General features: G+C 35.7%; 1 protein-coding gene and 1 long non-coding RNA gene across 3 annotated transcripts; one reads left to right on the forward strand and one right to left on the reverse strand.

Annotated features, from left to right (window-relative positions):
• Window positions 1–1,505: 1,505 nt before the first annotated feature.
• On the forward strand, window positions 1,506–32,536 carry LOC149076286 (uncharacterized). 2 transcript variants are annotated; one of them, XM_089243843.1, is made up of 14 exons: window positions 1,506–1,718; window positions 2,426–2,542; window positions 2,658–2,785; window positions 3,188–3,349; window positions 5,318–5,479; window positions 5,619–5,783; window positions 7,068–7,229; window positions 10,898–11,056; window positions 11,199–11,363; window positions 14,747–14,902; window positions 29,239–29,415; window positions 29,835–29,984; window positions 30,746–30,895; window positions 32,311–32,536. In XM_089243843.1, exons 3-14 carry the CDS (start codon window positions 2,740–2,742, stop codon window positions 32,325–32,327), a joined length of 1,671 nt encoding a protein of 556 aa, XP_089099969.1. In that variant the 5' UTR covers window positions 1,506–1,718; window positions 2,426–2,542; window positions 2,658–2,739; the 3' UTR covers window positions 32,328–32,536. The 2 variants fall into 2 exon arrangements, with proteins under 2 accessions (XP_089099969.1, XP_089099970.1); XM_089243844.1 differs by lacking the exon at window positions 2,426–2,542 and having other exon boundaries at window positions 1,507–1,718.
• Window positions 32,537–42,420: 9,884 nt separating this feature from the next.
• LOC149076287 (uncharacterized) lies at window positions 42,421–47,837 on the reverse strand. Its single transcript, XR_016194065.1, has 3 exons — window positions 47,560–47,837; window positions 45,101–45,173; window positions 42,421–42,720 (listed from the first exon to the last, which is right to left on the reverse strand). It is a non-coding gene; the product is annotated as an uncharacterized LOC149076287 (long non-coding RNA).
• Window positions 47,838–72,089: the final 24,252 nt, after the last annotated feature.

Here is a 72,089-nt window from a genome sequence, read left to right on the forward strand (position 1 = left end):
GACCACAAAAAGACATCGCAAACACGAACCAGTAGCTGGATTGCGATCATATTGTCATCGTGATGAATTCGCATTGCTGAAGTTAAAGTTTAACACACTAGAATGGCCAAAGCAGTCATTTTGACGATATTTGATTTTGAAAACGCTGTAATCTCGACGGCATGTAACGTACACATTCAATTTTTGATGACTTTTCATTACTTATGCTCTTGGTGTAAAAAAAATTAAGATATCGAAGGTTATTTTTTCTCTCGGGTGATATCGAGGTTCATACACAGAATGCCCAGGAGTTGTCATTTTGACTGCTATATGTTAACAATATATGTTTTCTTGTTGGGGCAGCGGATGTATATTTTTCTCCTATGATGCCACATATAACACAATACATATTCACTACTAACATGCAGATAAGAAATCATGAAAAATAAAACTGATATTTGTATGTAGCATCACGTTACACTCTCGGGTTTCCGCTAGCAAAAATGCCTATTTGGGGAAATTTGCTGAATGCCTATTTGGGGCAGCAAAAGTTCACGTAATCACAATCAAGACATCATTTTTTATTTAGCTGTATACAGGTTGTCCTGAAATTGTTAATGCGGCTTTTATCTCATCAATCGTCCATCGTAGAGGTATGATTCCAATTAAAAAAAATGCTCGAAGGGCGTTTAAAAATTACCCTGTACCAGCTATGAGGGACCAAATATAGTGTGTCACAAAATATTTAAACCAAGCACAATTCCAGTCTATCGCCAAGGGCAATTTACTACCGATTGAGTTGTGCCGAAAGTGTGTGTGTAGATACCAAACAGTCTGAGTGTGTATGTAGTGGTGTGTTTTGAATTTTCAGTGCTGTTATTTATGAGTGAAGTGTAATGATTGTATATTCGTACCGTTGTACGATATTCGTACTGTTGCTCTCTGTGGCAGGAATTTTTAACGGTGTGAGATCGGCTTGCATTCGCTCCTCAGAGTTGGAAACCACGGAAAACAAACTTCAGCTGACCACCACTGTGGCGCCGTTGCGGTTTGAACCCGGGACCTCGTGGTGAGAGTTCGTCACTATGATCACTCGACCACCACAGCGGCTATTGGCCCCCCACAACATGTAAGACAATGCTCGTTACCTTTTGTTTTAAAGATTTAGTGTGATTAAGTATATAAATGTACTAAAATGAAGGAGCAGTCAAAATGACTGCCGTTTTGCCCTTGGAAAAAAAAAATAGGGAAATCCGAGAAATCATGCTCTCAATCTTCAAAGCCATTTGATATTTGCAATGTGTGTTTGTTGCGCTATAAGTGATGTATCATCAGTGCAGATTAATGTAATTTTAGTTGTATAAATATGTTATTCAAGTCACAGAAGCAAATAATCATTGGCCGAATACAGCGTTTGCAAAAAGGATTCTTTCAGTAAATACTCAACAGACGATACACTTAAATATTCAGGTGAATAAACTAATTATGTAATCGTGTGTTAAGAAAGAAGTTATACTATGAATGGGGCTTTTCTTAAGATAAGCCGATGCTGTGTGTGTGTGTGTCTCTTAGTTATCGACATATTTTTTGAACTCCATAATACGTATTACATAATTACTATTTTGGAAACATGCTAAAAGGAAAAAAAATTCAAACATAGAAGAAAACATATGTAAACACCGCTTTAAAAAATATCTCTCTTGGCTACAGAATTGAACTGTTACGAATTTCGAAAGAAGGTGAGTGACCGCATTTGTAAATTTTTGGATCAATTAAAATAGGATCTGGGATTAAAAGCTATATTGCTTACTGTATTTTGTTTATTTCCACCACAGCTAGACCTTTTTAAAAATATATATGTATATTATTTTCTCGATGAATGGTGCAATAACATCTCACATAACTTTCATACATGACTCAATAAATTTTTTTATGAAATCAAAAATTTTTAAGTTCTTGAAAAATACACGAAATATACAATCATCTAGATATTCGTAAATTGATAATGTTACACAAACCAGACCTATTGTTTTTTTTTATCCTATCACTGTGGTTCCGGTTTCTCGATCTTAACCCTTAAATGCATAGCTTTAAATATGTGCAAAGGGTTCTTTAAACGTTCATTACTGCAGCCAGTTTGAAGATAAAAATTCAGAATGGCTTTGTCACATAAGGTGAAGTCATATTCCATTTTATATTTAGAATTTCCCGGTATAACTCCCAATTAACGAACTTTGTTGCAGATCACGTGTGGGGTCGTTAATTTAGTAAAATGCTTTGTTTGCATTTCTTTTTTTATCTTGGAGTTTCCGCCCAAATTTTTTTTCTTACTATAGTTTGAATCACAAAGAATCTACATACATGTATATATTTGGAAAGCAATATAACTTCATTACATTTATTTCATATGCGGTTTTTAAAACTCTGTACGTCCTCTTTAATTAAGGTTTTGTATAGACAGTACGAGTCGAAATATATATAAATGGTTTTTCTGGATTTCTGTGCGTGTCAGTAACTGTGAAAGAAGTTGTCTGCTCGAAAAAGAATAATTAGTCATTTTAAGGTTTGTGCATTAGAATAATTTTGGAGAAGAATAATTAAGAAATTAATCATGCTAGAATAATTTGTTAATCTAGATATTTTTAGATTTGATACCTGCTGCTTTGAACATTTTCCAGATTTAACTAACGTTATAAGGCTTGTCAGGCGTTATTTGCAGTTTGGCACTCACTAAATCCATTTTCCACTCACGTCGACCTAATGAAGACCACGTCTGGTTGCGTATTACTCCTTTTCGTGATATCAAGTAAGATATACTGTGTGAGTTATTATTGCTTGGAAAAATACAGTTCATGTGATAAACACGGATTTCATTTATTACTTTCAGAAATCCAAAAAAAAAGATGATCTATTTACATTCTGTTTCAATTAAGGCAATGCCTTCATTCATGCAGAAGTAATCAATTATTTGTTACATCACATTGAAAATAATATCAATTCCATGACTTTTTTCCTGATTTAGTGGCATTTTATAGTATGGTAATATTAAAAATCTGATAGTGTTTGATTAATTCTACCATGTTCATTTGTTTCCTACCCTAATGTGATATCAATAAAAAAAATAATGTAGTCCATCAAAAAGAAAGTAATAATAATAATAAAATACGGTCCACTACATGAATTTACTTTTTTAACGCATTTGATTCAGTTCTAGGTGTGAACACTGCATTGGCAGCTTCTCATGGCTGTCCCGATGAATTATCCAATTGCGAGGAATTTTGCGATACAAAAGGTTATGTTGGTGGACAATGTGACGAAGAAGACTGTATCTGTTTGAAGAACCCGAATACGTCACCGGCTGTAGAACTAGGTAAATATGTTACATAATTCAACTAGTACTTAGCCATCCGCGTATTTAGAAACTAGAATATAGGTAACACTAGTTTTTTTTAGTTAAGGAGAAAATACGATTGAACTCTTCTTTTTGTCAACAATGCCGCGAGATCAAAATTTGCATTGGAAATTTAAGAAAAAATATATGAGAACGGAATCCTAACGCCTTTAAGAAATCACGTAGAGAACAAGCAAAAACAGCACATTTCTTGTGAAGAAATATTTCTCTGCTACACGTGTATCCTGTAAATAGTTTCCATGAACCATTTTTATGATTATAATGCTGTTGTTTTTCTCTCCCACAAACTCTTTCCATGGCATATTAAGCCCCTTAAAAATACCATATTTTATTTTAATCAAGGATACTTTCTTTCGATTTTCAGCGTGTAGGACAGCAAAGTAATGGTTATACGAGAGAGTTTATTATTGAAAAATCAACTTTTCTGGAAATTATTAAGTACATTATTAAAATAGGAAGCTTCTCAGCAGGCGTGATATAGAAATTAATCGCTCAACTTTGCTACACTCTTAGCTACGAAATAAGAACTTTGAATACCTTGTAGCATACACATCTGCTCAATCTCAAAGCTTTTCAGTGACACCCTATCGTAGAACAAAGATCTGACATTATAATATTTATGTGCGAGTTAATTTTAATATTACCTCCAAAATATACCTTAATGAGTCTGAATAATTTCACAGGCACCATTCGTGATACTAATGCTTTCACGACACAGCGTTCGGGAATCAATTTGCCATTCTTTTTTTAGCAATGGGATTTTATTTTCACCGTACATACATGTGTGCAGAGTGATTACTTATATTCCCTTGCTGCATTTTACTGGTGAACCGTTGATCCTAGAGGCATACTTTTAATTGGAAAAAAATATCTCAATAAGGTGTATAACTAAGATACGTCTTTCATGGTTTATATAAATATTGAAATAAAAAATCGAACTTTTTTTACGAACATCCTGTCGTCGGAAATCGATTAGAAAGATGCTGTCCTGTCTCTTCTGAACACAACAGAAGAAAGAGATAGATGGCTTTTTCTCAGCCCGAGATATAAAAAAAACAGCTATTTTCCGGGTATTATGCTGAGGTTAACTCGGAAAGAAAAGTCATCACGTCTCCGCTGGGACTCGAACCCAGGCTCTTTTGCATACCGGGCAAGGGGCCTGGCATAATATCCGGAAAATAACTGTTTCCTTGACAGCAGAAGAACTTCTGCGTTTTCAAGTGCAATATTCGCAGAAATATTTCGATTTTAACATCCGAGGAAAGTTAGGAAAAAAGCAGCATAAATGGAAGCAAAAATTTTTTTTCATTCTTTTTCCCCAACTTTTCTTCGTTTTTCAAATTCCAATATCACAGTGAATATTGAACTTAAGAATGCGGAATTATTATTATCTTTTTTTCTGTTGACCTGTGGAGAGAGAAAACCGATCAAATTGGGTTTTTGAGGACAAGATGTCCGTATAAAAATTTAATTTTTATATATTGATTAACTATACAACCCCTTGTGATGTGAATGACGTATCCTAGTTCTACACGTTTTATAGATAAGTGTTCTAATTGGAAGTATGCTTCTAACAATAACGGATCGCCACTAAAATACGGCAGGGATAATTACGTAATCATTCTGTATATACATTATTCAAGTTTTGCAAAAACCTGACTCTACAACTAGAATGAAGTAAATTAGTAACTTAATATTGACAAATACTTTCATTACAAAAGTGATATGCAATTTATAAACATTTCGTTATGGAAAAGAAAGAAAAAAAAAAGAAGACATTCTCATAAACAACTAAACCAATACAGACAAATGTAATTGGAAGCACATAGAAAGAAATGTGAGGAGATTGTGCGTCTGTGAAGGTTGATGCTGTAGTTCATAGTGTGTGGTTATCTCTTTTCATTATTGTTTTCTCTTTCTATCAAGACACCAACCAGGTTTCCAACACTGAAACTTCACACGGATGTCCGGGTAATGTGATTACTTGCTCAAAACATTGCAGAAAACGGGGTTACAACTTCGCGGTATGTTATGACAACGAATGTAGTTGCTCAGAGGATCCAGGGAAGAACACCACTATACTGAATGGTTGGTGCGGATATACGTATTTTTTAACTTTTATTTTCAAACCATATATTTTTCTCCTATATTTTTTTGAAAAATAACAAATATTTAGAGTTTTATTCATTTTTCTTATCGCTAACATTTCAATTCCTTATACTTGTAGATTCCTCAGATATGAAAGTTTTGCAAAACTCATTCGGATGTCCTAATGAACGATTACAGTGTGCTTTGAATTGCGTCATCCTAAAATTTATTTCTGGAACTTGCTACAAAAACCAGTGTGTATGCAGAAGATCTTTAATAGAAAACAACATTCCTACAACCATAAGTATGTTCGGTTCGAGAAATTTAGAAAGTCATACTTAAATTTTGATACTTCATTTGAATTTTTTTCATACATTTTGTATGAGTATGAAAATATTCAAATTTAAATACGTTCAACGCCGAAAGATCGAAACATCCATTTAAGAGGTGTTACGACTGAAGCCAATTTTTCAAAAATGATTTTAAAAAATATTTCATTGAATTGCGAGCAAATGCAAAATATTTCGTGCCAATCGGTAAATTTTTTCTTTTAAAATAGTTAATTATGGTGTAAATCTATACTTTTTGAACGGATTTCCTCAGATTGTAGTGTTTTGCATCTGTGGTGGGCGAGTAGTCATATGGTTTTATGGTGTGGTGGTCGAGTGGTCATAGTGGTGGACTCGCATCACGGGGTCCCGGGTTTGAGCCCCACCGTCACCACAGTGGTGATCGGCTGAAGTGGGTTTTCTGTGGTTCCCAAATTCAAAGCACAAATGAGAGCCGATGTCCCCCATTAAAAATTCTCGCCACAGAGATCAACACATCTACATATGGAACAAATGTAATCCAATCATTACACTTCACTCACTTCACTTCCGAAATATAGATGATAGCACTGAAATTAACACAGATGCGCACTCAGACTGTTAGGCAAACACACACTTCCAGCACAACTCTACTAGGTAGTAAATTGTTCACAGAAGGCAATAGACCTGAGTTGCGCTCGGTTTGAAAGAAAATAAATCGTTTCGTATCTATAAGATTGAAACAAAAACTACTGCATCGAAATTTTTATTCGACATGTATTTGAAATTTATGTATTTTTTTTTAACTTAATTCATAAAATTCTGAAGAATAGTTCGATATCCAAGTTCGAGATTCGATCTTGTAGCTTCGCGATGCGGGGATCAAAACAGACACCGGTCACCCATCATCATCATCACCACGAGCACCAACGGTGACCGCTTCATTAATAATTCATGTCGAATAAACATTTCTGCAAAATTTCAGGAATTTTGGAGAGTATTATTTTATTTGTATTTATTAGTTATGGCTGAACTCAAAAACTGCAATCTGAAAAAATCGCGTTCAAAGGGTTTTGAGCACATTTACGCTATAATTGATTTTGTCTTTTAGTTTGAAAGGACAAATTAACCGACTTACACGAAATATTTTACATTTGATTTGCAATTCAATGTTTTTAGAACTATTTTTGAAGAATTGGCTTCAGAGGGTCGTGACATTCCTTAGATAATTAGCGATTTTTGGTCTTTTTTTTAAAACTCAGAAACATATTTTTCTTCAGAAACTACTAATAATCTACTTGCAATGAATACTAATGGCTGCCCCGATGACCTTCCATCATGTGAAAAATATTGCAGTCAACAGGGATATACACTTGGAAAATGTTCAGAAGACCAATGTATATGTCAGTCCAATTCGGTTGTTACGCCATCGGCGCCAGACAGTAAGTTGCTTTGCAAAATGTGATATTTATGAATGCATATTATATCTGTTATCATTGTAGTTGAGTTAATTCTTCGTGTCCTCTACTAACAACTAAAATACTGAAATACTAAACTGAAGCATTAGTTAATTTTAATTACAAACTAATGCATGTGAATTTAAAATCGTACATTTAATGACATATAGCGCTTCATACGTTGCGGTAATGCCATGCATATCGATATATGTCTATTTGATAAATTTATTATGAATAATTCCCAAATAGAGGTATTGCGTTTGATAAATATCGAAAAAGTTACATGGGAATATCACTTTAATATAACGACTTAACAAGTTTGCCCGTACGTCTTGCATGCAGTAAGCGTATTCCGCCATATACGCTTAACATAACTGTTGTATAAAATAACTTTTATTGCCAGTATTGTTAATGTTGGCTTTCTTTATATTCATCAACATGTTACAAACATAACCAACATTATACAAATACAACGCCACAACAGGCAAAATGCCCAACGAGGTGGTTGAGAAAAAGATGGCCATAAAAATATGGATGTCATATATTTAAAAAATACAGCAACCCAATTAAAAATACAATTAATAAAAATTATAAACAATATATACACACACGTGATAAAATATTATACAATGCCCATAAAGAATACTTATGGTTGTCTTATTCTAAGTATGGAAAGCTTCTCGATTTACCCCAATATATAACATATATTTACAGATCAAATTCACCATCCTGGACTGACGTTCATGCATAATGTCCGGAAAATTCAAATAATGAATTGTCATACTCACCAAAATCGTCGATTATGCAAAATAATCATATTCATCACATTTACCCCAGCACATGTACTGTAGTACATCCTTAAGAACGCCCGAGTGGCGTGATGGTAAGATCCTCGTGAGCTGTCACGGTCCCGGTTTGAACCCGAAGGAGGATATAGATACGATATTTTCCCTAACGAACTTGAGGTGACCACCGATAGACAGCACCTTCATTTCTCAACGCATCTCATTGATGGCAGTAAATTGCAATATAGCGATATGGCCAGAGTTGGTGTTTTTGGTAAAGTAGTATATAAAGTAGTATATATTTGTAAAACTGGGGGCAGATGACAGCACTACACATAACAAGCATTACACAGAAACAAACTTTACGTCAGGTTGCACTACACGTACACGCACATTCCCGCATGTACCGATTCGTTGGGGGGTTCCGGGGGGGGTGCATGTGTGGTGTAGCAGTAGTAGGTAGGGGCTCGGGGATCCATGATGTTCAGCCACCTCGTTGGGCAATTTGCCTGTTGTGGCGTTGTATTTGTATTTGTATTTGTATTTGTATTTGTATTTATACAAATGTATATAAGGACACATTTTATACCGCATGATATATGTTAAAATAAGTTAGAATATAGGACGTGGAGGTCCTAAATCTTCTAAGAAATGTATGTGCAAGCAAAGCACCTGGACCAGATGATATCTATCCCAGGGTTCTCAGGGAAGGTGCTAATGAATTGTTGGGGCCAGTCGCACAGATATTCAGGAGTAGTGTTGCTGAGGGTATCGTCCCGAGAGATTGGAAACTGGCTAACGTTGTTCCGATATTTAAGAAGGGTAGTAGAGAAGTGGTGTCTAATTATCGTCCAGTGAGTTTGACGAGCTCCCTCTCGAAAATTTTGGAAATTATCATCAAAAGGCAGTTTGTGAAGTGGATAGACGAGAATAATGTATTGTCGGATAATCAGCATGGGTTCAGGAAGGGGAAGTCATGTGTAACTAACCTCCTTTGCTTCTATGATCACGTGACTAAGGCTTTGGGTAAGAGCAAAAATGTCGACGTTGTTTACCTTGATTTCCAGAAGGCATTCGATCGGGTCCAACATGGCAAACTCTTGAAGCGTTTACACGAGATTGGAATAGGGGGGCAACTTGCTGAATTGGATAGAATCGTGGTTAAGAGATGGGTCGCAACGAGTTATGGTGAACGGGGAATTCTCTGGTTGGACAGACGTCACAAGTGGGGTTCCTCAGGGAAGTGTCCTTGGCCCCATACTTTTTTCACTTTTTATCGACAAACTCGATCAGGGTATCGATGGAATTACTAGCAAATTCGCAGATGATGTGAAGCTAATGGGGGTAATCGGGAATGAAAGCGATACGGAGTTGCTCCAGACCAACTTAAACAAGATTGCAGCATGGGCAAATGAATGGAGCATGACGTTTAGCGTAGATAAGTGCATGGTCGCTCATTTTGGTTCGAACAACCCATGGTTATCTTACGAGTTGAATGGTGTCACTATCCCGGATGCAACTAGAGTCACCGATTTGGGAATTCTCATTGACGAGCGACTTAAGTTTTCTGAACATTGTTCAGCGGTTGTCAAAAAAGCGAATAGAATGTTTGGTCTCATTTTCAAAAAAGTCGCTTCGCGTTCTCCTAAAGTCATTCTTCCGCTTTTTCGAGGCTTAGTTCGTCCTGGACTGGAGTATGCTGTAAGGTTTTGGAGACCATACCTACAGAGGGACATAGACTTGATTGAAGGGGTGCAGAGAAGAGCTACGCGTGTCCTTATTGGCACACAGGGCTTGAGTTATGAAGAGAGACTTCATTTTTTGAATATGTTTACATTGGATGAACGCAGGTGTCGAGGAGATATGATCGAAGTGTTCAAAATTTTCAATGGGATGGATAGGATGGACCATGAACTTTTAGTACACCGCCAATCAACTGCTTTTACAAGGGGACACCAGTATCGATTGGTGAGGGACAATGCAAGGTTATGGTGTCGCAGGGAATTTTTCTCTAATAGGGTTGTTAATAAATGGAATAGCTTACCCTCGGAGGTAGTAAATTGTAACACAATTGACACGTTTAAAAAGAAATACGATAAACATGTTGGGGTAAATCGAGAAGCTATCCATTCTTAGAATAAGACAACCATAAGTATTCTTTATGGGCATTGTATAATATTTTATCATGTGTATATATTGTTTATAATTTGTGTTAATTGCATTTTTAATGGGGTTGCTGTATTTTTGAAACATATGACATCCATATTTTTATGGGCATCTTTTTATCAGCCACCTCGTTGGGCATTTTGCCTGTTGTGGCGTTGTATTTGTATTTGTATTTGTATTAGAATGAACATCAGACAAAATGGGAAATGATAAAAGATCACCAGTTTAAATTCCTGAATTAATAAACACACCCCAAATGAGTTGTTTTAGGCTGAGTGAATTCATTTCAATTGATTACAATTCCTCCAATAATTATACTAATTACAATTCCTTAATAATTATACTAATTACAATTCCTCCAATAATTATACTAATTGTAATTCCTTAATAATTATACTAATTACAATTCCTTAATAATTATACTAATTACAATTCCTCCAATAATTATACTAATTACAATTCCTCCAATAATTATACTAATTACAATTCCTTAATAATTATACGAATTACAATTCCTCCAATAATTATACTAATTACAATTCCTCCAATAATTATACTAATTACAATTCCTTAATAATTATACTAATTACAATTCCTCCAATAATTATACTAATTACAATTCCTTAATAATTACACTAATTATAAGTTATTACGTACTGTGTACGATAATAAGATACTTTATATCTTACTTATTTTCGCTAGACAGGAACCAGGTTATAGCTAACGAAGAATCGCATGGATGTCCAAGCTTATTTTCATGTTATGGATATTGCAAAAGAAATGGATATTCATCGGCGGAATGCGAGGGGGATCGATGCATATGTGAAGGAAAATCTGCGAAAAGTGCAGAAGGTTCTAGACGTAGGTGTCTATTCTATTTGAAAACAATTCTGAAAACTGAGTACATACGGAATCGTTTCTCTAATGAACCAAAAGAATACTCGTCAGCGAAGAATGCGCAGATTATTTTTCCATCTCTATAAACCACCATTTCTTTTTCTAGAAATACAGGATACTTTCATTCTGAAAGGCCCTCTTGGTTGTCCAGACAGTACGTTCGCATGTTATTTACAGTGCATGGCTCTAAGCTACTTTTCGGCGAATTGCAAGAAAGATCAGTGCATATGCCAGGGAAACAAACTAACGACTGCTTCTTCGAAACCACAGAGTAAGTTCTAGTGCAGTTATTATTGATGTTGACGTGAATACGTCTTTTAAATTATCTAGGTGCATGACGATACTAGGTGCATTCACAAAATGTTGTGTGCGGATCTAATGTTGTGTTACCATCTATATTTCAGAAATGAAGCGAGTTAAGCGTAATGACTGAATACTTTCACTGTTTGTAGGCCTTTTGCTTTGTGTGGCGAGACTTTTAATGGGGAGATCGGCTCGAATTTGCGAGCTGCAGCAAACCAAGTTAAGCCGACCACCACTGTGGCGACGGTGAGGCTCGAACCCGGGACGCTGCGAGGAGAGTCCGTCACTATTACCACTCGACCACCACAGCGGCGGAAAAAATCTGGAAATAATTGGCGGAAGCCAATGATGTCAGCTGATAGGCATCTTTGAGACATCCAATGAGAGAGATGTTTTGGTTTTAATACCTCTTCCGGTCCTGGCACCAGACCCACGGCTCGCATTCATAACGAAATTATTTTACGCTAAATCTCAGCAGGTCCCCAATGCAAATAAACGAATCCGACGATACCCTACGCGTTTAATACGTATTCACGTCAAAATTTGCGATCAAAATAGCGCAGAATACCCATTTTTTTTTCTCTTTGTAACCTTATTCAAAAAATAATCAATAAAATTTCGAAGCACCTTTTCATGATTTTTTTTTCTTTTTGTCAGATTCGTGGGTGAAGCGGAAAAGATGCGACACTTTATACCCTAGCATAGCATTTTCTTTTCGTCACAATAAGTGTACTTCATTTTAAATTTTCGGTCCCTCAGGAGGGCAATTATGACATTTAGATTTATTTGTTTATTTATTTATTCGATATTGGTTGGCCGAGGCCTATGCAAGGGAATGCGGTGGTGCAGTTTGACAGAGACGATTGATGTTACTAAGGAAATCAGAAACTGTTGTACAATCAATAATGTTTTACGGGAGGTTGTTCCAGTCGGTTATTGTTCGAGGAAAGAAACTAAATTTGAAGCAATGTGTGGCTGCAAAGATTGGTTTCGATTTTTGAGAATGGTTAATTCTTTTTGAAAAGTATGAAGCTGGAGTTAAAAAATTCGAGGTGTCGATATATATCAAAATGGCCATACGGGATTTTAAAAAGGAAAGATAATCGAGAGATATATCTACGGGTAAAAAGTGGTTGCATATTGAGTTGGCGCTTGAGTTCAGTGACGGAGGCAGAGGATGACTAACAGTTAAGAATGAAGCGGACAGATTTATTTTGAATAGATTCTAATTTGTCTATATTGGAAAAAGTATGGGGGTCCCAGATTTCACAGGCATATGAGAGTACAGGAAGGATGTAGGTTTGGAAGCAGAGATGTCTGAGGTGACGGATGGAGTTTTGAGGTTCCGACGACGAAAAAAAGAGTTTTTGGAGACACTCATAAAAGACGTGATCAACATGGAGATTCCAACGGAGGTCGGCAGAAATAATTACACCCAGACATATATAATTAGAAACTTCGGTGATTAAGGAGATATTGGTAGTGTAAGAAGAATCTGGAGGAAGTCCTTTGCGAGTAATTTTCATAAAAGCATGTGAACGACCAAAATATAGTGACGCAGAGACATATTTACGGTATGGGATGGGGGAGGGCTAAACACAGGTTATAGTCCGGGGCGGCTAATTTGGAGGAATGAGTAGTCAACAAAACTAGACTAGAATGTGTGAATGGATGATCAAAATAATTTGTATAGCCCCAAGCATTGTATAGCGCCGGCCACAAAACGATATATCTGCATCCGGAAGAGAGGGGGAGAGGTAATGTCCAAATCGGAGGGTCTGAAATTATGTGGTCTTTGTGTATTGCTCGAATTTCGTGCAAAAAATGAGGAAAATTAGTTTTTAGTTTCCAGACAATGCGCGCACTCTCTTTAATTTCACCTGCATAGATCTGTTGTTTCTCTACTCACAGAATTTCGATATCTGTGTGGAACGAAAAAATATCATTCTGCCTCATATACAACATAGGAAAAAAAATTTCTCTATGTACACGGAAGTACTCTGATACTTAGTCATTCTCTACACATCCATATTTAAACTTATGTAAACTTATTTACCATGAAAAAAATGTGCTTTTCTTAATTATTTTTGTCCATAATCAACAAATGGGTAAAAAGAAAATTTCATCAGTCAGCATATCCCTTTTAGAAAATAACTATACAGCATAGGATGCATTATATTGTGAAACGCCATTTAACTGGAACCCCCTTCTGCCACCTGTCGAATAAAATCACTGTTAATGATCCTGCAAATTAGAATTTGTAAAGAATGATGTGCTGCATAAACAACAATATAGTGTGGTATTAATAAATAATTTTTGAGCAATAACATCAGTTGAATTCACACAAAAGTTTGCAACAAAATTTTTACAGTTGATGTTTGTGGCTAATAAAACACCATTCATTACGGTGCAATGTCTAGCTGTGTTTTGCTCTTAGTGATTTGGATTATTATAATCACAAGAAGAGCTAATGAGGGCCATACTTTGCAAGTAATATCACAGTTATTAAAATAATTGTGATATTACTTTAATTTTGAAGTAAATTTTTCAATATAACTAATATTATTGCTTATAAAGTATTTATTAATATCATACTCTATTGTTTCTTTTTCATGCGGTACATAAATCAGAAATCGGTCACCCAAGTCCAATCGAACAGTTGTGTTTTTTATTTCATAGGTGACAGAACGGGTTCCAGTTTAATGTTTCCGAATATAATACATCCTGTACTGTATAGCTGTTTTTTGAAAGGCATATTTTTATTTTATCAAATAGGGGTCCCACGATTATATTTGGCACAATGATTTATGACAATAAATATATATAGGCCTATTAAGAGCAGAGACCCCTTAATCATGGGGGGAATAAAGGGACCGTACCCTCTCCTAAGTTGACCAAATTAAAAAAAAAAAGTTCAATACTTCGGTTTAAAAAAAATTAAAGTATCGAAAGAAAATTTATTTTATATACTATTTTTACTAATTTCTGTTAATTTTAATGCTTTCTTGAAGGTGGTAACTCAAGAATTTCTCGGGAAGACAATTTTTGTACCCTCCCCAACCCCTATGTGCCACCTTCAAAGGTCGATCCTGTGTACGCTCCTCATTAAGACGTGGTGCCTTAAGCCCTCTGTGACAATTTGCAACACGGCTACTACTACTACTATCACATTTTTATATGAGAAACGAGATACATCTAAACTGCTGAAAGGGAACACTGAAATATGGCAGTTTTACATGTGTGTGTTATGGTTTATTTGTTATTAATTTTTAAAATGTGTCAACGACTTTTCTCGTCCTTCTATTCAATTATGCCTTTTTCTTGTGCTAATTTTTTTTATTAATTTTGAAGTTTTCAGTAGGACTCTGACAACTGAAAATTCCTATGGATGCCCAGATGCTGTGACTTCCTGTAATAAATATTGTACTGAAAACGGTTACACATCTGCGGAGTGCACTGGCGAACACTGTACCTGCATGAAAACGTCGAGTATTAAAAAGACATCATGTAAGTAAAGTTTATTTAATTTTTTATGTATAATATATACATATATATATCTACATATTAGCAGTAAAATTATGAGAATTATTAGACATGTATCATACAAAAGTCATAGTACGCAAGTCAATTGTCAGTTAAACTCATCACAGCAAGAATGTTCAAGCTCTACGTTGCGAGATCGGACCGAAAATGAGTCTATACAAATACAAATACAAATACAAATACAACGCCACAACAGGCAAAATGCCCAACGAGGTGGCTGATAAAAAGATGCCCATAAAAATATGGTTGTCATATGTTTCAAAAATACAGCAACCCAATTAAAAATGCAATTAACACAAATTACAAACAATATATACACATGATAAAATATTATACAATGCCCATAAAGAATACTTATGGTTGTCTTATTCTAAGAATGGATAGCTTCTCGATTTACCCCAACATGTTTATCGTATTTCTTTTTAAACGTGTCAATTGTGGTACAATTTACTACCTCCGGGGGTAAGCTATTCCATTTATTAACAACCCTATTGGAGAAAAATTCCCTGCGACACCATAACCTTGCATTGTCCCTCACCAATCGATACTGGTGTCCCCTTGTAAAAGCAGTCGATTGGCGGTGTACTAAAAGTTCATGGTCCATCCTATCCATCCCATTGAAAATTTTGAACACTTCGATCATATCTCCTCGACACCTGCGTTCATCCAATGTAAACATATTCAAAAAATGAAGTCTTTCTTCATAACTCAAGCCCTGTGTGCCAATAAGGACACGCGTAGCTCTTCTCTGCACCCCTTCAACCAAGTCTATGTCCCTCTGTAGGTATGGTCTCCAAAACCTTACAGCATACTCTAGTCCAGGACGAACTAAGCCTCGAAAAAGCGGAAGAATGACTTTAGGAGAACGCGAAGAGACTTTTTTGAAAATGAGACCAAGCATTCTATTCGATTTTTTGACAACCGCTGAACAATGTTCAGAAAACTTAAGTCGCTCGTCAATGAGAATTCCCAAATCGGTGACTCTAGTTGCATCCGGGATAGTGACACCATTCAACTCGTAAGAGAACCGTGGGTTGTTCGAACCAAAATGAGCGACCATGCACTTATCTACGCTAAACGTCATGCTCCATTCATTTGCCCATGCTGCAATCTTGTTTAAGTTGGTCTGGAGCAACTCCCTATCGCTTTCATTTCCGATTACCCCCATTAGCTTCACATCATCTGCGAATTTGCTAGTAATTCCATCGATACCCTGATCGAGTTTGTCGATAAAAAGTGAAAAAAGTATGGGGCCAAGGACACTTCCCTGAGGAACTCCACTTGTGACGTCTGTCCAACCAGAGAATTCCCCGTTCACCATAACTCGTTGCGACCTATCTCTTAACCACGATTCTATCCAATTCAGCAAGTTGCCCCCTATTCCAATCTCGCGTAAACGCTTCAAGAGTTTGCCATGTTGGACCCGATCGAATGCCTTCTGGAAATCAAGGTAAACAACGTCGACATTTTTGCTCTTACCCAAAGCCTTAGTCACGTAATCATAGAAGCAAAGGAGGTTAGTTACACATGACTTCCCCTTCCTGAACCCATGCTGATTATCCGACAATACATTATTCTCGTCTATCCACTTCACAAACTGCCTTTTGATGATAATTTCCAAAATTTTCGAGAGGGAGCTCGTCAAACTCACTGGACGATAATTAGACACCACTTCTCTACTACCCTTCTTAAATATCGGAACAACGTTAGCCAGTTTCCAATCTCTCGGGACGATACCCTCAGCAACACTACTCCTGTATATCTGTGCGACTGGCCCCAACAATTCATTAGCACCTTCCCTGAGAACCCTGGGATAGATATCATCTGGTCCTGGTGCTTTGCTTGCACATACATTTCTTAGAAGATTTAGGACCTCCACGTCTTCAACTTGAATATCGTTGAGCGTTTTATTACCCCATGCAACACCCGTATATCGAATATCATTATCTCCATTAAAAACCGACGCGAAAAAGTCATTGAAAGCACTACACATGCCTACATTGCTCTCTACTTTTGAGCCTCCTATCGAGAGGGGGCCAACTGTCCCCTTACATCCATTATTGACGTATCGAAAAAATGATTTTGGGTCAGAGCCAATGTTATCTGCCAACCTAGATTCAACTTGCTTTTTACTATCCCTTATCGCTTTCTTCAACAGTCTTCTTTTATCAGTAAACAATGATAGGTCACCTCGTCCACTTTTATACTCTCTGAATGCTCTTTTCTTTTCAAGATAAAGGTTCCGCACGCTATCCGTGAACCATAGAGGGTGTGATGTACAAACACGCTTTTTACGAACAAAGGGTATGACGTCGTGCAAAACAGAGGACAGCTTCGTATTAAATTCTTCCCATTGACTTACCACCCCTACTGATTCCAACCGGTCTTTGAAAACTTCCGCTAACCTTCTTCGCAAAACATCAAAGTTAGTTCTCCGAAAACAAGGAACCAGTCTAATATGGGATACGGTACTCTCTCACAGTCAGACAGGTCACACAGCGCAACGGATGAGCGATGTGGACTGGACTGCCAACTGGACACGAGGCAGTTGGAATTCCTGAAGCAATTGGTACCACTCTTGCAGCAACGCAGTTTTCAACTCCGTGGTGGTTCTCGGGGGGCGATGGCGAGATGCAATCTCCCTTCCAGCGTCCAGACATGTTCTATACGGTTTAGGTCAGGGAGATCTGGCTGGACAATAGGGTGGAACGAAAAAGGGTGTTTTTTTCACTTTTTTGGAAATTGATGTTGATTTAGAGTATTCAAAAGATGCCTTTCAAGGTCTTAAGACGTTATACCAAAATCTAGGAAAATATTTCAATATCTTGAGGTTCCTCACGGAGCCTAAAAGTCGAGCAAAAACACTTTTCTAAGTGCATTATAAAAATCTTTTTAAACATTATATAGTTACGTACATTATAAACATTATTTATGTAAAGGGTTTATATAAGTAAACCATTTTTGTGGGGGTGGGGACAAAACTATAACCATATTCCAAATTATAAAAAAAAAAACCGTAATTTGACGATATAGGTGTCAGGAGAATGCCTCTATTGCTTCTTCTGTTATCACACTATTATTAGATCTCACTTTTTTGCAAAATAGTCCGCTTTTTTTTCAAACGATGGAAGAGTACTCCTTGATTTTATTTCAGCTTGAATGAAGTCTTCACAACTCTCGGTTGTTGATTCAGCAAGAGATGTTTCAGTTACGAGTCGTACGTACCGTTCAACTGCTTGTGTGAGACACGGAAAATTCGGTATAGATGGAAAAGTAGGTTCAGATCATTTTTTGTGGGTCCAGTTCCTGATTTTTTATAATAGGTAGTTCAATCACTCGCACTTGATCCCATGCAATTAGTTCCGAATAGTGCTTAGCAGAAAAGTTTATTTTCGGAACATGGAATGTATAGATTTCTGCTTCTGATAATCCTTCATTTCTAATTTTCAGAATTCTCTTGATTCCCAGTTCTTTGCCTGTATTATTTCCACAAGATATCTCTGATCTGCACTTAAATCACTGTTGTCACTGTCCATTATCGGAAGGTTATTAGAGATTGGTTTAAATTTCACAATATAGGTAATCTTTCACAATTTTCCAAACTTTTTGCGATATCATCTTGAAGCCCGTGTGGACTGATAGAACATCCGTCTAAATGCTTCACAAGATGCCTTAGAGGCAACTCATTGAAGTGAAAAAGATAAATAAGCCATTGCAAGGGATGGCCTATTTCTTTCTCTATTAATTTGGTAACACCATTTTTATAACCAGTATTGGTAACAGTCCCATCGTATCCGATCGCCATCAATTCTTTCGTATCAAAATCTTACTTCAAAAAGTATAGGATTGATGATTTTAGTATATCCCTTGCTCTACTGCTTCATAGAGTTGTGTTACCGAGATAAATTAACCCGGTTTCTTGCAATATAGTTATGTGTTCTTCACATATGGTTCTTCTATGGAAACAATCACCTTTGACATTAGCTAAGATTTTGTCTTTTCGACCATCAAAATATATTATACAAATACAAATACAAATACAACGCAACAACAGGCAAAATGCCCAACGAGGTGGCTGATAAAAAGATGCCCATAAAAATATGGTTGTCATATGTTTCAAAAATACAGCAACCCAATTAAAAATGCAATTAACACAAATTACAAACAATATATACACATGATAAAATATTATACAATGCCCATAAAGAATACTTATGGTTGTCTTATTCTAAGAATGGATAGCTTCTCGATTTACCCCAACATGTTTATCGTATTTCTTTTTAAACGTGTCAATTGTGTTACAATTTACTACCTCCGGGGGTAAGCTATTCCATTTATTAACAACCCTATTGGAGAAAAATTCCCTGCGACACCATAACCTTGCATTGTCCCTCACCAATCGATACTGGTGTCCCCTTGTAAAAGCAGTCGATTGGCGGTGTACTAAAAGTTCATGGTCCATCCTATCCATCCCATTGAAAATTTTGAACACTTCGATCATATCTCCTCGACACCTGCGTTCATCCAATGTAAACATATTCAAAAAATGAAGTCTTTCTTCATAACTCAAGCCCTGTGTGCCAATAAGGACACGCGTAGCTCTTCTCTGCACCCCTTCAACCAAGTCTATGTCCCTCTGTAGGTATGGTCTCCAAAACCTTACAGCATACTCCAGTCCAGGACGAACTAAGCCTCGAAAAAGCGGAAGAATGACTTTAGGAGAACGCGAAGAGACCTTTTTGAAAATGAGACCAAGCATTCTATTCGATTTTTTGACAACCGCTGAACAATGTTCAGAAAACTTAAGTCGCTCGTCAATGAGAATTCCCAAATCGGTGACTCTAGTTGCATCCGGGATAGTGACACCATTCAACTCGTAAGAGAACCGTGGGTTGTTCGAACCAAAATGAGCGACCATGCACTTATCTACGCTAAACGTCATGCTCCATTCATTTGCCCATGCTGCAATCTTGTTTAAGTTGGTCTGGAGCAACTCCCTATCGCTTTCATTTCCGATTACCCCCATTAGCTTCACATCATCTGCGAATTTGCTAGTAATTCCATCGATACCCTGATCGAGTTTGTCGATAAAAAGTGAAAAAAGTATGGGGCCAAGGACACTTCCCTGAGGAACTCCACTTGTGACGTCTGTCCAACCAGAGAATTCCCCGTTCACCATAACTCGTTGCGACCTATCTCTTAACCACGATTCTATCCAATTCAGCAAGTTGCCCCCTATTCCAATCTCGTGTAAACGCTTCAAGAGTTTGCCATGTTGGACCCGATCGAATGCCTTCTGGAAATCAAGGTAAACAACGTCGACATTTTTGCTCTTACCCAAAGCCTTAGTCACGTAATCATAGAAGCAAAGGAGGTTAGTTACACATGACTTCCCCTTCCTGAACCCATGCTGATTATCCGACAATACATTATTCTCGTCTATCCACTTCACAAACTGCCTTTTGATGATAATTTCCAAAATTTTCGAGAGGGAGCTCGTCAAACTCACTGGACGATAATTAGACACCACTTCTCTACTACCCTTCTTAAATATCGGAACAACGTTAGCCAGTTTCCAATCTCTCGGGACGATACCCTCAGCAACACTACTCCTGTATATCTGTGCGACTGGCCCCAACAATTCATTAGCACCTTCCCTGAGAACCCTGGGATAGATATCATCTGGTCCTGGTGCTTTGCTTGCACATACATTTCTTAGAAGATTTAGGACCTCCACGTCTTCAACTTGAATATCGTTGAGCGTTTTATTACCCCATGCAACACCCGTATATCGAATATCATTATCTCCATTAAAAACCGACGCGAAAAAGTCATTGAAAGCACTACACATGCCTACATTGCTCTCTACTTTTGAGCCTCCTATCGAGAGGGGGCCAACTGTCCCCTTACATCCATTATTGACGTATCGAAAAAATGATTTTGGGTCAGAGCCAATGTTATCTGCCAACCTAGATTCAACTTGCTTTTTACTATCCCTTATCGCTTTCTTCAACAGTCTTCTTTTATCAGTAAACAATGATAGGTCACCTCGTCCACTTTTATACTCTCTGAATGCTCTTTTCTTTTCAAGATAAAGGTTCCGCACGCTATCCGTGAACCATAGAGGGTGTGATGTACAAACACGCTTTTTTCGAACAAAGGGTATGACGTCGTGCAAAACAGAGGACAGCTTCGTACTAAATTCTTCCCATTGACTTACCACCCCTACTGATTCCAACCGGTCTTTGAAAACTTCCGCTAACCTTCTTCGCAAAACATCAAAGTTAGTTCTCCGAAAACAAGGAACCAGTCTAATATGGGATACGGTACTCTCTCACAGTCAGACAGGTCACACAGCGCAACGGATGAGCGATGTGGACTGGACTGCCAACTGGACACGAGGCAGTTGGAATTCCTGAAGCAATTGGTACCACTCTTGCAGCAACGCAGTTTTCAACTCCGTGGTGGTTCTCGGGGGGCGATGGCGAGATGCAATCTCCCTTCCAGCGTCCAGACATGTTCTATACGGTTTAGGTCAGGGAGATCTGGCTGGACAATAGGGTGGAACGAAAAAGGGTGTTTTTTTCACTTTTTTGGAAATTGATGTTGATTTAGAGTATTCAAAAGATGCCTTTCAAGGTCTTAAGACGTTATACCAAAATCTAGGAAAATATTTCAATATCTTGAGGTTCCTCACGGAGCCTAAAAGTCGAGCAAAAACACTTTTCTAAGTGCATTATAAAAATCTTTTTAAACATTATATAGTTACGTACATTATAAACATTATTTATGTAAAGGGTTTATATAAGTAAACCATTTTTGTGGGGGTGGGGACAAAACTATAACCATATTCCAAATTATAAAAAAAAAAACCGTAATTTGACGATATAGGTGTCAGGAGAATGCCTCTATTGCTTCTTCTGTTATCACACTATTATTAGATCTCACTTTTTTGCAAAATAGTCCGCTTTTTTTTCAAACGATGGAAGAGTACTCCTTGATTTTATTTCAGCTTGAATGAAGTCTTCACAACTCTCGGTTGTTGATTCAGCAAGAGATGTTTCAGTTACGAGTCGTACGTACCGTTCAACTGCTTGTGTGAGACACGGAAAATTCGGTATAGATGGAAAAGTAGGTTCAGATCATTTTTTGTGGGTCCAGTTCCTGATTTTTTATAATAGGTAGTTCAATCACTCGCACTTGATCCCATGCAATTAGTTCCGAATAGTGCTTAGCAGAAAAGTTTATTTTCGGAACATGGAATGTATAGATTTCTGCTTCTGATAATCCTTCATTTCTAATTTTCAGAATTCTCTTGATTCCCAGTTCTTTGCCTGTATTATTTCCACAAGATATCTCTGATCTGCACTTAAATCACTGTTGTCACTGTCCATTATCGGAAGGTTATTAGAGATTGGTTTAAATTTCACAATATAGGTAATCTTTCACAATTTTCCAAACTTTTTGCGATATCATCTTGAAGCCCGTGTGGACTGATAGAACATCCGTCTAAATGCTTCACAAGATGCCTTAGAGGCAACTCATTGAAGTGAAAAAGATAAATAAGCCATTGCAAGGGATGGCCTATTTCTTTCTCTATTAATTTGGTAACACCATTTTTATAACCAGTATTGGTAACAGTCCCATCGTATCCGATCGCCATCAATTCTTTCGTATCAAAATCTTACTTCAAAAAGTATAGGATTGATGATTTTAGTATATCCCTTGCTCTACTGCTTCATAGAGTTGTGTTACCGAGATAAATTAACCCGGTTTCTTGCAATATAGTTATGTGTTCTTCACATATGGTTCTTCTATGGAAACAATCACCTTTGACATTAGCTAAGATTTTGTCTTTTCGACCATCAAAATATATTATACAAATACAAATACAAATACAACGCAACAACAGGCAAAATGCCCAACGAGGTGGCTGATAAAAAGATGCCCATAAAAATATGGTTGTCATATGTTTCAAAAATACAGCAACCCAATTAAAAATGCAATTAACACAAATTACAAACAATATATACACATGATAAAATATTATACAATGCCCATAAAGAATACTTATGGTTGTCTTATTCTAAGAATGGATAGCTTCTCGATTTACCCCAACATGTTTATCGTATTTCTTTTTAAACGTGTCAATTGTGTTACAATTTACTACCTCCGGGGGTAAGCTATTCCATTTATTAACAACCCTATTGGAGAAAAATTCCCTGCGACACCATAACCTTGCATTGTCCCTCACCAATCGATACTGGTGTCCCCTTGTAAAAGCAGTCGATTGGCGGTGTACTAAAAGTTCATGGTCCATCCTATCCATCCCATTGAAAATTTTGAACACTTCGATCATATCTCCTCGACACCTGCGTTCATCCAATGTAAACATATTCAAAAAATGAAGTCTTTCTTCATAACTCAAGCCCTGTGTGCCAATAAGGACACGCGTAGCTCTTCTCTGCACCCCTTCAACCAAGTCTATGTCCCTCTGTAGGTATGGTCTCCAAAACCTTACAGCATACTCCAGTCCAGGACGAACTAAGCCTCGAAAAAGCGGAAGAATGACTTTAGGAGAACGCGAAGAGACCTTTTTGAAAATGAGACCAAGCATTCTATTCGATTTTTTGACAACCGCTGAACAATGTTCAGAAAACTTAAGTCGCTCGTCAATGAGAATTCCCAAATCGGTGACTCTAGTTGCATCCGGGATAGTGACACCATTCAACTCGTAAGAGAACCGTGGGTTGTTCGAACCAAAATGAGCGACCATGCACTTATCTACGCTAAACGTCATGCTCCATTCATTTGCCCATGCTGCAATCTTGTTTAAGTTGGTCTGGAGCAACTCCCTATCGCTTTCATTTCCGATTACCCCCATTAGCTTCACATCATCTGCGAATTTGCTAGTAATTCCATCGATACCCTGATCGAGTTTGTCGATAAAAAGTGAAAAAAGTATGGGGCCAAGGACACTTCCCTGAGGAACTCCACTTGTGACGTCTGTCCAACCAGAGAATTCCCCGTTCACCATAACTCGTTGCGACCTATCTCTTAACCACGATTCTATCCAATTCAGCAAGTTGCCCCCTATTCCAATCTCGTGTAAACGCTTCAAGAGTTTGCCATGTTGGACCCGATCGAATGCCTTCTGGAAATCAAGGTAAACAACGTCGACATTTTTGCTCTTACCCAAAGCCTTAGTCACGTAATCATAGAAGCAAAGGAGGTTAGTTACACATGACTTCCCCTTCCTGAACCCATGCTGATTATCCGACAATACATTATTCTCGTCTATCCACTTCACAAACTGCCTTTTGATGATAATTTCCAAAATTTTCGAGAGGGAGCTCGTCAAACTCACTGGACGATAATTAGACACCACTTCTCTACTACCCTTCTTAAATATCGGAACAACGTTAGCCAGTTTCCAATCTCTCGGGACGATACCCTCAGCAACACTACTCCTGTATATCTGTGCGACTGGCCCCAACAATTCATTAGCACCTTCCCTGAGAACCCTGGGATAGATATCATCTGGTCCTGGTGCTTTGCTTGCACATACATTTCTTAGAAGATTTAGGACCTCCACGTCTTCAACTTGAATATCGTTGAGCGTTTTATTACCCCATGCAACACCCGTATATCGAATATCATTATCTCCATTAAAAACCGACGCGAAAAAGTCATTGAAAGCACTACACATGCCTACATTGCTCTCTACTTTTGAGCCTCCTATCGAGAGGGGGCCAACTGTCCCCTTACATCCATTATTGACGTATCGAAAAAATGATTTTGGGTCAGAGCCAATGTTATCTGCCAACCTAGATTCAACTTGCTTTTTACTATCCCTTATCGCTTTCTTCAACAGTCTTCTTTTATCAGTAAACAATGATAGGTCACCTCGTCCACTTTTATACTCTCTGAATGCTCTTTTCTTTTCAAGATAAAGGTTCCGCACGCTATCCGTGAACCATAGAGGGTGTGATGTACAAACACGCTTTTTTCGAACAAAGGGTATGACGTCGTGCAAAACAGAGGACAGCTTCGTACTAAATTCTTCCCATTGACTTACCACCCCTACTGATTCCAACCGGTCTTTGAAAACTTCCGCTAACCTTCTTCGCAAAACATCAAAGTTAGTTCTCCGAAAACAAGGAACCAGTCTTTTGTTATCAACCTTACCCGAGGAAAAGTTACAGTGAAATCTGACGATACGATGATCACTGGAAGAAAACTCTTCCCCCACCGAAACATGTTCAACTAGATCCTCAGAACTAGTAAGAACTAAATCCAAAATAGCAGTACCCCTAGTTGCTTCTGATACATGCTGATACAAAAAATTTTCGAGCACCAACTTAAGAAAGTCTCTTTCATACTGATTTCCAGATGAAAGGTTCTCCCAATCAATACCCGGGTAATTGAAATCCCCTAGTATGAGAACCCTCTTTCGCTTACACATGTAGGAAATTTCATCATGCATTTTGGCGATATAGTTTTGATCCCTATTCGGTGGATTGTAACAAACCCCAACAATAAGCTTATGACGTCTTTTGTTCTCAAGTTCAACCCACATGGTTTCAATATCACTTCTCTGCACGTTACACTCTCTAGCCTTCAAACATGATTTCACGTATATCAACACTCCACCCCCTTTCCTATCAGATCTATTTCTCAAAAAAGTATCGTATCCGGAGATGTGTAAGAAAGATTCATCCCCATCGTTTGCCCAAGATTCTGTAATGGCTATAAGATCCAAGTCCTCCAAAACTATCATAGTTTCTAAAAAATCTTTCTTATTACCCAAGCTCCTGGCATTTATTAACACACATTTTAATTTGCCCGGTGGTTTGTTGTCAATCGAGAATCCATCCAAGTCAGAGGTGGGTAATTCCCCGTCAGTACTGTTGTGATTATCATTAACTAACCCGCATTCCCGACTACGTGGTCTGGGAGTAAAAAACCTGACCTAAGACTATCGTAAACCTCCCAGACCCCTCTCTTATTTAGATGGATCCCATCCGAACGAAGCCACCTATCGGTAAATGCGGGAAGCTCCAAGAACGTGACCCCAAGTGAGGAGCAAATGTCCTTCAGGCCTATATTGAATTGGTGGATCCTACTCCTATATCCCCTACTACCCCTTGGCAGCACTGGAATCACTGCCACATCTGAACCCCCCTCCCTAGCGGATAATAGTAAATCCCGGTATTCTGACAGAGACTCACTAATATTCGCTCCTACCTGATTTGTTCCCACCCACAGAATCACCCGCAAGGGCAACTTTCGGCGATGAAAAACGTCTCGAACGTTGCCAATCTTCCCCCCAGGAAGACAACAGCGCTCGAAACCCCGAAAATCCCTACACACTCGGTTCCCAAGTTCCCTAACCATAGAATCGCCGATGATTAAACCCCTATCACTATCCCCCTCTACCTCATCCACGACCACCCATTCGCCCTCTAAAATGTCGTTGTTCGTGGAGATTGCTTCTTCATCAACAGGTGGCTCGACGACCAGAGGGTCCGTTATAACGGGCCCTCTAGCACCCTAACTTTTTCCCGTAAAGCTTCGACCTCGAGTTCCAGCCTATTTCTATCCAAGCACCCTTTACAATTGAAACTATCAGCTACTATACCCCTAGACCAGGGAAACCTCCCTGGCGAGCTCTACACAACACTAGTCGAGGTCGAGGCATACTAACACTATTGCTAAAGCTAGATAATAATAATAATACTTAACAATACGAAAATGAGAAACGTTAACTGGAAATTAAAATAATGTAAAATACATTACTATGCAAAATATACGTAAGAGACTATACGAAAAAATTACGTAAAGTAGAATGCTCAGCACTAAATCACGAAGAATAAAATAAATATGTATATAAAGAATACAACACCCTCTAAAAAAAGTATTAAGCTACGAAGTACAATTTATACTTATTAGAATTAGCTAACTATCTCAAAACACTAACACTACAACAATAGGCCCAAATGGAAGGAAAACAACGTTATTGAGAGTACCCGGGAAAAAGTATACACTGTTTGCTAACACTAACGTCCCAAAAACCTACGAACTTATATCAAAGAAGCGAGCGAACCTGGCGAAAAAACAACGAAAATGAAATGCGAACGAGAAAAATAAATATAAGTCGATCGAAAATACACAACGAAAATTTAAAAAAAAAATGAGAGCAATATAAAAAAAAAAAAAAACCACTTATCTCACAATCCAACGTGCGCTAAAAAAAAAAAAAGAAAATCACCGCAGAATATGACCCAACAATAAACAACACGCTAAGTAAAACTCACGAGAACGAAGAAAAACACAAATAAAGACACAAAATGGCGCACTGGCGTGTCGGTGAGCGGAGCGCGATAATAGCACGTCCGTTCCCAACGACGGCGAAGACACGAATGGGGAATATTCCTCGCACATTTGTTCTAGGAATTTTATCTTGCAAAATAACTCTCTGTGATGCTCTTTCACGCTTTATTTTCATCCAGTCTATTGTCATATTTAGGTTCTCTTTCGTCAATAACCCAACATCTTCCAGCACAGCATTCGCAATAATTGCAGCTGATCGATCAGACACACCAGTTCCATCTCAAGCAAGAGCAACATTTGATAATTCAGTTCTCACCTGTGAGGATGATGGCAGAACTTGAAAAGCAAATGAAGTACTTGCGTCGGCACTGATTGATGGACGAGCTTCAGGTACTGGTAGATGGAAATGCTAACTTCAACGGCAAACTGTGTTTTGTCTCATATAGATCACTTTCCTCAGAATCGTTGGATATAGATGAGTTTTCAGTGGTTGATGAACTAGTTTCCGCCGTTTCTTCTCAAGATGACTTCAAATATGGGATACCATTTCCATTTTCCTTTGTTCATTGTTCTTCAATTTTTCCGTTGTTAGAACATTACTCGACCAATTGCCATCTTGTGTGTACTTCTTTGATCTTGCAAGAAATCTAGCTCTAAATTTGGGACCTTTCTCAACTTGTTACACTTAGTCTTCAAAATCACATTTGCATGCTGCAATGTCAATATTTCAAGTTTAACTTGAAAGTTTGAGAATCTTTCCTTGCTTTCACATTTTTCTGAAGATTCTTGTATTTACAGTAAAAGTCTTTGAAAATTTTGCGTATCCATTGGTGACAAACCGTAGGAATTGAAGCAGTTTTCCAAATATTTGCAATGTTTGGCATGATAATTTCAAGAATATCTGCAATAGCTGGATCTTTTCTCGATTGTTGTGCCTTCATATTGCGTTGAGTCAGCAAATAACTAAGCTTAACATCGCCATAAGTGGGCGAGACCCGAGAATCAAACTCTTTAGGATTTCCTAAAATGTCACAACAATAAAAGCTTCTGGTCGTCATTTTGACTGCTATACACCCTCTCAGTGAAGGGGTAAGAGATTGCAAAGGAATACTGAAAACGAGGGAAAAACATAGAGGTCACTCAATGAATCGTGTGTTCAGGGGAATACGAAAGCCTCCTCTGCGGTGTCATGTTACAGAATTCCAGACGTGCGTAAAACTTTAGGTGCGATGAGGAACCTCAAGAAGTTTGAATTTTGGGGAAAAAAATTAGGAATGGTATTTCTTCACATAAAGGCATATTTTAAATTCTATTACAATGGAAATTTCGAAATTTTTTTTTCGTTCCACCCTACTGGACAATCCGTACGCCGAATATTCTCACTTTCAAGACAATCGTAAACCAGTTGAGCCCGATGTGGACCAGCGTTATCGTCCATGAACAGGAACGGAGTGCCAACTGCAACCCTAAAAGATCGAACACAGGGTTCTAACATCTCTTTATACCTCCTAGCAGTCAGGCCGTCAGGAGTGTAGGTCGATTGCGCCGAAGATAAACCATTTATGATAAGAAATAGGTCGTTTGCGCTCACCCCGATTCCCAAACGACCCGATTTCCAGACTCGGCGCAATCGACCTGTTGGGGGAATATATTGGAAGTCGAAACACTCCCATTTTCGGCGCAATCGACCGAGCCACGTCAGGGACCCTCTGCCAAACACATGAAGGGGTGTGCGGCCGTTTGACATGATGCCTCAAATATACACAATGTGCAAGTTCTCTTAATTTCACACACGAGTGTAGAAAGAAATAAAAATTACAGCTGATCATGAGTTTGTGGTTTTTTTTCAAGCGCACTTTTTTGTAATGCACTTGTAAGTGCATCCGAAACATTTCAATCTACACAGAAATGTATAAAAAATTCTGAATAAAGCCAACTCATACTCGAACTCATGTTTTTCTTCTCAGATACTCCTGATCAGAAAACTTATGAAATACCGGCTCCGAAGTCTCTCGAGAGTTGCCGAGAAAATCCAATCAAATGTGCAGAATATTGCATCACTGAAGGATATGTTTCAGCTAAATGTAGAAACCATGAGTGTATATGTCTATCGAATGTATCACGTGCGAATTCTATACCAAACAGTGAGTATGTTTCAAGTATCAGTTCTGAGTTTTCGTTATTAATAAATATTTGTTTTTGTTTTCTCATGACGAACTTTGTGAAATTAAACACCGTGTGAATAATTGTTCACTTATGGAATTAAACTTAAAGAGACGAATTTAATTTGTTTTTAAGAAGATTGGTGCAGGAAAATTTTCCAATAACATTTGAGGAAAAAAATCTAGCGCCTAAAATGAATAGAAAATCTGTAAATGTTCTTTAAAGGAAGGAGATTTTTCCCACATGAAAGCATGGAAGCCAATATTGTGCACCAATCCACTTAAATACATATATATGCATATATGAAATTGTCTACGTGAAAGTATTTGTAGTATTTCTTATTGCCAATTAACACTCAGCATTCGAGTATGTATGATATCTGAATCATCGAATTTTCCAGTCCTTATGCAGGCTTTAACTACCCGAAGTCCTGACAACAACCCGTTCTGCGAAGACTATTGCAAAGAATTTGGATTCATTTTTGTGGATGTCATCGATGGTAAATGCAGCTGCGTGAAAACAGTGATGAACAACAATGCTACTTCAACAAGTTTGTGCAAATATTAACTATAAAATAATGAGAACATCCCATAAAATAATAACTTATTACAATAAAATCGATATATACATGAAATTAATTTTTTGTGTGTGTGTGTTATCTATACAAATCTACAATTTTAGATCTATCACCGCCAAATTTTTTCATTTTGTATATATACCAAATGGCACCTGACTTGAACTATAGGATACTTTGAACGTTTGTCAGATCTGTTGAAATGCCCGAAATGGGCGAGCAACTGTCTGGCAACAATGGTTTTTGGGCTTCAGCAATCACTTTCGGAATGCTTACTTTTGTTACCGTGTTTCCCTATCAATGCGTTTCGGACATGTATATGCCTTTACAGTGGCTTGCCACTCCTTTAATGATGTCAGTACTATGTATACTAGTTTATATGCCTTTATAATGCTTTGTCACTTTTTCAATCTTCTCAGTAACTGAAGAAAACATGGGCAGCGTCGGGGTATTATAGCTAGTACCTTATAAAAATAAATTATAATAATTTCCTGCGCTAATGATGCGGAAATTATAATAATTTAGTACCTGATAAGGAGATTTAATAATAATTATTTTTTTGCATTTCATAATGCGTTATATAAAACTCAACTATTTGAAATATGATGCACATAATATTTTCGGATTATACACAAAAGTTTGGGTGAGTATCTTGAACTTGCATTTTAAACTATTTGTTACAGTGTTTGCTAGATACAGTTTGATAGACATTTTTCTTTGTTTCCGAAACTTTGAAGGAGTAACACAAACCATGACGACAGACAGCTCGAATGGATGTCCAGAGAAATTATTTTCCTGCAAAAAATATTGTGATGAATATGGTTACACTTCAGCAGAATGCAATGGAAATCAATGCATCTGCTTGAATCCTTCTACTGAAGCTACAAGTAAGTAGAGTTGTGTAAAGTACTCGAGAGACAATGTCCCACCCTCCCTGTAAATCCGATAAAGAAGTTGATGGAAATTTCAAACCACGTAACATAAATGAGTTCCATAATGGACACCATGGAACCAACATTTTTGTTCGTTAATGGAAAGTGTCCGTTTATATAGAGGGTGTCCTGTAAGTGCGGATGCTGCCTTTATCTCATCGTAGAGGTATAGTTTCAGTTTAGAAAAAAATCTGCGTGAGAATCTCGTGTGATAGAAGTGAAACTTCTAGGTTGGTCATAACTAGATCCATGAATTTTCGAGAGAATCTGTAATTATTATAAACATGTCAAATATAAATTATGTCAAATGAAGTTTAAAAATACGTCAAAATCAGCTTGGATGCATGGTGGAATAACCCATTTTCTTGAAATGTGTTAAAAAGAAGGAAAAAGTTGGAATTTCTTGCTGCAAACTATTTGCCCTCGCGCATCGTCTGCAGCTGTTATCTCTTAAATGTTGAGACATTGCCCGACACAAACAGTCCAAACCAACCCCCTCCCCCTACCCAACTTTATTTTCTTACACCGCCGAACCTCTATTGACATCTGCTTCTCGGCCCTTCATCACACAATGAGTTACAGGGGGAAAAAAAGTGTTTCAGTTTTTGTGATGAATTTCCTTTCCCCTCACAGAAATCCACTGTTATGTCGCTACATAGGTTTCAATTTAAAAATGCTCAAAAGGCATTCAAAAATTTTCCTGTAACAGTTTTGAGAGTGAAAATACAGTGTGTAACGAAATGTAACTTCTACATTTTTATACGTCCTCCCCTTCATCCTCTAACTTCCAATTAAAAAGTTGTTGCTCTGTGTGCCGTGAGGCCAACAAAAAAATGCCAAGTTCAGTATTCGTTGAAATATTCGAATTCAAAAATGGGAGAAAAGAAAGTTGGGAAAGGACAGCATAAATGAGAGAAATAAGGGTTATCCGTTAGATTTTGCTGTTCGTTTACAGATTTTCTCCTGTTTTTTGAATTCAAATAACTTATTGAAAGGACAGGGGGGACCGTATGAAATGTAGATTTTTTTATTTAGTTGCACACTGTATTTTCACACTCAAAACTGCACAGACTAATTTTTAAACGACTTTTGAGCATTTTTTAACTGAAACTTTACCTTTACGACGGTTGATGAGGTAAAAGCCGCATTAGCCTTACAGGACATTCCCCATACCGAACATTCAGGCCTTGTTCCCACAGCCTTCAGAAATTTTTGCTAACTAGGAGTGCCCGTTATGGAGGTTGCACTGTATAATAATAAATATATAACACGTAAATTGATCTTTGTGCATGACTTGTATCTATTACAGTACTACCGTGGTATGGACATTAGCCCAAATAACCGATATTCTACGTTTCGTATCATTTCAGTAAAAGAATCTGCTTAGTATATTGAGAATCGAATTTATGGCATCATCCAAAGAATACTTGATTTATTAGAACGAAAGACTGCTTGAATGATCTAGAATGGTTGAATTATTGGAAGTAATTTTCCAGAACATTTTCTTTTGTTATACCCGAAAACACACTGAATGCTTAATTGTCTAGAAAAAAATATATGTATCTCTTTGAAACAATAAACATTTTTATAACCTGTATTAAGTTATTTAAATTCAGGTTTTATTCCTAATTCATTATTTTGATTAAAATATGTTTTTGGTCGTCCGAAGTATTCCTTCAATAGAAAAGTCAAAATGAAAATCATTTCTCTGTATTTCCAGGTAACGCGTAGATTTAAAAAGTATTGTTTTATAAACATAATTTTCATATATTTCCGATGAATTATTTCTATCAAAATATCAATACAATGGATTGAAACCAACCTAACTACTTTAATATTTGTTTTCTTCAGTGATTATTGTGAATTAGTTTTTGTTTCAGAAAACAATGTCTTCACGAAATTGATTGTCCTATAAAATTCAAATACGAGTACATGGATTTGCATTTCAAGTAATCGGAATTAGTTCGGAAAATTCATAGTGATTTTCTGATGAAATTTTGTTTGGGGGAAATACAAAAAATAGCCATGAATGAAGTTGAATTTTCAACTAGGAAGCTGCTATAGTGAAGCTTCCCATAGTAACAAGATCGTCATCATAAAAACATCAGTTGTTTGACTAGAGTCATTGAAAGTCTCATTGTTCTAAATTCAAAATTTAAAAGCAATGTTAATGTTAATACGATTACAATTCCTCAGAAAATTAATAGAGAATGACTGAAGAACTGCATATACTTCATGGTTTTTTTCATGAATTTATTACCGTCCGAAAGCTTTTTCTAACGCTCTGACTTTTTTAAGTAATTACATATATTTTATAAGATTTTCTTGTAAGATCAAGTTTTTAGCGTGGTGCTGTTTCGGCTCCGGCATGCTTTGTAGCACCCTAAGGGCTGTATTCACCAACATAGTTTAAACTGTAGTCACAATTTTTGGATAAGAGTTCAACATAGATTGGCTAAAAACCGGAATTTAACCAATGCATGTGGATCTCTTATCAAAAAATTGTGACTATAGTTTAAACCATGTCGGTGAATACCGCCCTAAGAAACGTTAAAAACACAAAGCCGGACGGAGTGTTTAATGTATCGTGGGAGTTTTATTTATGGAACATTTGCATATTTAAACTTATTATCAATTTTTTTTTCTTGTCTGTGATCGATATTATATGTAAATACAAATACAAATACAATGCCACAACAGGCAAAATGCCCAACGAGGTGGCTGAGAAAAAGATGCCCATAAAAATATGGATGTCATATATTTCAAAAATACAGCAACCCAATTAAAAATACAATTAACAAAAATTATAAACAATATATACACATGATAAAATATTATACAATGCCCAAAAAGAATACTTATGGTTGTCTTGTTCTAAGTATGGATAGTTTCTCGATTTACCCCAACACGTTTATCGTATTTCTTTTCAAACGTGTCAATTGTGTTACAATTTACTACCTCCGGGGATAAGCTATTCCATTTATTAACAACCCTATTAGAGAAAAATTCCCTGCGACACCATAACCTTGCATTGTCCCTCACCAATCGATACTGGTGTCCCCTTGTAAAAGCAGTCGATTGGCGGTGTACTAAAAGTTCATGGTCCATCCTATCCATCCCATTGGAAATTTTGAACACTTCGATCATATATCCTCGACACCTGCGTTCATCCAATGTAAACATATCCAGGACGAACTAAGCCTCGAAAAAGCGGAAGGAATGACTTTAGGAGAACGCGAGGAGACTTTTTCGAAAATGAGACCAAGCATTCTATTCGATTTTTTGACCACCGCTGAACAATGTTCAGAAAACCTAAGCTGCTCGTCAATGAGAATTCCCAAATCGGTGAACCTAGTTGCATCCGGGATAGTGACACCATTCAACTCGTAAGAGAACCGTGGGTTGTTCGAACCAAAATGAGCGACCATGCACTTATCAACGCTAAACGTCATGCTCCATTCATTTGCCCATGCTGCAATCCTGTTTAGATTGGTCTGGAGCAACTCCCTACCGCTTTCATTCCCGATTACCCCCATCATCTGCGAATTTGCTAGTAATCCCATCGATACCCTGATCGAGTTTATCGATAAAAAGTGAAAAAAGTATGGGACCAAGGACACTTCCTTGAAGAACTCCACTTGTGGCGTCTGTCCAACCAGAGAATTCCCCGTTCACCATAACTCGTTGCGACCTATCTCTTAACCACGATTCTATCCAATTCAGCAAGTGGCCTCCAATTCCAATCTCGTGTAAACGCTTCAAGAGTTTACCATGTTGGACCCGATCGATCTGGAAATCAAGGTAAACAACATCTACATTTTTGCTCTTACCCAAAGCCTTGGTCACGTGATCATAGAAGCAAAGGATGTTAGTTACACATGACTTCCCCTTCCTGAACCCATGCTGATTATCCGACAATACATTATTCGCGTCTATCCACTTCACAAACTGCCTTTTGATGATAATTTCCAAAATTTTCGAGAGGGAGCTCGTCAAACTCACTGGACGATTAATTTATTTAATTGGGCACAGCTTTTCTACTACCCTTCTTAAATATCGGAACAACATTAGCAAGTTTCCAATCCCTTGGGACGATACCCTCAGCAACACTACTCCTGTATATCTGTGCGACTGGACCCAACAATTCATTAGCACATTCCCTTAGGACCCTGGGATAGATATCATCTGGTCCTGGTGCTTGCACATACATTTCTTAGAAGATTTAGGACCTCCATGTCTTCTACTTGAATATCGTTGAGGGTTTTATTACCCCGTGCAACACCCGTATATCGAATATCATTATCTCCATTAAAAACCAACGCGAAAACAATGTTTCAAAAATAGATCATAATCAAATGATTTAATTTTTGTAGAAAACAATTATAGAATCAAACTTCAGTCCGAATACTACGTACATATCGCTTAACTTTTAAAATTTTGATTTGATTATCAGTAATATGATTGAACTTAAATAATATGAAAGAAAGTTCTCAGTGCACTAATTCTACCTCGTTTCAACCACTATTCACGTGGTTTTTTTTTTCAATTAGCGAAACCAGATTGAGTCAAGTTTAACAAAATAATCTTAATATGTGCGGGCAATTTTTAAAATATTTAAAAATGGTAGTTATGGGTTGGAAGTCAAATTCTCAAAATAAATATAATTTTTTTCTTCGAGAATTATCAAGAATAATGCATTTTTTCAAACGTGCATTTGGATTCCGTTAAAAAAAAATAAAAAAAACATACAATAAATCCTTTCTCAATGGGCCATCCGCCTTCCTTAAAAGAGGTGACCCTTCAGAGATAGGTATCACACTGTGTTTAGTGAATCGATAATAATAAAAAATTAAGTCAGCAATCGATGTATTCCACCAAATGAAGTTAGAGGTCAGAAAAAAAAGATTTCTAACTTTCATGAGTCGATGTGCGCGTAATCCAAGTGCGTAGGTATTGTTTTATTGAGTTTAGTTTGTAGTTCGTTATAGGATCAAATATTAAAAAAAAGAAAACCTCGTAAACAATATATCAGAGTTGCTTTATACCTTTGTTTCCCCATCTGCGGATAATCCTACAGAATTAAGTCTTTGTTTTACCATTCTACAATCAAGAATCCATAAGTAAATATACTCATATTTCATGCAGCATGATCTGATTGCAGAAATGATCTGTCTGAAATTGTCTGTTTGGGACAATATTTGCACAAATTACTTTGCTTGTGCAATCTTTAAATAATGCACAATTGGTTTTAATATGAATGCTCTTTTGTGAGTAATATTTTTTCCTGTCCAAAACCTTTTATTTTCCGTTGTCAACCAGTTGAATATCTGGTATACCATGATCGACTATGTTGATTGACATCATGAACATAGTCATCAGTGAATCATGTATTAGCATGGCAGTTTGAACAAAACAACCTCTCATTTTCCTAAGTGTTTAGGAAAAAGGTTTCACGACTCTTTTCTGAATCGAAATTTTTATGTATTGTGTTTTGCACCAGCGAGAATGTTACACAGGCTGTCCCAAAAGTTTTGCTCCGTGGATCGGGGATATATCTGCAACACCGTATACTTTGAAAATATACGTCTAATTACAAATTATTTTCGAATGATGTACGGTTACTTAAAACGCCAAAAACTTTCTGAGGGGTCGTATAGCTAAAAATAAATACAAAAATTATAACCCTTTATGTATACCCCCACCCCGTGTGGTAAAACCTCCTGAAAAACGAAATATAATTCTTGATCTGAGAAGTCATTCGCAAACAAATTAAATTTCAAATGAAAATAATTAAAATTAAAAATGTCATTTTAATTTCAAATTTATTAATTTAAAATTTCATATTCGTAGCCGTATTGAAGATGGAAATTTACCATGTTATGGTGACTTATTGCTGTACTGGGATTTTTCGATGGCTTGAAAATCCCTAAAAAGATACTGCTCATCACTCTTGGACAAAATTATTTTGAAAAGCAATTACTTCACCTTTTCAAGGCCAATATGTGGAATGGAAGGAGAAAATAACGCGCACACACACACACACACACACACACACATAATAACGTCTTGTTAATGTCACTTTGGGAAATAGTAAAAATAGTTAATAGGAAATGGGAAATAGGGAAATAGTTCAAAAAATATTAAATCCCGTTAAAAATTTCATATCTTTTTAAATTGGTTAGGTTCCTCAGCAGGTGCAAACTAAGAAATATGAATAAAAGTTTCCCAACTGAGAAATCAACTTTAGAAATATCTAGGCTTGTCAGTAATAAGAGGCTTTTAATTAAGAAAGGGTCATATATGATGTCAATGCTACTTTAAATGGTTAAACAACTTGACTGAAAATCCTGTCGTGAAAGTGAGAAAATATTTCATTCTGTTTCAGTCACAATGACAATCAATTACATTAATTTAAAGTTTTTAACTGCTTTTGATTTACGTTTCCCAATTTGGAGCCACAACTGCAGTCATCGACGATCAATGCTGGAAGCTCCATAAGGCAAATATATTCATAAATATTGCACATAAAAATGTGAAATTTTTTACAAATGGTTTTACGTTAAAGAGGTTATACATTTCACACTTCAGAAGTTTTAGCACATTAGGCACGGTAAAAAAATTTGAGTTTTAATTTTTTTTATATACCCCACCCCCCTTAAAAATTATGACATTTTAAGAAACCACACGTTGTTTCAAAGTAATTCGTAATTGGAAATACGTTTCTAAAGTGAACAGTTGTGTTTGTGTAGAAATATTCACTGAACAAATAATTTGGGATAGCTTATGTAAGTGGTTTATATTTTCCCTCCCTGTATGTGTGTGTATTTATATAGTCCTACTTATAGAGGGGTAAAATTCAATGTGAACAGTTAAAGTTATTGGTGTGAGGGGGAAGTAATTCCAAGGTGTATAGAGGAACCTGTTGCATATTAAGATTTTTTTGAGATTATTTAATGCATTCTGAAAATCGTTGGCATTATTAAAAATATTTTTGATGCGAGAAACTTGAGAAGATACGATATTTTTGAAAACCTTTTTGCTGATATTTGAATTGTGATTGGTTGGAAAATTGACTTTGAAATTAGTCTTTTCTTTTGTCATGGATACCAGTTAAGACCATATTGTCAGGAATGTTTATTTTTAAGTCAAGGAAATCAGCTTGATTATTGTTGCGATTAGTTTTTTTTTAATATTTAATGGGCTAGGATAAACTTGCTGGCTGATTTCGTGAAAGTTGTTGTAGTTAAAGATTATTAAATCATCAATGTATCTGAAACCAGTAATATTAAGACAAATGAAATTTTTGTTTTCAAAGTAATGCAAGAAAATTTTTGCAAACGTACTAGAAAAACAAGTCCCCATAGCAATCCCTGTGTGGTTTGTTTATATAAACAAATCCCATTAAATAAATACAGTAGTTCTCAAAAATACAAAATTTTGCAATATTCAACCATTCGTGTTTTCCCATTTTTATGAATTGTTCATAGTTGTTATAGAGAAATTCGCAGATGTTAAGAATCTCATTATGCGGAATGCTAGTGAAAAGATTTTCAAAATCAAAAGTCTCAATGTATTTAATTTTATCTGTTTTGAGAAGTTCCAAAAATTTGACATTATTGTTGATGATAATGCCGGATTTGCTGTTGTCAATTTCTTTGAGATTATTATGAAGCAGTTTGAAGAATTTAAAACCAATTTTATGAGTGTAGATATTTGTATTGCATGTTGATTTTTAACGTGTGAACAATCATATTAATGTTCATCTGGACCTAATGGAACGCTTTTGTAAAATCCCTACATATATTAAAAAGTTTGTGTTTTTATTTTTTCTATAATTCCCTTCATAATCCCCTTTCCGCGCTTTACTGGTGAACGGCTTATTCTACAAGCATACTTCCAATTAGAAAAAAAGTTTCAAAATAATGTGTAGACTTGAGATACGTTATTCATTTTGCAAATGGTGGTATAGTTAATAAACAAATGAACTTTTTATACACAGACACCCTGAGCGAAAACACCCAGTTTGAAAGATGCTCTTGTGTCTCTTCTGAGGCCAACAAAAAATGCCACGTTTCTAAGTGAAATATTTGCTGAGATATGTGAATTCGAAAATTTCAGAAATATTGGGAAATAACAGCATAAACTGATGGACGATGCTCCTTTCTCTCGTTTATGTCGTTCTTTCTTTACTTTTCTACGATTTTTTTGAATTCAAATAACTCAGCGAATATTGCACTTGGAAACGTGACATTTTTGTTGGCCTCAGATGAGACTGGGCAATAACTTTCTACTTGGCTTTTTGACGACAAGGTGTCCTTATAAGAAGTTAACTTTTTATATTTTGATAACTAAAGATCTCCATTGGAATATATCTGATCTATCAGGGACGTATATCTAAATTTTACCCTTTATTTGAGTACTTTTTCTAGCTGGAAGTATTCCTCTAAGATCAACAGTTCACCAGTAAGATGCGGCAGTGGGAATTATGGAAACACCCTGTATACATGTTTCAGAAAACTGGAACGTTCTAAAAGTTTTCTAGCGCAGTTCATGAAAAAAATGCTCAAGTCAGAAAACCAAACATTTACTGGGCATGGCTATAGTTTGCATTTCCGTTTTTTAAGTGGTTAGTTTTTCCCTCTTTGTTTAAAAAAAAAAACTCACCCTGAAAACTTGTTTCAAAAACTTGGAACATCGACTTAGAGTGGATTATTATATGAATATCTTCATGGAAATTTACATCTTCTTAATAGAAGTCTTGTACGTCATTCTTGGTTGTGTATGTAGAACTCTCTCTCTCTCTCTAGATTAGTTCAATCTTCAAATTACAGGTAGATAAACGGGACATTCCTGCAAACGCAAAACTTCCTGCGTATTTTCTTGGGCAATATGAGAAAATGCGTGCTGATATCGTACGAACATATTGTACCGAAGCCATTTTTAGCCTTGACCATTGATTTTATGCATGAAGACATTGAATTGATCTATCATTGGCACAGATGTGTTATTTGAGATTTATTTATAATTTAGTCTTTGTGTGTGTGGTTATGATTAATATGTTGTATATATTAAGATTTTTTTAGCGATATATTTTGATTCCCCCTCCCTTGCGAGTAAGTTCCTAGGTTTTCTTCTTTTCCCAGACACAAATATGTATAAAGTGTTACTATCGCGGGATGTAAATTTATCAAAAAATGTTTCTTTAATTCCTAGAGAAGTGAGAGTTCAGATTATTGTCTATATATTTCATACATATATTCCTAATTTCAATTTGTTACGCCGAATGTGAACTGAACTTTGAATTTGTCTGCTGTCTTTTAGAATTTTTGATTTTATTTCCACAAATTTCTTCATCCAATTAAAATTTCAGATGTAAATAACGAATGAAGTTTTTATTGGTTTATAAGAATAGAGATAACAACCTGATATTGGGGGATTAATATAAATTCGCAATGTCTGTCCTTAACATTAGAATGACCACACTGGTCATTTTGACTTTCGCGTTCTTCTTACTCGATTATCATGATGAACCAGATCGTTTAGGATGTTGAAATTTCATGACTTTCCCTTAAACTGCTTGAATATTACGCTATCGAACCATCGTGAATTAGAAAAAAAATCTATTGAGATATATATACACCTAGATAATACCTAGAAATACTATTAACGGTCAATTTGACCACTAACGTTATAAGTATTTTCATAGCCACGAGGAGCAAATATTTCGGTGAATCGTGGCATCAAATCACTACTAATATGTATATGCTCACTTCGGCTAATTGAAAGCATTCATAATGATTGATTGATTACACAATAAAAATACTACTATGTGCCAAAAAACGTAGTGATACTTGCACCTCAATACTTGCTTAAATACTGAAGCAGAATAATAGTAGCTCTTGGCAGGTATAATAATGAATGACCGGAAAGAAATCCAATGTGAAATTCATCAGGGACCCTTTGTATGGAATGCGTTTAAAAATAAAGACATTGCATTTTGTGATTTCTGGGGAAAGAAAAGGGAAAATAATCTACTACGTTCAATGTATTAAAATATATATTCTCAAAGTGAAGAATATTTCTGAAATTGTCTAGTTTTACAAGCAAGCGAAGTATAGTGTCGATCATACGGATCGAAAGCATTCCACTCATATCATTCATTTGAGAGTGTGCGTTTTCCATAACATTTGACATAGCTTCGAGAAATGCTTGGTTGATTTCTGTGAAAAAATAAATAAATATAAATAAATAAAACACTGGGAAGGTAATTTTGATCTCGTTGGAATTAGGTAAAAAGATTAGAGGTCCCTTATTTCTTCAGGAATCAGAATCTCTCCTGCAACTGCAAGTGCTAGTCGACAAGTAAAAAAATACAGTGAATAATATGGAAAACCGGGTGGGTTTTCTCCGCCTTCAGGTATGCCCCCCCCCCTCCAAGCCAGTGATAAACAACTTCAAAATGCCCCCCGTGATGCTATGGAATGAATGTCGCTCGGTGGCCACCATCATCACACCTGCTATAGGATAATATTTGTTTTTACACATCCACAAATTTACTCAGGCAAATTTTCAAAAGTGTTTATTGTTGACAAATGTGCCCAATAATTTTAAACTAAGCTCAAATGTCATTAAATAAAAGTGTTGTATTTTATTATGCCTGGTTGAATGAAACGCTATTGTTTAATAGATGATGTGTTGAGTAATATGGAATACTAGAAATATTATCTGAGTTGGGCTAGAATATCTCTTTAAAACGGAAAGTTTAGTAAAATAGAAGAGGAAAGGTCTAGAAATAATGTGTGTCCTGTCCTCTGTGGACCAACCTTGACTGTGTTGTGGCAGAATAGAAGATTATATTTGTGACTCTTGTAAATAGACTATGGCACCACACTTGGCATCATCAACTACAAAACACAAACGATGAAATATTTTATTTTCATTGTCATAGACTCATTAAATCGAATTTCTGATCGATTCGAATTAGTTTTCTTCATTTTGAACCCCTATTCTATGTTACCCCATGGAAATATCTTTTAATGCCTTTTTTCTTAGACATTTTATTTATTTTTAAATACGACACACGTGTCAATGCAAGACAATAATCCAAATTTTATTTAATTCCAAGTTTCAAATTTCAGTCATGTTTTAAAATTTAATAATAGAAAAATGAAAGTGCCTTTCCATATTACTTGGACCCTTTGCATAAAAAATAATTTGAGATTTAAAAAAACATGGCCATTCCAGTTGAACGTTCCATTACTTTACTAAATTTCAGCACAAGTCAACTGAAAGTTTTAGTCAAAGAAAGATAATGATTAATGAGGAAAATTTTAAACGGTCGAGACTACATTCAGCACCTTATATTGAATGGGGTTGAGTATGGGACAAATCAAATATCGTATTTAAATTATATGAAACGACAGAGTGATAAACAATAGCACATACACGAGAACGTAGTTCGTCTTTTTCCTATATTCAAATAAGTCTTGAAAAATTCATTTATTTATTCAATATTTTGCAAGTGGCTCAAAATCTTTGTACTATAAAGAAATTTCTTTTTGTATGTACATAACATTCATGGTGGGGGAAACTCGTTTTAGGCGTATTTATCACATTCTACATTTAATTTTGTTTTTCTGAAAATTTGCATTCGCAATTCAAATTCGCTGGCCCGATACAACTTGCATAAGGTATTCCGACACTGTAGCAAAACTCCAAGCAAGAATCTTCATCTGGACATCCAGCATTTTCCGCTTTCCTGGGAGCATACGCAACAGAAACTGCAATAATAACGTCAGAGAATCAGTTATTATACGTACAAACAAGTAATATTTTATGGGATTACTGTGATACATGGATATCGTATATATACCAGGTTACTAATATTCAAAACAATGAAACGTACTTCCATCCCACGATCAATATAACGACCCCCTTCGTCCCATCGAAAATGGAGGTTATCTTGGAAGAATTGTTATATTGAAAGGGTAAACTCTAGATATTCTGTTAATCAGGTCTGGTGAGGAAATGATAGGTTAAATAAGAAAATCAATTTACTGCACAGCAATTTTGACTAGTCGCGGGCCGCACAAACTCAGCTGTTGGCCACCCCTGGTGTAGATCAACAAGTAAACTCCTTTGTCAAAAAACACCATTACAAACACATCCCGGCATCCACTAATCTCTAGTTCTCAGACTAATCTTACGAAATCCATTGTGCGCTTTACTAGCACAGCAGTAGTGTAAATCAATATTGCTGATCAATGGGTTTTTTACAAATTACGAATATTATACGTGCATCGGCTATACCACATTACTCAATGTATAGCCGGGCGAAATACTCGCAACCTTTCTTTAACTGTTTTGAATGAGTATTTTACCCCCTTTAATCGAATTTTTATATTTAAAAGAAATTAAAGTAACTGTTTTCCTTTCGAATAAAAGCAACGACATCCATGTTTTTGAATCGTAAGTTTCGAGTCACCAGATTATCAGCGTATGCGGAACTTGGGAACGGCGCTTGTGCAAAGAAATTCACACAACACACAGCAGTATTTTTATACTACTGTATTTTAAAACACGATTTCTAACAATCGCATCTAAGATGTTACTTATTTGGCGAATATTTTTTTTTTAATTTACGGAATAAGAAAAAAGGAGCAGATGTTTTAATAACATTATACGTCTACACGCTATATCTGAAAAACGCGATGCTTATGCCAGTGCGGTGCTTACGTTACTTGTACACACACACACATGCAGGCGAACTTGGCTAATTTGAACTTTTAAACTTGGTTAACCCAACTTTTTCGATAATTCGAATATTGGGAACTCCCCTTGAGTTTCCTATTCATTATAATGTTGAAATTACTTGTTTAAAATTTTTCCCTCGTGCTTTGGATAATTCGAGGTTTGATTCAGTTATATATATGCGTGTCATTTACAAAACTTCTCTTTCCTCAAATATTTCCAAACTAACTTTTACTCAGAATTTTCTTTATTCTGTGTTTTACTGATCTTTTCCAAATTTGATGACTGATATTTGCATTTAAACTTTAAAAGTTAACAATACAAAAAATTGAACTTTTTTGTGTTGGTTCTTAGGAGCAATGATTACGATATCAGATTCATATACACTGGTGTATTAATTTCCATTAAAATTGGTGTTTTATCGAATCTTCGATGACTTCATTAGCACCTACCGATTTCAGATGCAAACGCTACTACACAAGACATATATTTGTGTGAATGTGACTGTGGTGATTTTCTACTAAGGAGCCATTCAAGTATTACGTAAGCAGATTTTTAGCCATTTTTGACCCCCTCCCCCCACCCCTTGTCAGCAAAATTCGTCAGCAGCTTAGAATATTTCATATCTTCAAAAAAGGTGGTTGATGACGTAAGCAACCTTCAAACACCCCTCCCCACATGTCATCAAAAGTCAGCAAATGCGAACCCCCCCCCCACCCTCTCTCGATGCTGACGTAATGCTTGAATGACCCCTAAGACATAATTTTCGATAAGCTGTAATGTTATTCTAAGAATATCAATGTAACATTTTCCCCCTGTCCAAACGAGGTTCATACGTTTTTTAAAGTCTAAAAAAAATTGTGATTGTGGATGTTAGTGAAAAATTAAAGAATAACATCACATTGAATTTTCTCACGAAGTGGTCGGAAACTAATCTAAGAAAGCAACAGAATTCTCTATTCCAACACTTGTAAAAAGTACGATCATGTTAGAAATAATAAGGCTGTAAAAGCTCGAAAATCAGGCCTTTAATTGTTTGAATCAACTTGAAGATTTTGCGCAATATTTAAGAGCATCAAAAGAAAATTACAAATTTAAGAATGAAATAATTGTCGTGATTGTTTACGTTTTATACAAACGCTAGATGCAACAAAGATAACTTGACATAGTAAGTGATATCAATTAATATATGTTTCATAATTATCAAGATGTTTCTATCGAAGCAAGTCGTCTTATATTGATAAATTGGATAATTTGAATTTTGTATAACTCGAACTTTTGCTGTCCGTTTAAAATTTGAATTAACCAAGTGTGTTTTGTTCCTTCTTATTGCTACGCTTACGTTATGATACGGCATAGTACTGTACGTATTTACTTTCAGCTTTAAAGAGTAATGAAAACTTTACTCACCAATTGCAGCAAGGACGATAGCAAAAACGAGGAAAGTCTTATGAGGTTGCATGATTTTCTTGTTCTATTTTTCCTGCATATGTATAACATATATAGTTATTTAAATAAAATAAATATTAATAGGTTTTACAAAAATATTAATAGGAAAAAAATTGAAATCGGTCCCAAAGATAATAGTATCCAATACCCCGTTATTCGGTATTTATAATAACTTGCTAGCTATAATACCCGGCGCTTAACGGATTTTCTTCAATTATTGGGAGGATTCAAATAGTTACAAATCATTATATAGGAATGAACTATTATTAGGGCTACGTAAATTTTTCGTATTTACGAAATAACAGTTAAGGGGTAAGATTGCAAATGAATACTGAAAACAAGGGAAAAACATCGAGGTTATTGAACGAATCACCTGTTCAGGGTAATAGGAAAGCTTCCTCCGCGGTGTCATGTTATAGAATTCCACATGTGCGTAAAACTTCAGGGCGATGAGGAACCTCAAGAAGTTTGAATTTTGGGAAAAAAATTAGGAATGATATATTTTTTTTTCACATAAAGGCATATTTTAAATTTTATTACAATGGCAATTTCGAATTTTTTTTTTTCGTTCCACCCTAATGTGCATGTTCAAAAGACATTTCTAGGGAAGCACGGTAACTAAAGTAAGCATTCCGAAAGCCATTGTTGAGGCCCTTTCGAGGCCAGATACCATTGTTGCTCGACATTTTTTGGGCCCATTTCGGGCATTTGCTGAGGTCTTATGATCGAGTCAGCTAATATAATTGAATTAATAAAGATCTATACGTTTTGCATCCCGTGTGTTTTTTTTAATTAAACATATAAAAACAGTAAAATTAATGATCAATCATTCTGTTATTGAATAAATAAATTTGTGTAATTTTTTTATATACCAAAGTGATACCTCGGCTAACGGCTGCCTCGGATTACGAATTTTTATGCTAACGGAGATATTTTTCGTGATGTTTCTGCCTCATCTGAGGAAGATTTTTGACATTTGATGCACACGCAAACATGACATAACCATGTCATGAGCTGAAGTTTTGCACCAATCATCACAGCATAATTACCGTCACTCGGCCCGATTAATCTATGCTTATTAACAGATATATCTTTATTCCTCATTCAGGAAAGTTTTGAGCCATTTTATGCACCAGTGAAATAAAATAAAATTTTGAGCTAAATAATTGAGAGAAAAAAAACATTATTCTTATTTTTTTTTTACAGTGCTTCTTGGTGTTTTATTGAATGCAATTTTGGGCGAAACCTGGAACGAATTAAACAATTTTGTATAGAAACCTATGGGACATCACGTTTCGGTTAACGAAGATTTCGGTTCATGAATGCTACTCTGAAACGAACTATCTTGGCCGAAGTATCATTTTATAGATAATTAAAATTTTTATGCATTAAAAGATACTCGAAAATGTAATTACCTACTACTTAAATAACCATTGATCTATCAACTGCAGAATGATTCATTGGTAATGTAAAAAGTATTCGCATCTCCCTCTCTCTCCACCCATTTTATTTTACCCATGTTCAAGCTCGTAGCCATAGGACCAAACGTTTACCCAATAAAACATTGGTCTTAATTTATAAATATTCGGTAATTGAACCGATAACTTGATTTATTAGTTAACTAACTATTTTCAATTTGATCATCATTATCGAATGATACGAGTCCAGTTTAAATTTGAGTGATAAATCTTCTTCGATGATCATATTCATTGGATTACCACTGCATATATAAGAGCTCAGTGGGAAAAATAAAAATGAACAATTTTCTAAAATATGTCTGAAAAAGTCATTATCCAAAGTGGACGTCCACCGTAATTTTTCAGGATATCGTAGCGCTTTCATGTAATCACCTCTTTAGTGTTGCCGAGAAAACTAAATTCATTAAAAAATGCTTTCTAAATGCTCATTATCAGTTTTTATGTCATGAAATGCAAATAAGTTTGTCTATATTCGAATAGTGCACGATGGTGTTCATAGTGAATGTCTTATAGATTGTGTGAAACTAAAATAATCATAGACGCTTCATGAGTGTAAACACCGCAAACCTACAAAACTATGGTTTTAAAACCGTTAGCGTCACAGTGAAATGAAATAAATTACTGATTTTTGAGAAATTAAGAATTAGGAAGAAGAAAAAAAATTTCGACTTGACAATAAATAGAAAGAAAAATCACTCCTTTCAATTAAGTACGTCAAATATTATTAAAAATTAATATTATACACTAATATGTTTTCATTTGCATCATTCTACATAGTATTTCATCCACATGAATCTTATAAATAATAACCGAGTTAAAATTATGATCCAATAGTAACACCTAAAATTGAATTGAAAGATTTTGGATAAAATGTTTATATAACTGCCTATTATTAACATAAATATTACCATAAAATTTAAATAAGTTAATAATTTCTGTTACCGTGAAGTCCCAGGTTACGAATTTTGCGTTCTTTCGAAGCTTGTTAATGTGTACTGATTAGAAGTCAGTTCTCTTCAGGAATATTTTATTTGTAGAAAGAGAAAAATGAAGCGAAAAATATATTTTTTTCGCATTTCATACCATCAGTTGATTGCAAAATGCCTATTCATTACTTCAAAACATTCCATGCTTCCCCCTTTATGATTTGTAAACTCTTCAACGTCGGACGCAACCGAATGTTTTACCACCTGCTCTACTTTTTACTTTTACCTTTGAATAACGTTTTCTTACAGTTGAATTTGATATCCGAATTCGAAAAGTCCATCAGAAAGAGAGCGACAAACAATTTGCGAAACGTGTTATTGAATACGATTACCATGTTAAAATTTGAAAACATACATGTCGAAAACTTTCTAGAATAGACTATTTTTCTTTATAAATTGATAATATACTCATGCCATTTTACAATGTAAACACATTGTTTGTTGACCTGTTTCCTACATTATTTATGAATGCATACACTCAAATTAATTGTAGAAACTTGATAAGTGATCACCGATTTCTTGTGATAAATGCTGCTTCGTTTATAACTTTTAAAACGCAATTGAAGAATAAATATCAGTATAGATTCGTTTTTGCTTGGGAAAGCGCTATCATAAGAATGTATATATATATATATTGTGTGTGTTACTACCAAAGCCGAAAGTATGGCCAATTTCCGACGGGAACCGGCCAATTCGCAAGTTGGCAATTGGACAAAGTCCGAATTACAAAATGATTCGGACTTTGACTGACCACCATTTCGTGAGGTGGCCGGAGATCTCTGTTCAAAGCTCGATGTGCTAATGTAAGACGGCCCGGTACGAGCCAAATCCATTGTTTTTCAATCGCGAATGTGTGATGCATGGCTCTATATATATAGCAGATGCATTGGATTAATGTGGCGAGAGAAAGTAAAAGTGAAATTTGAGAGACATAAAACTATAAAAATAATTACACACAAAATTATTTCTGCCAAATATTGTAAAAATAAATTATTACCGCATCGTGACTGTGGTTTGACGGGTGTCATAACTAACCGTGGATGTATTTATCACGAAAAAATACTCTAATATAATCCCGAATAATGACTTTTGGACTATTGGACTTTGTCCAGAAATCACCGGCAATTAGCGAATTGGCCAATTTCCGATTTTGCAGTAACAAATGAATATTTCTCAGCCACCTCGTTGGGCATTTTGCATGTTGTGGCGTTGTATTTGTATTTATAAGATACAGCAAAAGGCATAAGATTGTGAGAAATATATTAGTAGGTATTTCCAATGTAATTTCACAGTATAAAATTACTGTAATTAACTTATAATTAACGTACTTGAATATGTTATTAGTGGAAAAAATATATTACGCGAATATTGCGGTGAAAAAATACCTATGCAGCACTAACGTAAAGCTTAAATATATTCTCTATTGCATGGGTCCTTAACCTTTTATGTCGCGACCCAAAATCAACAACATGATCAACTTCGTGACTCATCGTCAATTTTAATTTAAAACTTCTTGTTACGTATATTTCTGATTATATAACAAAATGTATACTTTTCGAACCTGGTTAAACCCAGTCTATATCTCTGAACAGGTGGGACGACAGGATTGAGCTCAAGGATGTGAATCAAACAGAGATGGCCATAATACTAATCCTCCAAATTATTCGTCATAATCATTTCTCTTTTTAACTTTCAATTAATTATAGAAATATTTTGCACCAATTCTGGAATCATTATCCATATTTGGAAATGAGCATTTTTCCTGGATTGTAAGTGGGCCCCTGCGACCCAAAAGCCCCTGCTCTATTTTTTTTTAATTTTATACTATACCAGAAGACGTAATTTATTACGCCTGAGGAAAAATATTTTGATGAAACACTTCCTAAAATATTTAAAATATTCATAAATTTATGTGAGAAATATGTTGATAGAAGATAGATTTCATTTGTTTTCCTAATATCACATTGAATTGAAGAAAAAAAATAGTTTGATATACTTTTCTTTAGAAATGCTAACTACTTTAATAGATGGCAGCACACTCAGTACTCCATTTTATTTTTGCTAAATGACAGACAATTTCAATATACATATATTCTAGAAACCTTGCAATTTCCGTCCTTTCATTGATTCCGTCCTTCATTTTATTACAGTAGTATATTCTTAAGAAAGACACGTCAGACTTATAAAAAAATAAATATGGACTAAGAAAAGCACATAAAACGCATGTCCGACTGGAAAAACTGTATCTACATACAATTATTTTTAGTCGAAAAGAATGGTCGGCTTCGGTTGAGGGTTAAACCAGTGATTCCCAACGTGGGCGCTAACAGGGGGCGATGAAATGTTGGAAGGGGACGGTAGAAACTGCGGGTATAACATAGGATCCTATGGGTTAGATTGCGTTCGGGGGCGATGGAAGAAAAAAATTTCTGAAGAAGGGGGCAATGTGATAAAAATAGTTGGGGAAACTATGGGTTAAACGGATACCCCGCTTAAATAGGGTTACCAGACGCCTTTTTTGTGTGATTTCAAACGTTCTCCTATGTTGCAGAAAATTTGCTATTTTGTCCGCTTTTAAGGTTTCCGGAATTATTTACTTTTTTTTCTGGCGTTGTTTTACCTCACTCTGACACATATATATTTCGCACATTGATACGAGTGTTTTTCATGGGTTTCCCCCCCCCCTTCCCACACATGTTTACACGCTTTGACCAATCGCCTTCGAAATTGCCTCCATGCAGGACAGATGCTACTGACCCAGCTTGCCCCAGGATAATACGTCAAGGACACTCCGAAAAACAGCTTCGGAAAAAGAAAATCGAACCGCCAGATTTTAGGAATACCATTGTATGCTCATCAACAGTAATGCCATGTACTGAAGAGTGTGGAGGGGGGGGGGCACTATTGCCTATTCCATTCAAAAACAAAGAAAACAGGATTCAAACAAGCTCAGTGATTTTTGTAGCGCCTATTGTTGTGAAAATTTGTACAAGCGATGCCACACACAAAGAGTGCGCGCGCAGCCGTCCTCATTTCTCAGTTTTTGAATCTGGTATCCCTACGCTCAGACGATAGATATCCTTTGGCTAACGAATTTCGCGGTGGGGGTGGTTCCGGCCAATTCAAGGCGAATACAAATTTCAGAAACAACTTCATTCGGTCAAATTGGCAAACTCAGATATCAATATGGCTACCAGACGAGCTCAATGTCCTCATTGTGTTTCGTTTCGTGCCCTTACACGTTTTCGGAATTTCGCCACTTTGTCCTCATTTTCTGGGTTTTCCAGGTGAATTTTTCGTTTCATTTTTAACAATCCAGAAAAACCGGTTTTGTTTTTTATTCCTCTGCAAAACAAAAATCTGTTAATTATTTTGCTTTTTTTCTACACGCCATATTTACAATCGTTGCGGCAATCCAGGATTGTTCCAAAAAAGTTATGTTTATGCATATTATTTTATAATGTATCTCTCTGTTTAGGTAGGGTTAACAGGTTCGAAAACTGAGAAAGGGCAACGCCTGAATGCTCTTACTGACGTCACGTATTCCAATTTTTACAATAGATGGCGCCACTATTCTGACCAACAAAACCGGTCATAACAATAATTTTTCCGAACTTTAAAACAGACGAGCTGCTTAAAAATATTTCCACTGAAAAAAAATTTCCACTTCTATTGGCGAATGCGTGAAGAAACAATGTTTCAAAGTGACAAAAATAGAAAAAAAAAACACGTTTCCCAAGGAAAAAAGCAAAACGATTCCGGAAAACTGAAAAATAGAACAAAAGGGCGAATTTTCCGTGACGTAGGAGGTCGCTTGAAATCACATCAAAAAGAACGACATGTCCTCATAAAGGAGCATAGATAGCTGTCCTTGTTTTTGATAGTACAGAGGCGCCCTCTGTTATGAAAATATCTAAATGATGTTGCCAAACTGTGAGTGCATGCGAGTCCTTATTTCTGAGTTTCTGAATCAGGTAACACTTTATGAAAGACAGAAAAAAATATATAAAAAAATCTGTTTTGATTGGGAAACTATTGTAATTGTATAGTGACGTCATCTGTTGTGGTTAGAAATAAATAAGTCGTTATCAAAGCAGCATTAACCCCTCTTTATAGTTTACGAACCTGAAGCCCTAAGTAAAAAAAAATTGCGCATGAAAAAAAGATTTGTTTTCTCTGCTCACTTTTGTTTTGTTATTTGCAATGAAACTTCATTTATTCTTTACATGCAAAGGAATAGAAAAATTTCTAATGCCGAAGAGAAATTTATAATATTCTAATTGTTTTAATCTCATCTACGACATCCCGATTTACGATTGAAGGTTAAAAAAAAAAAAATGATAACCAAATGTAAGAGGATGGTAATGGGTGCAGCGGCACCGATTTATATCCATCCAATATTTTTCAAACTCACCTGTTGAACAGGAAATTCCACTAACGGTGCTGACATCTACATTTCAAAACAAGAACTACATATCTCTTGACGATAAATATAGCCGGTGAATATAAATAATTGTTTAATAATTTTTCTTATTTGTCCATTTCAAGTTCGGTATAGCTGACAATTTATCTGTCCAAGTAAATTGTCAGTCGACCTTCAAAATTATGAGCCTCCTTGTTCCCCGGTCATTATTAGGAAGTCGTCGCATGAAACGTTTGATGAAACAAATAGTTTCTTTAAAGGATGCATATGTGAACTTGATTAAAAAAGTCATTTTGTTGTAAACTTAAACATTTTATGCATCGGTGAAAATGCACCAGGTTCGAAACTAACGTAATTATACGTAGACAAAGCTATATACCAAATTCTGAAATGTCAAGGGTCAAATTGAAGGCAGTTTTTGGTAAACAAAAGGCACTAATTTAGATCAGTGCTCAAAACTTTTGACAAATGCAATAAAGCTTGTAGCACCAACTCAACTCATTTGTAGTACCAATTGAACTCATTTGCATGACCTGCCCTGAGCCTGATATATGTAAAGCAGAAGGAGAAGATATTTTTACCGCCAGTTGTCGATGTCTATCGAGCTGAAATATGCTTGTTTCTGAGCTTTTTTTGTCTAATTTTTGTTTTTAGGTCGATCATAAATGTTTTGACATATATATAGTTTATTCAAATATGTAAATAATTAATTCTTATTTAATATGAATTTTTAGTTGCATTATGCAGATCGCATAAGAAAAACTCAAAACCATTAAAAAAATTCGGTGGATTTTTTTTTCTATAATCTGATTTTGAAATATTCATGTTTTTTTAACCGATCAGCAATGACGTTTCATCTTCAGGTCATAAAAATCCGAGCCCAAGTAATAAATATTTATTTTGGAAACAAAAACTATGCGTAAGGGATATATATATCCTGCAATGGTATGCTGAGAATTAAAATCCCATCAGAAAAAGCAAATTTTTCATAGGGTTTGATTAACTGTAGAACAAATGGCGATTTACAAATTAATAAATATTTTCAATATGAAAATACTCTTAAAAATATACTATTAACTAAAATGTGAACAGTTAAAATTATTCCCCCCCCCCCGAATTTATATTACTTACAGCTGTGTTATTAATCATGATAATTTGATTATTTTTTATTATATTTTATTTATTATGCGGTATTACAATGTTTAGAATCATAGGATTATATCTTTTGATTTTTATAAGTTGTCCAGACAATTTTTGTACATTAACTTACATACATTTTATTGCATTTTCGCAGATCCTGTATAAATCTCTACTCGTGGAAGTTTCTTAAAAACAGGTTAATTTGGAATTCAACTAATACAGAAACACAAGTGGAATGATCAGTATTAACCTTATTTGAATTCTTCGAGAGAATTTTAATGTTCTTTTCCTTCAAGGTTCCTGTTGGTTTGTGTTCAAATAACAGCGATGTATGGTATGGAAAATTTTTTATATACTAAGTACACAGGCTGACATGTACGGTATATTTCGAGTGAAAGCTTTTGCTTTTTTCCTTTCTTACATAAAATAGAAAAAAAGAATAGAGTGGTTTTCTTTTTCTTTTGTGCGTAGAGATGTTGTGTTGTTCCGCGCGATATCGGATTAGTTTCCTCTCCTTCTCGTTAGATCATTCTCTGGTGTCATTAGAAGTACTATTAGGCTTATCTCCAATACCCTTCGATAAACCGTATTTCTACCTAGATATCTTCAGCGATGCGTCTTATACGAGAGCTTACATCATGCGGTTAAGGTGAAAGAAAACCAGGATAACAACTCTTTCCGTTGAATTGTACCTAGTATTTTGCTTTTTTCCTTCTTCTTTTCTCACAATTTACCGGTATTTTACTTTTTTTGTGTCCTAGTGAATATATAAAAAAAAAGATTTTTGTTGCAAATTCCAAAGAAAGAAAGAATTCCTTGTTTTTTTTATTATTTAAAACAAAAAACATTAACTTCGTGTGTGAATGTTTATTTCGTGATGATGTTTAACGTAGAACTTTCATGAAATTTTCCGATTAAATATAAAATTATTAAAATAGTATAAACTACTAAATAAAAAAAGTAAAATATATCAAAATTAAAAATAATAGAAAATATCGAAATCAAAAATAATAGGAAAATGTTAAAAAGTAATAGAAAATATTAAAATTAAAAAAACCATATGACATTTATACACAATAACAAACTCTGTTGTAATGCATTCACGGGACTGTGGATTTTTGTGTCGTTATAAACATAGAAAAAAAACGAAAATAGAAAAAAAATTATCTCATTTCGTAGGTGAATGAATTGTACTGCGAATGTGTACCTAATAGTCTACGTGCATATCTAGTACTGTGTGTGTGGAACTTGTGCTCTTATCTGTTTTTTGAATTGAGAGTGAAGTGCGATGATTGAATGTTTGTACTGTTATAGGTAGTGCTAGTCTCCCTAGCAAGACTTTTAAACTGGGAGATCGAATCGCATCCACATTTCGAAGTTGGAAAACTTTAAAAAAAAACCGAATTTCCCAAAACATAAAGGGCTGATAAATATGTCTTTATATCCGCGTGTGTTGACTTTAATGCTCATTAACATTATCCAGGGCGGGAAATGGATGGAACAACAGGTTTTGACGTTGCAGCCGTGATGTCCTGATAACCGAGAGTTCTGTGTTTTATGTTTTTCATTTCTACGAGTATAACATTTTTGTATATATGTGTTACAGTAAAAGTATGTAGTTCAGTTGTTTCATAAAATTACTAGTTAAAGTGTAGAATTATCTGTTTATTGCACACTTAAACTGACTTTAATTGATCAGTTATTTCATATAAGTAACTAGGTATTCTATGAAATAACTGGATTAGACAAGTTAACGGAAACATATGTATATCATTTTCATACCAATCAACCACGCTATCATAAACTTTCTAATTGTTTTCTCTCAAAACATCCTGATAATTTATAATTTTTATAAATTATGAATTAAAATTATTAGTTTATATATCATTTTTTACATGTAGAATATTTATAGGAAACAAAACTTTCTTCAGCGGGTAAAGTACATGTATCTGAAAACATCACTGCCGTTTATCAGATAACGAGTGCCAAAGAGAAGAACACGGAGCAGAAGAAAATGGCCACGAAGATTAAAAAGTACTGTAATTGATTAATTACACCTGTAAAGTATTCCCTTCATCGAAACAAAGTCTAACCAACTCCGACGCTCAGGTAGTCAAATGATCTCCTTTAACGATAATGGTAATAACGGTAAATACCCTTTTGCTCTTGCGCTGTCTATCCTCCATCAGCAGGAAGTAATAATTGCATACGCTATCATTAAATCAGGAATTAAAACAAAAAAAAATTAATTAATCTCCGTGTCACTCATTCATTTCAGCTTCTCTTTTTTTTTCCTATCCTCTTTCTTTCTAGCACACACACAATTTTTAGCTGCTTCATTTGTCTCACCATTTATTAATTACCGGAAATTTAGTCATTAGATATCCATTTTTAGCTTGTGGAAAGAACAAAAAAAAATGGGATGACTAAAGAGAGAGAGAGAGAGAGAGAGAAAAGAGAAATCGAACTTCGCTTTTAGTCATCCCTTCGTTGTATTATCAGTGAAAAATCGAATAGGGTTAAGTGAGCGTGCAAATCATCATCTTTTCTTGTGAAGCAGCAACAGAATGAAGATAGAAGAAAAAAAAAAATGAGAGAATGGTTAAAATAAAAATGTATGCATATATATATTACATAATAGCATAAAAAGAATTTTTTCTATGCCGTAAAATATGTTGTATTCCGTCGGAAAAGCCTCTCGAAGATCAGAAAGATTATGGAGTTCACGCTCGATTTGTAATGAGCCGATTTCTTCCAGTTGGTAGGATCTTGAAGAATATTACTCGTGAAATGTCGGAAAATCTCGTAATTACGATCAATGCTGAAGTTATTATACGAACTTATATGGATTTTTTTTTTGGAGACTTAAAATTAATCTAATATTTCATTTATCAGGATTTCAAAATAAATTATGATTCATTCTCTTTCGAGTCAATGGTTATTGTTTCGAGAATAACACGTTCTGACTTTTTTTCCCTTTCCGTTGAAAAGGTTTTCTTATATTTAGGAATCAGAAAATAAAATTTTAAATTAATCAATTTTTTATGTATAGAAGTTTTAACTGTAATGATGAATACAGAGATGTTTTAATAAATGAATTCCTTGATTCCTATTTTTTGTCATGATAAATATCCACTGCCAATTGAATTCAACAGGGGGCGCCAATCCCTAACGCAAAAGGAAGAAGTTCATTCTAGCTCTCTGTTTTTTCTTACCTATTTTCTCACCATAGCGAAGCTTCATTGCTACCCTGTGAATCGAAGTTGTCTCCTCCCCGTTCTTTCTATAGGCCTACTCTTGTTTAATGATTCCTCCCCCCCCCCCCACAAATAAAGAATTCTATTATACATTTATATCTAAGAGTGAAATAGAACAAAAACGGGTTACCTCAACCAACTACAGATCATCAAAATTTGTTGCCAATACCCTGTACGTGAAGGGCTAAATAACGACAACAATTTTGTAAGAATTCTACGTTGTCATTGAAAAAAAATTATATTGCATCACTGAATTGCATTAAACGTCTTTATAATTTGGGGGTCTGGAGGGCCCTTACGATTAACGATCCCAAGAAAGAAGTTGAACATTCGCACCTAATCGAAATTATTTTTAAGGATGCCAATGTAGGATTTTTGTAGGATGCGGGGGGGGGGGGGGGGAGCAAATATGATTTTGCCTTCCCACCTCTGTAAAACTCAATTATTAAAAAAAAACATTTTTGTTTTAGAGACTTGGTCTACTATTCATTGAAGGGCCCCGAGCAGATGGCAACAAAAACATGCACGATAAAGATGTGGGTGCCTCAAGTGTATAAGGGGGTCCATAATAAGTAGCAAAGGTAAATCAGTTACACTTGTAAAGTTTTACTCAATTTCACTCAAATTTTCGCACGCTCATGGCTAACAAGGCAACCATTCCTCGCTTTAGGCTGTTCTAAAAATGTTCAGCTGTACGCAACTAATTATTCCAAAGTTCTCTGCCAGGAAGATATCTCGGCAACGGGATAAGCCCAATGGCAGAGTTGACATAGGCATTCCTTCTTTCAGCCCTGGTTTGCCACCACAGAACTATTTATTACCATTTTTCCCCAGAAGGAGGTGATACATCTCCATCGCTGTACCTCTAGCTCCATGGGTTCCTTATGTTAAGCTTAACTTAAACAATTAGATTTTTTTAACTGGACCTCACCCTCCCCCCCCCCCCACTACATAGTTACATCCGTGACTGACTCTTTTTTTAATATTAGCATATTAGCATGAATATTGAAATGCTTTAAAATTCACTTCAGTTTGAGAACTGTTTTTCACAACATACTACATAATAAACTTATATTTGATTGTTTCATTCTTCATTTCTTCGTTTCAAGTTGAATTCATATTATTTCTCGTTAGTTTCACAAAACAGATCCAACGTAACCTAATCAGAACTCTATAGCCGTGATTTAATTCTGTTAACCAATATTCTAATCCATGCAGCTGTGTCGAACAAATTAACAGAGTATATACTGAATGAGATGAAGCCGAGAGGAATCGGTTTGCTGAACCCTGCGCTGAATACTCTTCGTATCCACGCAGAATAATTTTCTGCGAATCCAAACATCGCTGAAACGTAAATATATTTAACGCATAAATTAACCTCAATAAATTACATCCATGCGCAATCGAAAGGTGCACGCTATTGCCAATACCAGCGAAAGGCTTCTCCATCTCAGGCCAACTATAAATTACTTGTCTCCCATCACTCTTGCACTTGAAAATCGCTGACGGAAGCAAGTTGGACGGAGCTTGTGAGAAAAGGAGGGATAGAAATGGGTAGGAAGCGAGAGAGAGGGCAGTTATTCCTCTGACATTCCTTGGAACACTGGGGACCTAGTAGTCCATCATAAATCCATATATCCACAGAGGCAGCTTTTGTTATGGTCTGATGAATATTTCGGACGCCAAATCCATAAGCCTGAATCCCACCCCGGTTGGAGTTCTTGACAAGTTGTGATGGATCAGCACGTGTTATGGAATTTCACTTCTAATGAGAATCGGACAGCTTATTGAATTCGGACACCGTGCACTCAAAGTCCAGCCACATAACGTTCAAAGAGGAAAGGCTGTAAAGGGAGAAGGGAGGAAGGCGGTAGAGTGAGTTGTCCATGAGAAGGGAAGGTGCTATTCAGTATAAATAGCTCATGTACTCGTGTATGCGTGTGCGTGTGCGCGCCCTCCCGCCTCTAAAGGTCAGCAGGACCATGTCACAAATAGTAAATAGATTGGTGTCCGGGAATCATTCGACACACGCCTAAGGGTTCAAAGGCTTTTCCAACGGCCTCAGTTTGCGATGGCGTGAATTTAAAGTTGGTTACCAAATTAAATTGATTGAAATATCATGAAGTGTAACTTTTACTCGGCATTCCTGTCTCTCTCTCTCTCCTCGTGTTCTGTTGATCCCCGTGTATCGAAATATCTGTGCCTTCTAGCGCCTACTGGAAGATGAAGATATTTAATCAAACTTCCCTCTAGTGGTGACGTAACGTTTGGACTATGTCGAGACCGAAACGGGTGTCGCAATATCTGGTTAGTGATGCAGAATTAATTTCGGAGCGAATTGAATCGCCAACTGATCGGTGTATTTGCCATTTGTCGTGTAGCAATTTATCGTTAATCTTGAAGGGAAAAAAAATGTATCTTATTTTGCAGATTGAATAAAATTCAAAAATAGTAAAATTCTTTCTGCTGATTAGCGCATTACACTGGCACTCTCAACCGCTGAAACAGCGCCGGTGACATTTTGCATTTTATAATAGCCCGCAAGCCACTGAGCTATACTGCACACGTTGCCAAAAACGCTCGTCGGACCATGCGTTGAACACACTTGATATACTATTTACACATAAGGGTGTCCTGAAAAGTGCACCCAAACTTCAAACTTGAATATCGTGTCAATGGAATGATAAAAAATTAGTTTTTTTTGTGTGCTTGTGATACTGTCCAACGCCCCCAATGAAATAGACAACGTATGGGAATGGGAAATTGTCATATGTCGCTGTTAGCGTTGAGCTGGAGTCGCATTGCTATGATCCAGGTTCGAATTCCGTTATCTGCTGAAGTTGATTTTGTGTGGTTTTTCGAGTCATGAATGCAAAAAAAAAAGCCTAATCGAAACTCCTATTTTAATAAGTCATTTTGCAGAGACAACAGTTTCAACAGAATGAAATTAAATTACATTAAAATTAAGACATCTAACATTTACAGTTCAAAATACGAAAGACACAGGTGGCAGTACCAGTAGAACACAAAACAAGCATACCTCTGACAATATAAATACTTTAGGGTCACACATAGACTCAGAACACACGCATTCCGGCATGTACAAATTCGCTGAAAGTTCTCCTGAGGATCGCTTGCAAGTTGTACGGTTTAGTAGTATAGCAAGACTGCCTAATTTTTAATCACCGGGTTTAACGAAATCATGTGTCATCGTGTAGTAGTTAGGGTTTTCGACGACAGAAGACACCACAGCTGTTTTGATTCCATTGGTATTCAGGCCCAGATTGATGTGTACGCTAGTAGTAGGCTTTCGTCCGGCTCTACAACGTTTCCATAAACTGATGTTGTAGAGCCGCAAAAAAACATACTACTACGCTACACATACAAATCTCATGGCCCAATGAAATGTCGATTCACCAAATACGTAATTCGGAAAATACAGACCTCACTAAGCACATAGAATTGTACTAGCGCAGCGTCATCTATCTATCTTCAAGTCTCTAGAACGATTGCGATCAAAATTTTACAACTATCTGAAAACACGCAATATCCCCCTCAACCGTTTTTAAATTATTCAAAGGGCATCCTATAGTTAGAGTGTCCTTTTCCAGACACCCTGTATAAAAATACATAAATAATATATACAGTATTTACATTCATTTTCCACCACAACAAGTTGGTTAATTTCCTACCGAGAGCATAGATGATAATGAATAAAGTAATAAAATATTGTAATTTGATTTTCCGATGCTAATCTCAGCAAATAAAAATTATCACAGATCTTTCGGCATTTTTAGTTCAACAACATTACAACTTCATTAAATATTCATGAATTTTTCTTAGGCGTTGTGCAGTTTTATAGTGCAAAGTTATGCACATTGAGTACCTGACGACAATTAGAAAAAAAAACTTACTTGATTTTCTAAATTTTCCATTTCCCTGCTGGCATTTTTTCTACTACACTGAACTTCCACAACTGATTGAAATAAAACTGCGTTATTATTGGGCTAAAAAAATCGATGAAATAAAATTTATTCAAAGTTACTTTAATACGATTATTTCCAGAATCTCTCGTTATAGAGATAAAGCTTTTCTGTTGCATGTAATTTCGTTCGTTGTACTTTTTTTCATCTATATTTCAATTACGGAAGATAGTATATGAGCCTAAAAAAGCAATATAAAAGCAAAAAAATAAAACTACCTGTACACTTTACTGTTTTCCCCAGTAATTATATAAAATTACCGTATATATATAATTTAAGTGCAAATAAAGAATGCGGTAGAAAAGAAGAATAAATTAAACTGATATAGTGAAACCTCCCTTTAAAACGAACACTTCCCGTTAACGGACACTTTTCTAATCCCTGATCCCGTGGAATAGGGCTTTAATGCATTTCACTCCCCGTTAGCGGGCGCTCTCAATAGCGGACAGTAAAATCAGGCAAACTCTAATTTTTTTTCCGGAACTCTAATTTGCGAATTTTTGTTCATAATCGGGAATTTACCATATTCAACGGTGATTATGAATAATCCCGAACTCGTATTTGTATAAATACGGTAATAAATCAATTAATTACTTTGTAAACTGAACATGGTCCAGGATGACGATTCCTAATGGTAATGTTACTTTTGTTTGCACATGTTGATACGTGTGAAAAAAACTAACATTACAAGATTGATAATATTGTTATGAATGTATTTCTTCTTCACACTTATTTTAATTTATTTTTATTGCAAAATATGTGTGGTGCACGTATCATGTACGGGTGAAAATAATTAATTGGTTTAATGAAGAGGAAAAAAGTTTATACTTTTTTTTAATTCAACAGACTTTCCAACTTTATTTGGGAATTATCGCCGGTGAAAGTGATAAATGTAGTGAAATTTGATCAAAATTTCTTTATCGAGACGATTGATGATTATGCATGTATATAATAACCACCACCACCGGTGTATCACTTTTACACACACTAACATATACGAACCAATTGTGACTGAATCAAACGCACTATAAATGTGAAAGTCGTATAAACGAGGTTTCAGTGTATATCGTACCTCCCCAATAGCGGACACTCCCCGTTAGCGGACAAAAGTTTTGGTCCCGTGGGTGTCCGTTATCGAGAGGTTCTACTGTAATACACATTCATAAAATAAAACAATTATTTCATTATTAAAATTAAGATACAGTCGACTCTCTTTATAAAGAACATACGTTATTACAACGACCGGTACAATTTTTTTTCGGTTCATACTATATTTTTCATCCAATATTACGATCCGCAAAGATGATGCAACTCAATCCAGAATAAAGCTGTTCGCCGAATCAATTTTAAAAAGAAATTAATTATATCCGTGTTTTTTTTTCCTTTTTACCAAAATTGTGTTTGACGTTGATCTACGATATTAGACAATTTTGTATGCAGCTGTGGGCGCGTAATTTTATATGCATATATAATTATTACAATTGTATTATGTATTTTCTTACCTGATGCATTTTTATTTCAATTGCTTATATTACAAGTGAAAATGAGTAATACTTTATTTTATTCCGCCCGACCATATATGAAATTCTCCTAAAAAACAACATTTCTCCGAACTTTTGATACAACACCCCTTCTCATTATAACGCCCGTTTTTCGTGCAACAATGGGGGTCATTTTAAGGAACATCGACTCTATATTGGTTTGTTGTTTATCAGAGTCTCGTATGTAAATTTTCTCGGCCTGCTATTTTCTTTCCACTTGTCACTTTTCACAGGCCTCTTATTTAGTATATACGTAAAATATCACAATAGAAATGTGTAGATCTTCAAGAATATTTCATTACCATGGCGAAATTTTCAACCCCCCCCCCCCTCTTTATTTAAGTCTAAGTTAAATTATCCATTTGGCATGTGTATCTTGACACACGAACTCGACCTCCATTTATCTTGTCTAATGATACTTGCAATTCGACCTGAAAAATCGTTAACTTGATCGCATCTTCAATTAACCACCCAAAAAAGCAAACATCTGTATGTGTAAACATCTCACGATCCCAACTGCGAATACCTAAACAAACATTGAACTCCATTTAAATTGTACGTGAAAGAAAACTTCCATAATAATTCTAGGCAAGCATTTATAAATCTAAAATTCAACATACAGCTGCACTTTTGTACTTCCATACGCTAGCATGTTATACTAAAGCAGTATCCATATACAGTACAAACATCTAGCTCTTCTCTTATAAACACAGACGGACACAGCCAGTCGATTTTAATTTTCCTCATCCCATCTTCCGGGAATATAACGTTACCCCTTTCTAGGATATGAGAAAATATCCCCCGAGTTTCTCCCCCCTCCCCTCTGCTTTAATAGTTTGATGGAATGCTGCTCCCCGAATTCTAGGCATTTGCCAAGAATTACACTTTGTAACTTTCTAACAATTATACGTCCATTAAAGAATTCAGAAATGCAAATTGCCCGAAGGCACGCTGGCAGTGCTTTAAGCAACAGCTGTCGGCTCTCACGCCTTCGCTAGCGCTGTCTCGCCCTAGATCTTTCTCACACATAATACTCGGGGGGAATTCGCGTCCGAGTTCATGTGGACTGTGGAAAATAAGCGACTAATGGTTTTGGCTGAAACAAATGTACTTGGAAATGGAATTTTCGTTGGAAATTTCTGGACAGAAAGTGAATTTTGAGAGTGAGTGGCTATTCTTCGAATACGAATGCAGCGGGGAAGAAAGGAATTTCGCGCGATATTTCGATTTCACACATTGCATACTTCCCATTATTACACGATTGGTAGCGCTTTTTTTCATTTATTTATGTTTTGTGTGTAGTCCAATGTCGTAAAGAAAATATAAAAAAGCTATCAGAGAGAGATATAATGGTTGTACTTTAGTTGATGGTAATTCGGTGAATGCAATGATGCGGTCAGAGAATCATTGGCCAAGAGGCCTTCGACTGCATATCCCCCCATTCATACATGCGGATTATCAAAAGATGGAAGTTGAATTAGCAAAAACTTGCAATCAAATTAGAAAAAAAAAATCTGTTAAATTTTCCAAAACTTTCACAGTTGAAGTACCAAAAACATGTGGTTTAAAAATTTCAGATCAGGTTTGGGTGAAAAATCCTGAATACATTTGAATAATTAATAACAAATCCACCTTGACTAATAAAAACTATATTTGCATACTAAAATGTAATTATCATAGCCTAGCGTGTTTTTTTTTTGTCTTCCAATCATTTATAAAAACAGTTCAGAATTTCACTCACAGATGGCATTATCCTATAGGTGATAAATTTTTGGAGTTTTTTCTTCCCGGGTTGAGCCAACACCGTCTATAGCAGAAGGCCCCCGCAAGAAGCTTTGACGTCACTGAAGAAGTCTATCTGTAGCCATTGGATATAGCAGGGTAACACATGCGATATCTCTACCTTTTCTTGCAGTATACCCAATACCTATAGGTGAAAATAGAGAAATTAAGTTCAGGATATATATAATCAAATTCCTTGCGTTTTCCAAAAACGTGGCATTTTTGTTGATATCTTGTCTTATGATCATGACATTTATTCAAACTAGATTTAGTCGCACGCACAGGTGAGCGTGATTTCCGGCGTCCCTGTGAACGTTAGTGCCCCTCGATGACCTTATCACCAAAAAATTCTCCACGAGTTAAAATGTTTGGAAACCCACTTTTATACAGGGTGATTCAAAACTCAACGTTCAAACTTGTAGGAGAGGTATAAAACAGAAAACAGAATCACATAGGATTTGTATCACAAAAAAAAATAAAACAAAAGAATTGCACATAACTGTGGATGGTAAGAATTAAACGTGCAGACTCGCACTGTCCTCGTGTAAAGTATCGCTAAATAAAGAGTTTTCCCACCCATTATTGGCTTGCCATTTCTGCGTCTTCGTTTATCCTCTAGCTGATTAGGTTGGAGTTTCCAATCATACATTCCTATGTGATTCTGTTTAATTTTGTGTTTTCATTTCCCCTAAAAGTTTGTACTTTGAGTTTTGAATCACCCTGTAAATCATTTCTCGCCACGTTATTTGAAACGGGGTATAAAATGGGTATTATGAGTATTACACAAAGAATGATAGTAAAATGAATGGATGTAAAAAAATATTTTGAAACCTTGTTTTTTTTAATAATTTAAAACGTTCGTCTCCATCTTTAACAGTTTTTTCTCAACATTTTTTTTCAAATATGCCAAATATTCCCTTGGGGGTAACATAGTGCATGTAATACATGTGTGAATTTGTGTAATTTATGTTTGTATTTGTATATTATAAATTGGATTTGTTTAAATAAAAGATAATATTAATAAACTGTAAGTATTGTCTTATGAAAAACCGCAATAATTTCAAAAGATTTTTTTTATATGTTTTCTTGAAAACAAAATTTCATTTCCACAATCAAATCCTGAATATGATCATCATCAGCAACTTTTAAATAGCAGTGTAGTGAGGTATCGTCTCAATGATAATTGTATTGAAGTCGATTCCGCTGTTCTCTTGCCTACAGGTGAGAATTCTTTGAGAGTCTTCGGCCGCAAAACTCAAGGAATAACGGATAATAAAATAAATAAATAAATAAATAAAGAGTTAGAGAGAGATCGGGAAGCAAAGATGGGTGCCCGAGGGAAAACCTTCCACCCATCTTGCTGAATGCATACTGTATATACCGAGAAAAAGAGTGTGGAAGGGGAACTATTATGCGTATTTAGCTCCTTTGAAGCGTGTTTGAAGGAGCCTCTTCTAATGGTTGGAACGCGCAATGGACTGATATAGGCAAGAACTCTCTCGAAATAAGGAGCAGAGGCAAAGAAGGATACACGCTTGGCATAGGGTCCTCCCGGAAAATGGGATACGCTTCTCAAGGAAAATGGGGGGGGGGGGATGCTTTTGTAAGAAATTGAATAGCCGGCATTCGGATACGCACATTGCTCTCCTATCGTCTTCTTTCTTCCTATCCAACATATTTTATTCTTCTTTCTTGCAAAGAAAAAAAAAATCGATTTTAACAATGCTTACTTTTTATTTTGAGTATTCTTCGAATAAAAGTGTGAAAATTTCCTGAAAACTTTGTACTTACTCACTTCAGAACTAGATACTGTGATAAAGAAATAAAATAAAATAAAAATAAAATATTGATTGTAGATAAGAGTATGTATATATAAAACTTTATTTTTTCAAAAAAAAATCATGATTGCGTAAAGGTATTCTCATTAATACAAGCAACGCTGAGTTTAGTCAATGTTCCTTATTTCTACACGGTTGAAAATAATTCCGCTGGAGCGAGGAAATTTTACACTTAATTTAAATTTTTAGATTCTAAAGAAATCCTATCTTAAAATTCGAAAGTGAGAAATGTCTGAAAAGTGGGGTGTAAACTAGTATTTTTTTTCCGTTGCTTGCAGGTTGTATTCATGTGTTGATGCTTCACATAATGGAGATATATCGAATCTGTACAAATACAAATACAACGCCACAACAGGCAAAATATCCAACGAGGTGGCTGAGAAAAAGGTGCCCATAACAAATATGGATGTCACATGTATGGATGTCACTAAAATACCGTAACGCAATTAAAAATGCAATTAAAAATATATATATACACTATGAAATATTGTGCAATGCCAATAAAGAATACTTATGTGGTTGTCCTATTCTAAGTATGGATAGCTAATCGATTTACCCTGCCATTTTTATCGTATTTAAACGCAAATCGTAATCTAACCACTCCATTGTGCTGCTAACCAGAAATCAAACTCTAGTATTTTTTTATGGTTAATCATTCAGTGTATTTACGAACGAATACACACACGCGTACACACACACACACACAAAGGAGATATTTCTCCTATATTTCTGCTATGAAAGAATTTAATTTTAAAATTCTCAACTGGCTGGATAGAATTTACCATGAGTTACACCATTAAGGCAAGGGGACAACAGTATCGTTTGATAAGACACAATTCCAGGTTGTGGTGTCACTGGAAATTGTTTTTCAATAGGGTTGTTAATAAATGAAATAGCTTACACCTCCGGGGGTCGCAAATTATAACATAATTGACACGTTTAAACAGAAGTATGATAAACATCGTGATTTCAATCGAGAAGCTACTCGTATTCATATAACGCAACCATAATATTTTTTTATGCGTGGCGTATGATATAATATTCGTTATTAGATTTTTTCGTGATACATATATCCTTTTTATTGGATTGCTGTATTTTGGTTATATTTGACATCCATATTTTTATGAACATCTTTTTTCAGCCAACTCGTTAGGCAATTTTTGTCCGTTGTGGCCTTTCTATTTCTATTTGTATAATTAAATAAAGCGGAAGATGGAGCGAAGAATGAGAATCTCTATTCATTTTTAAACAAACACAAATAAATTTTTCTTTGCTTAAACGGGAAGAGGTACCGTTGAAAAATCACTTCGGTTGCCCTATGTACCATTGACCAGATCGAAATCATTCCTTCAGAGCTATTTCAACTGCAACGACTTTCCACTTCTATTGGTAAAACAATATTTATTATAGCAGTGAAACTTCTAGGTTTTGGATGACTAGATTCACGAATTTTTAAAAATTTGTAGTTTTTATAAATATTACAATATAATATAAATTATGACAAATATAGTAGGAAAATGCATTAAAAACAGTTTGCTCGCATGATAAAATAACTCGAAATCAATGTAACTGATTGAAAATCGTTACAGATCACAAAATGGATGCACGACAACTGTAGGGTTGAAATATTTATCTTTGATGGGTGTTGTCCTTCAAATTGCTTCGTGCTTTGTCATCCCGAGTGCTTATGAGAGACATTATCCGGAACAATACTCATCAAATTGTATGGTAGTTGAATATATAACTTTCCCTCTCTTATAAATAATCACATTAATTTCTAACTTTGCATTGTGGATTTTTCAGAATAGTTTTATGTTACATAAATTTGAATTTGACATGAATCGTTTATGTGTCTTGAAAATCGAAAAAATTCATTATTATTTTCATCAAGATTTATCACAGTTACGAAAAAATTGTTTCATCAAAACAATTACGCGTCCAAATGGTAAACTCGATAATAGTATGTAAAATAGTATGTACAAATAATAATAGTAATAAGTAAATGAATAAATAAAATGAAAATTAAAACAACCGATGCTCAAACAAACACTCTCTTAGATTTACCTACAGTTCCACCCGCAGTTTATTCGAATCAGCAAAACTGATCGGTCAAACAAAAATCTATTCGAGAATATGAACTATGAAAATCATGGCACCGCATTCTCCGGAAAAGTAAACATCACTTTTAATTAAGGTCATAAGATAAATCTTTTTTTATTTTTGTTTTCATCACACATATATATTTTCTTCTATTACTTCTTCCAGATTTTAGTGATGATTTCCTCCCGTGAGAAATTTATCTGCTTCGTTAGACGTAATGAACTCTGGGATTTCTAGAAGATATAGGAGCCCGGGCAGTGGCGTAAAAGGGAATGGCGGTGACCGCCAATGTGCAGCAGATGGCGGAAATGAATACCAAGCATTGTATTGATTGTCTGGAACTCGGGATCGTATATATGTGTGTGTGTGTGTGAGAGAGAGTGTATATGTGTATGACTTAACTCTAGCGCAATCTGTGTGTTGATATCTCTTCAAAGAAATGGACGAAAATAATTGCTTAAGAAGCGTGAAAATCACTTGTCCATTTATTAAAGCTCCTAGCAATTTTATTCGCAGAGAGAATTCTCATATCTCTTTCTTATTCAGAATTTTTTTTTCGTCCCTTCATTCATCAGTTTAAGGTCTTCACGTTTTAATTAAATACGTTCATCTAGGCGTGCCAGAATATACGCTGACTTTGCTAGAACTTGAGAGGGTGGGCATGAAAGCGTAGATAAGATACTGCAAAAATGCTAGCGACAATTATTGCTCTGGAATTTATTTTGCTCTTAAAGGGTAATTTTATGTGTGTGGATAATCAAACTGATAATGTCAGTTCCATTTTTATTTTTTCCTTCAAAATCATTTTGTTTATATTATATGTATAGATAAATACATATAAATGATTTATGTGTATAATAAAAAGAAAATCAAAAAGAAAAACTAGACGAAATTCATGGAAATATATATCAGCCTGATACTTAGTAGCATCCTGCTTATGACTTTAGAGCAGTGTTTCATAACTTTTTTTTAAACCCATGCCCCACCAAAGCATATCTGAAATTATGATGTCCCCCCTGTACTTTTTTCAGGGGTGTACCCTCACCAGTGAGAAATTTCATAGTTTCATAACAAAGTTTTTTTTTTTTTCAAGTAAGAGTTATTAGTTTTTGCTTTGCCTACTTAAATTTTAAAAAAACGGGTGTCTTTGCCCTCCTTTCTCCATTTCTGTCCACTTTTACTTAGACAAAAGCAGTGCCTCTCTCTCTCGCCCCCCCCTCTCTCTCTCTTAATCATGGTTCCTCGGAGAGACTTCATGGAGGATCTGTGAGCTTGGATGGGAAACGTGTTGTTTTTATATTAAATATTAAAGGACCAGACACACCCCACTTCTTATCTCTCAGAGAGATATCGAAGTGTTGCCGAAGGATGAATGTGTCCGAAAATTTTATTGAATAACATAGAGCCGCTTTCGACAAAGACAATTAAAGTAAATTGATTAGTGGTTTCAACAGTTATCCATATAGTGATATCATGACTTCGAAATATTGTATATATATAGATTTAGGCCACTCTGCTCAATAAAAATTATTAATCTAGAAATCTCGCATACAGCACTCGTTGATCACCTCTTGGCGCTGGGGGCGTCCTTGAGGATCGGTGAATGACCTGCGCTAAACGACAACCTAGAACGGGACAAGAGGAGCCACCACTATAAATCTTTGCTTACTTTTCTGACACAACTCTGCCTCTTTTGAGGTAACGGAAGTAAGGTGCTTTGCATTAGTCCGGGGTTGTGAGCGGTTCTATCTATCTATCTGTATAGAAAACAATTTTCGACCCGACGCGATCGTAAATTGCTGAATGGAAATATGACCAACCAGTACTGTTACGCAGTGAAGAAGGCATGTATAGGTGACTGTGCTATATAATTAGCATAAAATTGCCACCAGTTTTTTTCTGCTAGCTTGGAAATTGTTTTGAGGAGAGAATTCCGCAAACTTATGTCAGGAATCCATATCACTAAGGAAGATTTATGTGATTCAGAGATCTTCGTGGATGGTGTACCTAAAGAAAGGTTTACACAAACAGAAAACCATGATCCAAAGAAAGCCAGATGAAACATTCGGTAAAAATGATTCTTTCATTATTATAATTGCTGCCACATTCAAAGGAAGATCTCTTAAACGCATTTTGATGTTGATTCCTTTGTGACATACGAAATTATGACAATTTCAAGACACGGTATTAATTCGAAGGAGGGGGGGGGGGTAGAGAGAGAGAAAGAGAAGGACTTTGAACTCTGGAGAAACGTTCCGTGACTAGATTTTCTTTCGAAATTCTTCTCAGAGCGTATCCGAATCCAGTTTCGCATCTTCAACTCCACAGGGAGGAACGCGAACTTGTCATAAATAGCGAACAAACCTTTCTCGTGGAAGGTTTTCCGAGTGTGAGGAGCCTAATTAGAAAGAAGTACCTGAAACATAAGTATGGCAAGAGAGAGAACGATTCATGTTGAAACAACCACGTTCCACAAAAGGGCTGCTGCTGATGATGATGATGGTGGTGATGAGGATAATTCGAAACACGCAACAACAGCAAGGTTACGGCTTGCAGAGGAATAATATATGCCTCTGATATACGTTTGCGTCCATTTGGGAGAACTTTAGGAACATGCAAAGCTTTACCATTTGTTAAACCAGCTTATCTTTGATGTCAAGGAGGGAAATTATGGCTGACGCTTTTCTTGTGATTTGTTTTTGCTCATATCTTACACGTACAACACACACGCATTTTTTTTACTTCCACCCTGTATCATTTCCAGCCGCCCGACCGTGCTTTACACATTCTTCTTCTTCCTCTTTTTTTTAATATAATCTTTTCTTAACATTATTTTCCCAACAACAACTACAAATGCGTTTGGTGTCTCTTTGAATAAATTATCCGCAATTTTTCTTCTTGGTATATAAATGGTGTTTTTTCTTTCTTGTTGACGTCTTACATAAAAAGTTGTGATTTACATATTTCTATACAACGTGAATACTTGTTCGTTGACTAGATACATAATGTATATCAGAGGGATGCTATAAGTTGAGAATCAGCTTCGGAAGTCTGACAATCTAGGCTAAACTATCTATTCCATTATAATTTGTATTGATGCAATGCCGGTCTTCACAACATCGCAACTAACCAATAAGCGTGCGCATAAAACTTTAGAAAAATCAAAATTAATTTGCTTAGAAGTTATAAAACATAAATACAGATTGCTTTTCTTTAAGTAAGGGCAGTTTAACTCTTTTACGTTCAGAGTTTTGGCAATGAATTAGAACGATGCATATATTCCGATAAGTTTTCAATTTAAAATTGAAAAAAAAAACCAGTTAAATAATGGAACTTCGTTCTTATTTATTTTCCGTGATCCTTTATCATCTTAATTAAATCCCTCCACATGACGTAACGCCATCTTTGGGCATCTAAATGTCGAATCATGCACTTTATTAATACTTTGAACACAAGTTATCTTATCACCAAAAAACTAAAGTCAGTAACTTCAAAAGTACTTGAATAGAGAGAAAACAGACACTTATGATATTTTTTTTGGATGCAATTGAAGGTTAGCGGATTATAGATGAAATTTTTCGAATACACCAATTAAAAGTGCGATGTAGAGAAAAATGTTTGGGAATATGAATCATGAAGTGCGTGTACTCATCAGATTACTTATATCCGTTTCTCTGACGCGTGTGTGAGAGAGAGACTGCTAATATTTCCACGTGACCGATTTGCGTAGGCATATCGGACACGAAATAAACACCCTTTTCTCTCTCTCTCATCCCGCCATCCTCTCTATTCAACAAGAAAGCAACCGAGAAATCTTCTGCTCAAATTAACTACAAGTTTTCTCTCGCACTCTTCTGCCCACTCGCCGGAGAAACAGAACTCAAGTTAAATCACCCAGAAAACCCAGAGCACGAATGTGGATTCGTTATCAAACCGAACCAGGCGCTTGCCTGAGGGTTCTGGTAAGGGGGTTTAGTCACGTAATAGGTACGGCGTCACGTCCAAAACGGGAGCTTTTGAGAACTTCACGCCTCTTAATAAGAAAGCGAAGGACCTCTAACACACGAATGAAGAACAAAGGGGCGAAATGCAAAAAAAGAAGAAAGCATCAAGCAGTGATGTACGTAACACGTATTACGCCGGGCACGTATCAGAGCAAAGATCGATCTTCATCCATTCAATTCAGAACTTACTTCGAACTAAAATCACTAAAATATCAATGAAAAACATCTCTTTATCGGAGTTATGTAAGAAACAAAAAAAAATTAATAATTTGGTTATGATTTCCAATTTTGTAGAAAAAGGGGCGATAAGTGACCTAGTGCTACGACCTGAGGTATGTTTCATACTTATCGTGCATTAGAATGTATGAAGATGAAATAATGCATATCATGGCATTTAAAAAAATGTGGACAAAATCAT

The sequence above is a fragment of the Pholcus phalangioides genome, unplaced genomic scaffold (assembly GCF_987345545.1).
Source record: "Pholcus phalangioides strain wild (caught in Gottingen) unplaced genomic scaffold, Ppha-v1.0 ptg000015l_1, whole genome shotgun sequence".
In the NCBI taxonomy this organism is placed as follows: domain Eukaryota; kingdom Metazoa; phylum Arthropoda; class Arachnida; order Araneae; family Pholcidae; genus Pholcus; species Pholcus phalangioides.

Excerpts from the sequence above, each read along its gene's own strand:
- LOC149076286 (XM_089243843.1), top strand. The coding sequence starts at position 2,740 with ATGAAGACCACGTCTGGTTGCGTATTACTCCTTTTCGTGATATCAA. Across the intron at positions 11,057-11,198 it reads AAGTGCAGAAGGTTCTAGAC|AAATACAGGATACTTTCATT; the intron begins GTAGGTGTCTAT and ends TTCTTTTTCTAG. Across the intron at positions 14,903-29,238 it reads GAGTATTAAAAAGACATCAT|ATACTCCTGATCAGAAAACT; the intron begins GTAAGTAAAGTT and ends TTTTCTTCTCAG.